Below are 71,211 nucleotides of genomic sequence, written 5' to 3'. Positions count from 1 at the left end.
ATGTTAATTCACATGTGGCCATCGACGCGAACCTGCCTACTGTCCCCGAAAATAGCGTTCATGGTGGAGCCCGATCTGCAGCTCGAAACACGCAAAACATTGAAGAATACGGGATGAGCCTACGAATGATCTTCGAAATGCTGGAAGCCCAACAAGTAGCGATAGCTCAGTTGCAGAACCAAAGCCAGGCACCAAGCAGGGTTGAACCCGATCCGACCCGAGAGGTTATATCCAGAACTGAACCGATTGTAGTAAGGTCGAACGAACAAGAATCGGGCGCTAACCCCGAAATTATAAAGATGCTCGAGGAGCTGACAAAGCGGATAGAATTAGGGGAAAAGAAAATCGAAGCGAACAACAAAAAGGTGGAAACCTACAATTCCAGGGTATATCAAATCCTAGGAGTACCTCTGATATTTAGGGACCTCGATTCCAAGAAATTTATTCAAAGGCCTTTTCCCATGAGCGCGGATCTGAAGTCGATCCCCAAGAAATTTTGTATGCCCAAAATACCTAAGTATAATGGGACGACCGATCCAAACGAGCATGTAACCTCTTATACATGTGACATCAAAGGGAATAACTTGGAAGATGACGAGATCGAGTCTGTTCTACTGAAAATATTTGGGGAGACCCTATCAAAGGGAGCCATGATATGGTATAACAACTTTCCTCCTAATTCTGTTGACTCGTTTGCTATACTTGCAGATTCCTTCATAAAAGCACACGCCGATTCTATAAAGGTCGAGACCAGGAAATCAGACCTTTTTAAAGTAAAGCATAGGGATAATAAGATGCTCAGAGAGTTCGTGTCCCGATTTCAAATGGAACGAATGAATCTGCCACCGGTCGTTGACGATTGTGCCGTTCAAGCTTTCACCCAAGGACTCAACATTCAAAGCTCATTGGCTTCCTAGCAGTTAAAGCAAAACTTGGTAGAATATCCAGCCGTCACTTGAACCGACGTCTATAACCGGTACCAATCAAAATCCAGGGTCGAGGATGACCAACTCAGGACACCTTCCGGGTCCGTACACCCCATTAGGATCATTGACCAAACCAAAAGAGATTTCAGTCATGAACCTCGGTCGAACATGGAACGTTATCATCCATACGATAAGGATCGAAGAAGAAGCGGATCTGATCGGTGAACAACTACCAAACAACTGGAATGTAACTCATTTAAAGCGATATTAATGTTAAGGTACGACCTCGATCACCTTCTTTTGCTCATTTACATTTTAAATTAACGCTTGCAGGTACCAAGGAACAAATTCCTAGACCTGAAAGCACGCGTTGCACTCTTTTTTTCCACAATCTGATTTTTTTCCAATAAAGGTTTTTTCCGACAAGTTTTTTAATGAGGCAACGGTAGATCGAGCTAACTTAGAATAGAAGGCCGGCTACGAACCGGTGACAATAATTACAGCAACATTTGAGGCACTCTTCAGTAAGCCCCGAACACTGTGGGGGCAATACCCTCGGTTATCGACTCTAACAAGGAAAGAAACTTCGTGATTTAAGGGCCTCAATCAATAGGATTTATTGTAAGGGCCAAACGGTCAAAAGAACCATGCCCACACATACCGCTCGAGCTATGGCACAAAACATGTATACATGTATAACTATTGTGCACAAGAATATAAAAGAAGATTCTTCCTTGCACATAAACATCTTCTCCTTTGAAATATTTCTTACATCTTCCAAGAAGCCAAAGATATCGAGCCCAAGGGCCACCTTAATCCGAGTTCGAACATTCACTTCACTCGGGGACTGTAGGCATTGCCTAAATTAAAAGGCTAAAGCCATTCCGAGTTAATAAAACTCGAGGGCATACATATTATTTGGCAATGCCCGAATTTAAAGGCTAAGTCTGTTCCGAGTTAATAACACTTGAGGGCATAAAGCTTATTTGGCAATTCCCGAATTTAAAAGGCTAAGGTCGTTCCAAGTTAATAACACTCGAGGACATAAAGCTTATTTGGCAATGTCTGAATTTAAAGGCTAAAGTCATTCTGAGTTAATAACACTCGAGGGCATAAAGCTTATTTGGCAATGCCCGAATTTAAAGGCTAAGACCATTTGGAGTTAATAACACTCGAGGGCATAAAACTTATTTAGAAATACCCAAATTTAAAGGCTAAGACCGTTCCAAGTTAATAACACTTGAGGTCATAAATCTTATTTGGCAATGCCCGAATTTAAAGGCTAAGGCCATTTTGAGTTAAAATTACTCGAGGGCATAAAGCTTATTTGGCAAAGCCCGAATTTAAAGGCTAAGGCCGTTCCGAGTTAAAAATACTTGAGAGCATAAGGCTTATTTGGCTATGCCCTAATTTAAAGGCTAAGGCCATTCCGAGTTAAGAATACTCGAGGTCATAAAGCTTATTTGGCAATGCCCAAATTTAAAGGTCAAGGCCATTCCGAGTTAATAACACTCGAGGGCATAAAGCTTATTTGGCAATGCCCGAATTTAAAGGATAAGGTTGTTCCGAGTTAATAACACTCGAGGGCATAATGCTTATTTGCCAATTCCCGAATTTAAAGGCTAAGTCGGTTTCGAGTTAATAGCACTCGAGGGCATAAAGCTTATTTGGAAATGTCCGAATTTAAAGGCTAAGGCTGTTCCGAGTTAATAACATTCGAGGGCATAAAGATTATTTGTCAATGCCTGAATTTAAAGGCTAAGGCCGTTCCAAGTTAATATCACTCGAGGGCATAAATCTTGTTTGGCAATGCCCGAATTTAAAGGCTAAGGCCGTTCCGAGTTAATAACACTCGAGGGCATAAAACTTATTTGGCATTGCCCGAATTTAAAGGTTAAGGTCGTTCCGAGTTAACAACATTCGAGGGCATAAAGCTTATTTGGCACTGCCCGAATTTAGAAGTTAAGGCCGTTCTGGGTTAACAAAGCCCGAGGTTGCAAAAGCTTACAAAAACTTGAACAAAACTCACTCTCGGCGGGTCATATCCTAAAAAATATGAGTATACGAGAAGAGTTCCCGGGCATACCAGATCCTACGATGCTCTAGAGATAATAAAATCAAAGGCAAAGCTTGCTCGAACATGACTATTTAATGCTAAGGTATTTCAATCTTTGCAAAAACGTAAAGTGAAAAATAAAGGAAGAACTCGAGAAATTATCAAAAATAGAGAATTTATATTTACGAAGTGTTGTCTTTACAAAGGCCGAACGACCTCAACAAAAGATAGTACAAAAGGTAAAAAAGACCCTAAATGGCCTAATCTTCATTGGGGGCTACATCATCTCCTACAGGGTCTTCGCCACCATCGGACCCACCCTACTCTTCAGACCCCTCGGAATCCTCCTCGGGATAAGCCAGCTTCTGGGCCTTGGCTTCGCATATCTTGGCATTCACGCTTTCAGCCAATATGTCAAAACTCTGAGCATGGACTCCCTCGAGGGTCTCCCTACGGTATTGCCATCTCGCATGCTTCACCATGTTTCTTGCTTGTTCCTGAATGGCCTCAGCATCAGCCTTGAAATGAGCCACTTTATCATCAGCCTCGGTCTTGGTCACGACGACCTCTAACTTAGCCGCCTCAAACTCCTTAGCCAGGGCCTCTTGACTAAGCCTGTCAAACGGGTCGGGTTGACCCATTTTCGGACCGGCCCAGACCGTTGAAACCCGGACCGGTAGTTAGGGGGCCGAGTGGACTGGGTTAGGGGGGTTGCTCCGTTTATAAAATAAAATCCAGTTAACCGGACCGGTCAAACCTGGTCAACGAAAATTACTGTTGAACCGGTTAACCGGCCCGGACTAGTTCAACGGCTATAAATCTGATTTTTTTAAAGATGTCTAATTGTCACCAATTAATCAATGTTTTATATACTTATATGGAGATTGGACCAACTGAAACCCCAGATATATATTGTTGTATGAACAAGCTAAATGATTATTTACAATAATTATATAATTATTATACAAATATAGTTGATGATGCTACTCTTAATGTAGGCAATGTTAATCCCACTATGCATTATACCACTTCTACTACTGTGGATGATGATGAAGACCTTGATGGTTTTAATATTTGGTCTACATTTCCTACCACTCAAATCAGTAGCAGGAACATTGATGAACTTTAATTTTACTTGCAAAAGCAAAAAGAGCCTCGCACAAAGGAATTTTTACCATTTGGGATGGTGGCATGATAATGAAAAGCAATTTCCTGTTCTTTACGCTATGGCTCGGGATGTGCTGAATGTGCCAATTTCAACTGTTGCATCAGAGAGTGCATTTAGTCAAGCAAGACAACAACTTGGAGACACCCGTCACTCATTGGGAAGCAATGCTTTGGAAGTTTTAGTATGTTTCAGAGATTGAATTAGATCGGAACGAAAAAATCAGGGACGTGAAGATGTTGATAGACCAGAAGACGAGAAACTTGGAGATATATTAATACATGGTAACCCATCTGAATTTAACACTCCAGAAGATGGCCAAGAAGTTCATATTGATTATGAAGAACTTACTAAGGCAATGCAAAACCTTTGAATTTACTCTTTTTTCGTTAATTTACTTGTTGTTAAATGTAAACTTCAATTTGTAAGTTTGAAATAAAAAAAGCACTTACAAATTATAAGTGCAATTTTTTTTCCATCTTCATTGTATTCTATTATCTTAAATTCTTAATGAAATATTCAAAATTTCAAATATAAAGATTTTAAAGCCTTGGCATCCTTTTATTCAAATACTCTTTTTATAGGAAGATTCTTTTTTTGTTTTATATTTTTACTTTATATTAATATAAATTACGATAGTTATAAGAATACAAAAAAACAAAAATAACACTAACCCGGCCTGGCCCCTTGGACCCGTAACCCTTCCGGTTCATTTTTTTACCTAGATGGACCCGGACCCGTTAAGCCCGGTTTGAAAAAACCGGTAACCGGTATGGATTGGAAATCGGCCGGTCACCTTTTTTCTAAACCCGACCCGGCCCACCCGTTAAACACCTATACTCTTGACCAGAAACAACCGAGTTCAACTGAGAATGGAGGCCATCGATCGTATTATCCTGCATCGAATATTTATCCTTTATAGCTCGAAGTTGAACCTTATCCGAAGCCAACTGCGCCCGAGCAGTCTTTTTTTCCAAGGCCAGGCAGTCCATATTTTTCTTCCATTTATCGGCCTCAGCCTTCACCATGTCCACCTCTACCTGGAGCTTCTCGATCTGGTCAAGTCTCTTTTGAACCCGCGGGTTCGGGTCGTTAGCCAATGTGTCTGAATCATCATCACTAAGTTCGAATATTCGTATTACGTGCTCAACCAAATCGGCATTCTCCTTCCGAGCCGCTTCTAACTCGGCATGGAGCTTCTCACTAAGAAACTTGTAAGCATCTTTCTTCTCGGCAAGCTCCCGAGTCTCGGCCTCGTGACGCTTGAACTCCTCCCTGTATCGGAGAAAGCCCTCGTGATGAAGCACCGAGGCCTGCAAGCACAAAGGAAAATGTTGGATTATTCATTATTGAATCTAAATACATAATAAAAGGACATTTGAAATTACCCGATTTGGCGCCTGTTCAGCTTCGTTGAACAAGCATGACGCTTCCACCTCGTTCATTCTAGCTTGATCCTCTTCGGTCACCAAGCATCGAAGGTAACTAGAAATCCCCAGCGGGGCAGAGAGAAGGATCAACACTCGGAGTGGGGAACTGATTCACTAATTTTGGGCTTGAAGAAGACCCGCCGGCTCCCGGGGACGGTATCTTTCTTGGTACCGATAAGTCGCCCAAACCGGTGACATCCTTCGAAGTAGTAGAATCCAGGTCGTCAAAGAAATTGTGGAAAGAATCGGCTGCTCCTTGGGGCTCTTTACCAAGGTTACCTTTCAACGCCTGAGCCTCGTGTATCATAGAATTGGTAAACGAAGGCAACCCAGAGAGATCAATAACCCCAAGCGCCTCCCTAGGTACATTATCTTCTGACCGAGATGTAGGGTCACAGTTTCTTTTTCGACCTCGCTGGCTCTGGGCAAATCGGTCTCGACCCTCCCTGGCTTGGAAACTTTACTCATTGCTTCTTCTACAACGTTCATTGCTTGATGCATTTCGAAACTACTTCACACGCGGGCTACCACCTCAGAATCTTCTTCTTCGAACTCATCCCTCAACCGTTAGAGTGAGCCCGATGAGAGTTCTCGGGCACTGGCATTCTTAGGTTTGTGCACCAGCCGCTTCCTCGATCTCTTCTTTTCATGCCCGAGGAACTTAGAGTTTTTCTTCTTTTCTTTTCTTTATCCTGATTCGGAGCAGGGGGATCAACGTATATGCCGTCATTGGTTGATGGAGGCCTCATTTCGACGTCTTTTAGTAGGCCTACAAAGAGAAAATAAAACTATTTAGAGGTCGATGATGTGAAAGTAAGATCAAATATAACTTAGAGAAGAAATTCTCATCATGATTACGGGCCTCCCATAGGCCCTTCGAGAGCTCATGCCATAAGCGCTCGGAATAAGGTCTCTGTGTCATAATTCCCTCGACCCACTCCTTGAGTCGAGGAATGGCATCCGACATCTGGGCAGCAACTGCATCATCGCATAACATTATTGAGAAGGGACAAAAAAGAAAAGCAATAAAAGAAATCTTGAAGGTGAAGTTATACTTACGTTTCATATTCCATTTCTTAGGAAATGGCGTATCCGCAGCCGGGATCAAGTCTGAGGTCCTTACTCGAACGAATCGGCCCAACCAGCTCTGGTCCCGATCCTCATCAATGCTCGAGAATATGGACTTAGTGGCTCGACGTGCGAGCTTGATTAATCCCCCTCGGTAAAGTCGAGGGCTATATAAGTGCAGGAAGTGGTCGATAGTAAATGGACACCCATCGATTTTGCTCACGAAGAAACGTAGAAGAATTACAATCCTCCAAAATGAGGGGTGAATTTGCCCGAGAGTTACCTCGTACCTTTTGCAAAAGGCTGTAATGACTGGGTCTAAGGGACCGAGCGTGAAAGGATAAGTGTAAATACTTAGAATACCCTCCATGTGGGTAGGGAACACAACGAGTTTATCTTCCCAGTGGCAGTCCTCTTTGACCTTATCGAGGATACTGTCAATAATAATGTATATGTACCTCGAGACCGGCTCGCACTGACCCGGTACCAAAGGGGTGTTCTCGATCTTGAAGTCGGCCCCAGTTGGGCACCCCGAAGGGACAAACGACTTTAGAGGGGATTCCGGTGTTGGTTCCTTAGTAGCATTAGGTGAAACATTTTCCAATGGTTTCGAGAAAGAAGGGGTTTCTTTTTGAGGAACAGATTTTGAAGTCATTGCCATTTTTTCTAAATAGAGGAAAGAAGAAGATGTTGGTAAAAGAGGAGTTGTAACGATCAGGTAACTTATGAAGAAATTTCAAATAACTCGCAAGGAAGTAAGTTCTTAAGCTAAAAACGAGAAAACCAGAAGATGAAAATGATGAAGTTCTCTTAAAACGCAAGAGCAAGAGTTGGAATGGAAAAGGTTCTAATGAATGGATTGAAGGGTATTTATAGTGTTCCCAAACGACGGTTCACATCATGGCGGTTCACATCCTAAGATGGACGACCGTTAACTGACACACATTTAATGCCTCGAAGACTGGACCGACGGGATGTTTCTACTATTCTTATCACTTACGTCATGAATTCATCGTCATGTTTTATCGAAGTAAGAATCGAAATCTCGAAGTGTTTCCCATCATTTGCTCTCCGAAAAATAAGGGGATTATTGACGTCATATTTTTGTCACTTGCGTCATGATATATCGAAGTGAGAATTTGAGGCTCATATCGTTTCTCATCATCTAATCTTCGAAAAACGAGGGGACTATCTGTATATGGGTAAAACCGAGCTCGATATTCGATCGAACTTCTGAACTCCTTGATTAGGCTAGGGCCGAAATATCTGTGATCGGGTGAAGTCGAGCTCAAAGATCGATCTGACGACTATCACCACCAACCAAGATCGGTACGTGGTAATTATGATCGAACCCAAAGCACTATCAAAATTAACCATCGAAACCATCAGATTTTTTCTCGAGTTTGCCGAAGGCATGACTGGTCATGTTTCTAACGGTCTCGAAGAAAGCGTTGCCAACTCATCCGACAGGGTTCCGTAATTCTCGCCATTAACCAATCATTGTAGCGGAAATCACGGAACAACTCAAAAAGGGAACCAACGGTCAGCAGATCAAGGACTTTTGCCTTTTATAGAACAATAAAATAATATCTCAAAGGGTAGATCTCCCCTAATATATAAATGAGGACTTGATAATTCATAAGACACATTGTAACTCATATCAAAAGGCAATATAGTGTTATTTCTATCTTTGTCATAGTTCATTGCACTTCAACATCAATAATATTATCGATTATATTATTTCTAGCTCGGGGGAGATTAATCTCACAAGGCTAGGATTGCTCAAACTTGCGTGGTTTGCATTTACTTTTTTATCTTTTATTTCCATAATTGATCTGATTTATCACTCTGTATCAAATTATATCACGTATCCTTAAAACCACGTATAAATTCAATTGTTATCCGATTTTTAGGGTAAACATAAATACAGAATCCTAATTGATTATAGAAGTGTTCCTAATTGTTCCATGTTGCGTCGTCCACATATCAAGCTAAACTCCTTCATATGTAATGTAGGAGTTACAAAAATCTGCGAAGGTCCAAATATATCCTCGTACTTTCGAAATGATCTAAGAATACTCACCGTTATACTATTGGGTTATTTATACCCTTGCATTCATACTTTGGGTTCAAATATACCCCTCATTTAAACGAAGGGACACATGTCATCGTCCTGTTGGCCAATTCTAAATATCTTCTAATTAATTAAAAAGTCCCATTACCCATACCCGAAAAGCAATTTTCTAAAGCAATATTTTTTTGTAAAAACTGGAAAAAAAATTGAATTTTTTTTTTTAAAACTAAAAAAAAACGAAAATATTTTTTTTTCAGTTTTTACGAAAAAACTGCTTTAAAAAAGCTGAAAAATATTTTCTAATGTTTTTGTAAAAACTGGAAAAATAAAACTGAAAAAAACTAAAAAAATTTAACTAAAAACTGAAAAAAAGAAAACATTTGTTTTTTCAATTTTTACAAAAACATTGCTTTAGAAAATTATTTTTTATTTTTTTTTGGTTTTTACAAAAAAAATTGCTTTAGAAATTATTTTTCAGTTTTTTTTAAAAGCAGTATTTTTCTAAAAACTGGAAACAAATATTTTCGATTTTTTCAGTTTTTAGTAAAAAAAAAACATTCAATTTTTTTCGAGTTTTTACAAAAATATTTCTTTAGAAAATTAATTTTCAATTTTTTTTTTCCAGTTTTTACAAATATATTATTTTAGAAAATATTTTTCAGTTTTTTTAAAGCAGTTTTTTTGTAAAAACTGGAAAAATAATATAAGTTTTTACAAAAAAAAAATTACTTTAGAAAATTGTTTTTTGGGTATGGGTAATGGGTCTTTTAAATTAATTAGGAGATATTTAGAATTGACCAACAGGACGATGACACGTGTCCCTCCGTTTAAATGAAGGGTATATTTGAACCAAAGTAAGATTGCAGGAGTATAAATAACCCAAAAGTATAATGAGGGGTATTCTTATACCATTTTCGAAAGTACAAGAATATATTTGATCCTTTGCCGTAGAAAAATTGATACCATAGTTACATATTTTATAGTAGTATTTTATGAGCATAAACATGAGAAACTATATTGCGTAGAGACAAATCAAACTAACTATTTACCTTATCCTTAAATGATTTTCGAAGAACTCTTGAGTCACTTCATCTCCCGAATCACGTAATAGAAGAAAACCAGGTAATAGAGAGAAATTATCTAAATTAGGGATGAAATACAAATTATTATAACATAGCAACAAAAAAAAAGAAAAAAAAAAGATACTTTCAACTATGAATCCTCTAAAAATTTTGTTTTGAGGAGAGTACGGAAGAAGATGAGCATAGACATTAATATGAAATAATTGGCAGAGAATAAATACAGTCTTCCCAAATTCCACATTGAAATCATGAAAGAGCACAAAATAGAAAAAACCGTCACAAAATAGAAAAAACCCGTAGGAAACCGTCAATCTTGGAACACAACAGTTGACAAAAGTTAATACTTTCCGTTGTTGGTAAGCATTAGACAAGGTGGGTTGCTCTGATGGTAAGCACGTTCCACTTTCAATCAAGAGGTTGTGAGTTCTTGGAGGGAAGTATGCCGAGGGTCATTTGGATTTGAATTTAAAAATAACTAAATAATTTATTATTGTTATAAAATAAAAGCAATTTAGTAAAACATGAAAACATGTTATGAAATAAAAGCAATTTAGCAAAACATGAACAAGAAATAGAGATAGAGAGAAGGAAGAAATTTTCTTCTTCAATTGTGTTTATTTTCCTATCTATTACAAGGCCTTTATATATGCATAAAAAGTGAAGAAAATATGTCATTGAACATACAAAATATGTCATTGAATATGTCATTAAACATTTGAGATGAAGATCATGGAAGAATAGCAGACATCCAACATAATGTGATATTTATCATAACACTCCCATTTAGATGTCCACAGATAATGTGCCTCGTTAACACTTTATTAGGAAAAAATCCTATGGGAAAAAAATCCTAGTGAAGGAAAAAGCGTACACATGTTTAGAAATACGCTTTTTGGTTGCCTCGTTAAAAACCTTGCAAGGAAAACCCAGTGGGACAAAACCTTGTAAGGGAAAAAGAGTATAACGCGTATTAACTCCCCTTGATGAGAGTATCAATTCACATCTTTGAGCCTTCGCATCCCAATCTTGTACACTAGTTTCTTGAAGGTTGACGTCGGTAGAGATTTGGTAAACAGGTCAGCCATATTATCACTTGAACGGATCTGTTGCACATTGATATCACCATTCTTTTGAAGATCATGTGTGAAAAATAACTTTGGTAAAATTTGCTTTGTCCTATCCCCTTTATGAATCCTCCCTTCAATTGGGCTATGCATGTTGCATTGTCTTCATACAAAATTGTGGGTAGTTTGTCACACTTCAAACCACATTTGTCTCGAATAAGATGTATTATAGACCTCAACCATACACATTCTCGACTTGCTTCATAAATAGCAATTATTTCAGCATGATTAAATGAAGTAGCCACGATTGATTGCTTAGTCGATCGCCAAGATATGACAGTGTCTCCATATGTAAACACATAGCCTGTTTGAGATCGAGCCTTGTGTGGGTCATATAAATACCCAGCATCGGCATAACCAACAAGATCGGGACTGCAATTATTTCCATAAAATAATCTCATATCGGTAGTCCCTTTTAGATACCGCAATATGTGTTTGATTCCATTCCAATGTCTCCTTGTAGGAGCAGAGCTATATCTTGTTAAGACATTAACTGAAAAAGTTATGTCAGACCTTGTAATGTTAGAAAGATACATTAGTGCACCAATTGCACTAAGATATGGTACGTCGGGACCAAGAAGCTCTTCATTATTTTCATGAGGTCGGAATGGATGTGCTTTATCCATATAAAATCGCTTTAAAATCATTTTAGTGTATGTTGATTGATGGACAAAAATTCCATCTTTCATATACTCAATTTGTAGACCAAGACAAAATTTTGTCTTTCCAAGATCTTTCATTTCAAATTCTTTCTTTAAATAGTCTACTGCTTTAGGAAGCTCCCTAGGAGTTCCAATGATATTTAAATCATCAACATACACGGTGATTATAACAAATTTAGATCCAGATCTTTTTATAAAGACACAAGGACAAATTGAATCATTCTTGTACCCTTCTTTCAACAGGTACTCACTCAGGCGATTATACCACATGCGCCCTGATTGTTTCAATCCGTATAAGGATTTTTGAAGCTTTATTTAATAATTTTCTTGGAAACCTTAATATGCTTTAGAACAATTTAAATCCTCAATGATTTCCATTATACGCATATCACATTTTTCTTGTATTGCCAGATTAAAACCTGAAATGGCGACATCCACCACAGGAGAACATGTCTCTATATAATCAATGCCAGGATATTTATAAATTTTCTTGTGACACAAGTCGTCTTTATGTTTACCGACTTGACCTTCTTTTTTTCGCACAAGAACACATTTATACCTCCACTGGCTTTATATTTTCAGATGTTGGGACTATCCGTCCAACTTCATATTTTTAAGGTGAAATTATTTTTCATTGCGTATTTTTCATTTGGCCAATTATTTATCTGTCCAAATTTCATGACAGATTTCAGCTCAAGATCCTCGTCAATATTAATAATATTGAGCGCTATATTATATTAACAATATCGTCAATGATCATTTTATATCGGTTCTACTATTACCCAATAAAGACATAACTTTTTGAGATCTCTTTATCTTATTATCTTCATGTACATGAGCCTCTCCCATGAGATCTTATGAAGTGTTATGTCGTGGTGCTCTTCTAGAGTACTTGCCTCCTTATTATGACCATCTTGAACATTTGCTCCTCTCCTTCTTCAAGGAGTTTTATCTTTGGAACCGATTAGTCTATTATGCTTCATGCATGCCATAGACTCTATTCATTATGAACTTTATTTTATTTGGAGCATTAACAGCTGAATATGACATTTAGTTTTGGGTCAGCAAATACGCCTAGCAATATTTTGCAAATGAATTATCACTTGAACTTCAAGTTCACATTTTCTCGTACGAGGATCTAGATGAACTCATAATAATTCATTACATGCATTACTTTTTCAGCTGCCCATTTTCTCCCCCTATTGTTGGGATCACCAACAAATATCCCTAGCTTTATTTGGGGATCCATCTTTATGCATTGTGGTGGAACAATTAAATCATACAGCACATTCATATTTCTAAATGAAAATTATTTGGTTTCTGACCCTGAATCGATTGTGATAGGGATAACTTATCATAACTTGGCTAGATGCGTACAAGTGCTATTGTATATTAAATAATATATCACATACCAAATTTTATTTTGGCAATTTTGTTCTCATAACCAATAGTTTAGATATAATTTGAGGCATATAATTTCTGCTAAACCAACTTGGATTTAAACCAGTATTATCAAGATAAATCATCATAATTTATATTATGGAACTGTGCTCTAATAATTTGAGCAATCAATCTTGCAAAAGCCAAACTGCAAATTGATAACAAATGCACATGTGACCATAGAATAGATGCATCTATTAAAATCATATAATAGTAAACGGTCCACATGGAAGGTGACTGGCCCCATATTTATCACCTTTTATTCATTCCATAAATCAAGGGATTCAATCCCAACATTAACTGGTATATCATGAGAATAAGTAGCAGAAGATAATTCTTGAAGAATCTTATATTTTTTCAATATATGCCAATGTAATTCTCAATTAAATTTTCGCATCATAATTGAACCGAGATGGTCAACCGGTCATGCCAACTAATATTTATTTCAGTAAACCTCTAGTTTACTTGTGGCTTGTGATTGCATTATCATACTTATACTTGTGTAGTACAAATAGAAGAAAAGTCAGGTAACATTTCATATTTACCCGGTATGATTATAGTAATATAAAGATATTCAATCTTCTTTTCATTTATAATCTCAATATGCCAACCACTTTGGCTAATATATTTGTAAATCAAAATGTTTCTTTTGAGATTTACTACAAGATTAATGTCATGAACAATTTCATTCATTCGGGTAGTAACAAATTAATTCTTTCAGATCTCTTAACTGCTTTTGTACTACAAGATCTTTTGTCACACCATCTATATAATGAATGTCTCCTTCACAAAGAGAATCATATCATAATAATTCTCATGTTCAAAATCATCATAAGCAAAATAATTTCTTGCTTTAATTTTGCTTTTAATAACTTTCATAAGGCTTGACAAAATATTTGGCGTATCACATGTATGTGACCAATGATATATTCATGTAAGTTCACAATAATATTCATTATCTTTCTTTGTCTCAAACCCCCCTTAGAGGTGAGTTGTAGTATTTATTCAACCATGCACTAGTACATTATTATGCATAATCTTTATCACATATATATTTTCACATTCACTTTCAGGAATGAGTATGCATTCTCAATATTATTCACAGGTCACATTCTCTTCAAAGAATGGAGTATAATCATACAATGTGCTTTATTTTATTTTTCTCATACCAATTTGATGGTAAACATTGTCTTGTTCTCCCTTTTTATAATTACCGTAGTGATAACGATTATTATTTTGACCTTTCGCATGCCCATATTTATTTTTCAACCAATTATCTTTATTTAGACTTATCATGCACTGCTATCACATTCACTTCAAGAATGGAGCAAATCAAGTGGGACAAGTTTCATGTTTTTTCATGAAAAATATATTATTATTTTTTTAGTTATTATTTTTTATTTAGTTATTATTATTATTATTATTATTATTATTATTATCAATATGGTGCATTAGGATTCAAACTCAATGCCTTACCCATATAAAGGCATGAAAATATTTTAACTAAATACTGCACATAAAGTGAATGCAAAGATATGAAAATATGAATGAGTTTAGATGGATGTAAAACTTATCTTTGTATTATCATCCAAGACATTTTTCATTGTACTTGATCTCATTGTCTGCTTATAATTTACATAGTCTTGACGTAGAAGATCATGAAATGAGCAATTCGTGCTGATAACGTGTTATAAAATAAAAGCAATTTAGTAAAACATGAAGACATGTTATGAAATAAAAGCAATTTAGCAAAACATGAACAAAAAATAGAGATAGAGAGAAGGAAGAGATTTTCTTCTTCAATTGTGTGTATTTTCTTATCTATTACAAGATCTTTATATATGCATGAAAAGTAAAGAAATATATGTCATTGAATATGTCATTAAGCATAGAAATATGTCATTGAATATGTCATTAAGCATTTGAGAAGATCATGGAGGAAGAGTAGACATCCACCATAATTTGATTTTTCTTATAACAATTATAACTAATCTAACTAATTTTATCCTAAAACTACATGTCTTTCTCCTATGTTGCCACTTGTCATAAATCTAGGCTAGACTTTCTTCTTTTTAATGTTGCCACTTGTCGTAATTCTAGGCTAGATTTTATTCCTTTTAATAATAAATATAGAAGATATAGATAGTTAACAAAATATAAGATAGATTTAACTAGACAAAATGATTCGAATTTCTGATTCTATGATTCGATATCCTCCTTACATTTTCTTGTTCTTAATTTAATTGTAGACGCTGAAATTTACTAGAATAAAAAATAAGGTATTAAGTTGAGATAATGAAAAATAGTACTCCATCTATTCCAATTTATGACACTTTTTGTTTTTCGAGATTCAAACTTCCTAATTGATGTATTTGGACATAATTTTTTTTATTTTTTCAAAATAAAATTTATATATTTAGAAACTACATAAAAAAAAATACTATAAGTCATAATAATTAATAAATCAAAATATTTGGAAGACATATGAAAAAATTAGTTTGTTTGACTCTTGAAATTCAAACACCTTCACGTAATTCGGATGGAGAGAGTAATAATTTTGTGCCTTTTTTATTTTTTATTTTATATATTTGGCCTATTTAATATTTATACTGTTAGCATATGAGAAGTAGATTTAAAATTAATATGTTAGTTTCAGAAATGTAATAATGTTTTCCTTTGACTCATTAAATAATTTAGAATATTTGAATTTTAAAAAATGGTGTTACATTGGGAAAACCCTCCATTTCCCCAGTCCACTTTTCAAAATTGAAAACACTATGCGCTCGAAAATCTAGGGTTTCTGAATAGGCATTACATCAAAATTGAGGATTTCACTTGTTGCATTAAGAACAGCCAAGCAAAGTTATATGAATCAAAGAAAAAGTTAAGGTGAGTGAAATTCAGCAATGGCAGATTCATCAGAGGGAGAGGAAGAAGGGAAACTGACAGGAGGAAGCCAGCAGCTAGTTGTAGATGATGACCTCCGCGAAATGGGTAAAAAGGCAGCTTGGAGTGTCAGCTCCTATAAACCCGGCAATGGTGTCCTTTCCCTTCGCGATGACAACCTCGATACCTATTGGCAGTAACAATTCTCTATTACCTAACTCTAACATTCAAATTAAGTGGTGTTTACATACACTTACTTTCACCATATTACTATCTTCAGAGTTAATTGCTGATTTTGGGCTTTTTATTTCTTGTTGTATTCAGATCAGATGGCGCACAGCCTCATCTTGTTAATGTTCAGTTTCAGAAGAAAGTTAAGCTTCAAGTAGGTTCTATCTCATATACAGTTATTCATTTCCTTTGTCGAATATTTGCTATTATGAAATCTTGTTTTAAAAATACTTACTCTCACCGATAGTATTAAAAAAGTTAAAGATGTTTTACCAAGTGTTTAAGGATGTTATTTTTATGAACAATATTAAACATTTAATAAGCCTTGTTGGGCAGAATTACTTGTTAACTGTGCTGGTGAGAGATAATAGGTACCCAGTATTATAATCTAGGTGCTTGCAAGCTAGCCCATACACCATCATCATTAAAAAAGTAATTAAACATTTGAAAAGAAATTACTTACTTATATGAGTTATGGTTTAACATTCACTTTGTTTTCTTATACATGAATATTTGCTATGATTTTAAAGTGTTTTACTGTAGTATGAATATCTCTTAGATTTTTATTTTACTTAACTATACGATAAGGTTTGGTTTGTTAATTCACCGTTAATCACTTGAGAATGGTCTTAACTTTTTTCTTTTCTGCTTTTTTCTGGTGTTAATTATTCTCAGTTAGTCGTCCTGTATGCTGATTTCAAGCTTGACGAAAGCTATACACCTGGTAAGATCTCTATCCGAGCAGGCGATGGATTTCACAACTTGAAGGTAATGGTGTATTGGAACTCTTAACTGCTGAATAGTTGTACCAGTATATTTTAGGAACTAAAGACGTATGTGCTTTATTGGTTTTTAGGAGATAAAAGCAGTGGAGCTTGTCAAGCCAACTGGATGGGTCTATATATCTTTATCTGGGAATGATCCGCGGTAAGCAGTTGAAGTGTTGGCTTCATGTTTTTGGCAAGTTTTTTGTAATTCTTTTTCTTTGCTGTTTCTTTTAATGATTAAGCTGCATGTTCTTCAGTGGCTCTAACTCTAAGCATAGTTCAGTCCTTTTCGGAAATATAAAATACCTAATCTGCCTGTATTTAGCCCCTTATCTGTATTTAATCAACCACTGTAAGTATTCCAATCATTAGATTCATTCTTGAAGCATCAGATAATCAGATGGACATAAATAAAGACAAGCTATTAGTTTAATAACGTAAAATGGATAAAAAAAAATACATAAGAAATGAGCGAGACTCGTCTCTCATTTCTCTACCAACTTATGTATCTTTTTCTTTTTAAACATGGATGCAAAGTACCATTTCATTAATGTTTAATCACATAAGCCATTGTTTAGTAAACTAGTATATGGTTTCTGATGGTTAAAATCACAAAATATAGATGAGGATTATATTACGAGCAAAACTAGATATGAATGTCTATGTTTCTTTCTTTAACATCTTCTCAAAAAGTTTATTTCTTCAATATAAGTGGCTAAATGTGAGCAGAACTGACGATGGAAGGTAGTTTTGATTTCTTGAACAACATGTAAGTCTAATCTAAACAACACTCATGTATTTAGCCTCAAAATTGTAGGATAGCCATCAACATTAAAATAATTTCAGTTGTCGTATGATGTTATGTCTTTCAGCATAAAGTTCATTGACGAACCATATCCTAATTTATGTGACAGTGAAACCTATGTCAACACTTTCATGCTGCAAATAGGTGTGCTCTCAAATCATCTTAATGGAAGGGACACTCATATCCGCCAGATTAAAGTCTACGGGCCAAGACCGTGCGTAATTACCCTTTGTTTTTTTTTCCTCTGTTCTTAATGCAAAACATCAGTCCAGTAATTGCGTAGAGAATATGATATCATGTCTTCTGCAGGAACCCTATCCCTCTTCAACCATTTCAGTTTACTTCTACAGAGTTTATTACTTATTCTACTGTGAGATGAAGGTCAAGGGACTACGTCAAGAGGCAAGATGCCAAGCATATATATTGATATCAAGTAGCAAACTGGGGGGGTACAAAAGAATCCTTTTTCTTTTGAAACAGACCAAATCCCCCATTACCAAACCTGGGATCCTGTCCCTTGGACGACTTTGAGTAATGGGAGAATGATAACCGGGCCCTGCAGTGGTAGAACCTCATAAACCAGGTTATGATATTGATAAGTTGTAGGTCCATAGGATGTCTATACGTTGGTTTATAGTTTTCTAGAAAATTCCATTTACAAAATTACAAGAATATTTTGCTTCATCATATAGACCCTGTGACAAATGACTATCAGTAGGGTCTTGTATTTATTGTATTTCTCCCAATTCTTAATCTGTCTGCTATACCTGGAAGAGGATGATCATGAATTTGCTTGCCCTCTTCCGTACATTTCTGTTCCAAAGCATCTTGGCTAACTTTTCAACTTGTTTTTTTTTCTTGATTGTACCTTTCCTGACTCTTCATTGTAGTCTGCTGAATGAGAAAACAGAACGAATATGGAGATCCATAATCTGGTGTATGCAGATGATTTCTTGTTATAACTAGTACTAGTATTAGTATCAGGAGCTCTTCATAAAAGTTGAAGAATGATCTTGCTACGTAGCTCTTGGAACTACGACTCCCTTTGGAACTCATTGATTATAGCCTCTTTTTTTTTTGTGAAATTAAAATCTAAAACTAATATAAGCTGTTATAAATTTCAAAGCGCTTTTTATAAAATCGTAGGATGATCTTATGTTGGTTATGTAATTATATAGCTCGAGATGACCATGGTAATATGTACAAATTATGCTCCCTAGCAATTTGACCAAGGAAAACATACGCTTCTAGCCCCTTTTAATCGTTACAATTATTTAAAATTGCTCCCCTCAAAATCTGAAGTAGAGGTACAAATTTGCTAAACAATATAGTGAATCATATACTAATAGTCGAAAAATTTATTATATTTGTATAAGTATGTCGGTAAAGGAACCGAAATTGCATATTTCGATTGGTTGAAGGTCAAATATTTTAATTGAACTTCATTGGATCAAAATTGAAATAAAAGGTTTCAAGAATAAAAATTTCATTTTTTATGAAGAATTAATCGTGGATATCTTTTGGTTGACCTGATAGTGTAAAATATTATCATTGTATAGAAGTTAAACTCATCGATATAGAGGGTATGATAATTAACAAAAAGTTTAATGTTAGTAATTAGTAGGCTTACGAGTGATGACCTTAGAGAATAAGAGAATCGAATATTAACTTTTCAGACATCCGGCATAGTTAGCAATGCAACTAGGAGAGCCTAGTAATGGAATATGAACTATTTAGACATTCGGCATAAACGCATAGTTACCTAGGACAACCTAGTTGTAAACGAGATAGGATTTTAATTTAAGTCATATATAGCAACAATATAAAAAAAATGTTCACATTGTCCTCATAGTTTATCCTATAAGAACAAGTTAATTATTATTTACCAGATCACGAATTACTGTTTATTATAGTGATTACAAGACCTGATTGTATATTTTTTACACAATCAGTGAATAAAAATTAACTAACTCAACGCAATATACTCCTCTAGCAAGTAATTCAATCCGTGCATAGTGATAATTGTCATTCAACCCCAAAAACCAGGACATCCAGCAGCTAAGAATAGGATTGCAGGAACTAGCAATCTCATCTCAACATGCTGCTCTTAAAAGCAGCTTACATAGAAAGAACAAGCAGTTCAAGAATCATATAAAACAAACCTTAAGTGGAGAGAAAATTAGTTATGACTTGTAAACTGGATGACAAACTTCAAAAGGTATTATACTCTTTGCAAACACATTAACACAGGAACTTACAGAACAAGTGCTTCTATCTAAACAACTACTGCATATTTTCTTGGTACATTAGAAAATCCTAACAGAAATACTAAAATCTCTCATAAGCTACATTGTTTAAGTCTGCCAAGAGGAAAAACTCTGTATCCTTGATCGTCCCTTCCCAGACTAGCAGATCTTGACATTTGCTTGTCAGAATGTATGCACATTTGTTTGCCTTTCTCCAAATGTGTACAACATTTGCTTTGCTGGCTTCAAGCAAGAATTTGCAACCTTCAATAATAACCCTAAGAGGGTGATACTGTATGTCATCGTCCTTGATAAGCTTGACAGCAAGTAGGCAATCCGTTACCACTTATAATTCTTTATATCCCCATTTCTTTGGCTAATTTAGCCCCTGCTTGATGCTCCATTATGTAGTAAGGCTAGAAAAGCTGAATATTCCACTACAAAAATCCTAATTCATTAATAAGGCCGTAAATAGAAAACATCAATTCATAACATTATAAAGCAACAGAACAACAACAATTGCCGCATACAATCTGCATGAAATCATTCACACGCTGGTTTTGTGTCAAAGCTGCTCAAGCAGATTGTAAAGGCTTGAAAGGCAGAAAGTGGGTAGCGGTAATCCATGGTGAATATATCTTTTCCGATTTTTCCAAACTGTAAAATTACTTTTTCTTGTTCCTCAGCAGGTACATTGTGAGAAGGATCTACTGATGCCACTAGCTGGAAGTTTTTTACAGAAGCCACTGTAACACGACCTTTAAAATTTAGGCACCAGCACTGCAATTGTTCATGCCATCTAGGGGCCTTGTTTTTTAGCACAAGTGACTCTCCGAGAGGCATCGACACAGTTGAACTTGAAATACCAGCCGAGCTGACATCTTTAGCTAGCTCCTTTGCATCTGAAACTGATGGAGGAGATGGCTTCTCACCAAAAGGCTGTGGAAATGATGTTGGTGTTGGAGCAGTGCCTCCTTCTTGGATAGAAGAGAAAGGAATAGAATGCATAGCGCAATGCATTCTCCTAGGTCCTCTTGTACGGAGAACATTGAGTTCATAGGAGATGGTGGCGATACTGTAGTTGCAAGCAGGTACTGTTGGAGATACCTGCTTTGCACGGAATCTCCGACTATGTCGACAATGTTCTTGAATAGATGCATCAGTTGGGGGTTTGCTATCATATATGGTGAACTTGGTCCCAAGAAAGTTAGACCTGTTCAAATTGTTTTGGACACTATTATTAACAAAATGAAAGGACAACAACTTCGACAAGTACTTTGGAAAGATGGTTAGGCACAAGCGATGAGAAGACAGTTAGGAGTTTGATAGAACTTGCCTCAATTTCCCAAGGTATGTATTGCTCGCTCGAGAAAAATCATCTGCAACCAATGAAATTACAAAATCTGTGCTTGTTGCCCTCCTGATCCTTCTGGCAGCCAGCAATAGCTTATCACTCTCGTCCTCAGCTGTCATGAAATAAATTTCAGATGTGTAACTTGTACAAATATTAACCAACGAAAAATTATAGACCAGTGTCACAAAGGACACAGCAACCTAGGTGTAAGTAATTCATAAAAACTAGCATTTTGGAGGTTTACAAGATGAAAATCTATTTATCGATCAAATATACAAGTTATATCTTCAAGCTAGCAACAAGGGACACAATCATTGAAGAGGATATCAATTTTTCATTATGCAGTGTCAAAAGGAAAAGAAGAACAGGAATACAACTTACATGGAGTCAAGCCAAAGTAGAGGCGATAAACTGAGTTATCTCTGTCCCGTTTGATAAAGCAATGGATTGGGGATTCACGGGGACCAGGCTGGTTCAAAGCAGAACAGAAACGAAAGTGATACTTTCTTAATTTTATTTGACATTGGCAATAGGAACAAGATGCTAATTGAACAGAGTAAGAATAAATTACCTGCTTCAGCGAAATGGGAAAGGTAAGTTTACCACATTCCTCAGGAGTCCTGACAATCTCTTTTGTAACTTCCCTCCATGACTTGCAAACAGATGCACAAAAGACAACCACAGTTCGAGCAGGCCAAGTTGTCTCGCTCTCTTCAACCCTACGGATTATATCCAGAAGTAGCTCTGGTGGTAAATTTGCCCATTGCCCTTGTTCAATTTGATCAAAAGGGGCCACATCGGGGGCTATATGCGACCGGGTTCTGTTGCGCCAGTGCCTTCCTTCCACTCCCCTCCTCGATATATTCCCTATCCCATCTTTCATCTCCCGCAGCTCACGGACAATGCTCTTGAAGGACATTTCTTTTGATCACATCAACTAATCTCTCCTTCAGTGGCATGGCAAAAAGATTTAGTACAACAAAGCAGCGGAGTTGCTGTATATAACCATCAACTAAATACTCTTTTGATATGATAAACCTCGCCTCCCCAAACCCCTTACCCAGAACCTAAAAGTAACCTTTCCCACTTTGCTCCCTTGGTGCTCGGAACACAACCATAATCCTAACAACTAGGCTATCGTTCCCTTATCTATCTCGAGCTAATAATTATGCAAAAGAATAGCACCCAAGGGAGTGGCCTAGTGGTCAATGAAGTGGGTGAAAACTAGAGTTCAAATCTTAGCAGTGGCCAGAATTACTCAGCACATGTGCTGGTGGAGGTAGCAGATACCCGGTAGTATAGCCAAAGTGGCACGCAAGTTTTATAAGAAAAAGTGCAAAAGAATTAAAAAAATCCCCTTTCTAGCTACATATAACATGTCTTCAGCTAGCAGATCTTACAATGTGGTTTAACCTCTATGTTTAATTAAAAGAGATTATCTCAATGTTTTTAATAAAGAATTAAACCCAATTTTTTCTCCATCTTTGCCCCTGCTCGTTAGGGTAGGGGTTGTGGAAAATGATACAGTTGCACGCACAAAAATCAAAACATTATAATATTTCCACCATTTCTTGCTTAATCCACGAATAAAAATCAAAACTTTATGAATCAAGTAACCCCAGTTCGACAATTGTGACAACAATACTAATTCAAATCCAGAAAAAAATGCCAGTTTCCTTAACAATGAACAATGAATTAAAAAAAGAAGCCCCAAAATACAAAAAAAGTGGGATCCCCAGAAGATAAATCTGACGAAAAACAGAGCGCAACGAGGAGACAAAAAGGAACAATTTTTAGAGCTGGCAAAGCAATAATAAGGAAAAGGAGCAAAACCTGAGTAATTGGTGCAAAGAAGAAGAAATCAGATCATTATTTCTCTGGATCAGCTATGCATTATTTTGTGGCATTCCCACATCGCCGGAACCACCACCAAAACCGCCGTTTGCTCCGCCACCAAAAGTGTCACAAGCAGTCCTCAAATGTGATAGATACAGTTTAACGAGATATGCGTATTATCAGCAGCGTATGTTCAACTTTCAAGGTACGTACCCCACCCACCAAATATTTTCGATTTTTGAGGGAGTTAAGGTACTTCACTTTAATCCACACAATTATATTACTCTATTTTTGTTCTTGCTGCTTCTGCATTCTAGGAATGAGAAAAAGGTTAATTTATTTTTTTGTAATAGGGAAATTATTGGCTACGATTAGCTGTGGTACCAAAAAGTATGCGTTACGCGTGGTCTTGTGCTAAACCAAGAAAATGGATATCACTAGTCAATGGTCAAGGTCATTGAAAAATCAATATATTTACTGCAAATGTCCAAATATATCGATGTACTTTTTAAAATGGTTTAATAATATCTTTCGTTATATTATTGGATTATCTATACTTCTGCATTCATACTTTGAGTTTAAATATACCCCTCATTTAAACGGAGGGACATATATCATCGTCCTGTTAACCAATTTTAAATATCTCCTAATTAATAAAAAAGATCAATTACCTATACCCGAAAATCAATTTTCTAAAGAAATTTTTTTTTGTAAAATCTTAAAAAACTGAATTTGTTTTTACTAAAAACTGAAAAAACGAAAATATTTTTTTTCCAGCTTTTTACAAAAAAATTGCTTTAAAAAATAAAATAAAAATTCTAAAACAATGTTTTTGTAAAAACTGAAAAAGAAAAATTGAAAAGCAATTTTCTAAAGCATTTTTTTTGTAAAAACTGAAAAAACTGAATGTTTTTTTTATTAAAAACTGAAAAAAAAATTGAAAATATTTTTTTCCAGTTTTTAGAAAAATACTACTTTAAAAAAAATGAAAAATAATTTCTAAAGCAATTTTTTTTGTAAAAATTAAAAACAAAAACTGAAAAGCAATTCTCTAAAGCAATATTTTTGTAAAAACTGAAAAATAATTTTTTTTTTATTTCAGTTTTTAGTTAAATTTTTTTTCCAGTTTTTAATTGCTTTAGAAAATTGCTTTTCAGTTTTGTTTCAGTTTTTACAAAAACATTATTTTAGAAAATATTTTTCAGTTTTTTTTACGTTTTTTTCAGTTTTTAGTTTAAAAAAAATCAGTATTTTTTAGTTTTTACAAAAAAAAAATTGCTTTAGAAAATTAATTTTCGGGTATGGGTAATGAGTCTTTTTAATTAATTAGGAGATATTTAGAATTGGCCAACAGGACGATGACACGTGTCCTTCCGTTTAAATGAGAGGTATATTTGAACCCAAAATATGACTGCAGGAGTATAGATAACCAATAGTATAACGAGGGGTATTCTTAGACCATTTTAAAAAATAAATGGGTAAATTTTGATATTTGCCGATATATTTATGTTAAGCAAATGAAGACATATATATTTCTTGCATATGAATTTTAACTTATTACAAAGTAAATGAATATGTATTCACATTTTGATTTGTGATTTTTATAATTAAATTATCTAATTTTACGTAAACAATAAGTATAGATAAATATCTTTTTTGAATTTAGTGGCCCCTTAATTTTATCTCTATTTTCATCTTCGTATATGATATTCATGTGTCTCAATGAGTAGCCAGAAATTAAAACACTATAATTATGGGAATTTGAATTTCAGTGCTTCCTAATAAATTATACTAAGTGAGGGACAATTTATGTCTCAATATAAATTTACCCTTTTCTTAACCTTTTCTTGTTATGGAGGACTTTAAAAAGACTTGTAATGGGAGGAATAAAGGGACAAATATTGACTATCATAGGGGGAAAAGGTATAAAGATTCTTAATAAGATTTTGTATTTGAAAAAGATCTTAATAATTATAGAGTATGTAAGCATATAACATGGCAACATCATGACCTGGTTTCAATAACTTTATGTCTTTCTCATTATAATAATTGCTTAAAATTTATGATATTGTTTTCTTATTCATATCTATATGATCCCTTTCTCAAATTTGGAGAATTGATCAATTAAATTGCATCCTTTATGTTTGTTCAGGGATGATAAGTTTGAATGCGGTAATATGTCTTATCGACAATTCTTAGAATTGATAATTTTTGAGATTTTATATAAATATTATTTAAGGAGAGAGGATACAAAAAACATTGTCTCAATTTTAAAAGAAATCCTAAAGATTGACTGAAGTATGATATTTAAACTGTTTTCACATAATTATTGTGGAAAACATACATTCATTAGAAGTTCATTTCTTTGAAAAGGATAATTACTACCTTAATTTAGTAGATTAAGCGGTTATCAATGCACATAACTATAAAATATGTATTTTATTTGTTAAGGCATTTGATAAAACCCCTTTTTTATCAATTGTTTCTCCATATTTCTCATAGTGTCTATCAAAACAAAAATTATTTAATTGAGACTAATTAGTTAGATTATTCAAAAGATAGATTATTGCACTCGATGCGTATATAAAAAGCAATAAAAGCATAGTATACGTCTTTTTATCAAATCTATCACTTTACAATAATCAATTAATAAACATTTTCCCCTCCATTGTTTATAGATTAAAAATAGCAACTTAATACGGTTTTGATAGTAACTAAGAGTCCACCAAACTATATAGAGAATCAGGTTCTCTATCAGTTCCACAACAAATAGTAGTAAATAAATAACACACAATATCTACGTGGAAAACTCTCAGCTCACGAGATTAAAAATCACGACCTACCCTAGTATGATTTCAACTTCACTAACTTAGCAAACTTCAGATTACAACATATTGCAAGGAGTTAAACTCCTAATCTTTCACCTCTTACAATGACTCTATTGTAAGCTCTTTGCAATAACTCTATTACAAAGTCACACACTTGACTAACTCTAGTCAAACAACCAAAAGCAATAATAGTTTAAATGATGTCCTACTAAATGCTTCTAAAAAGTTGCGTAGGAATTACTAGTAAATAACAAAAGACAAAGATACAACAAACTAAAGGACACAAGACATATTCAATGCTAGGATCTGGTCCTTTGTTTTGTAGCAACTTTGTTCTTCAATGCACCTGAGGGAATAAAGGCGGCTGCATACTTGAAAGAATATATGTTTTTGTATTTACAAGTGTTAGGTCAAAACCTTGTAACATGTTGTTTATATATGTGAGATCATGAGAGTAGTTACAAAGGGCATTTCCGGTTTCTAGCAAATTGCAGTTGTGCTGCTGTACTGTTGCAAGTACAATGCAATAACTTTAACAGTTGTAAAGTTGACTTGCGCGACGACCTGAGAACCTGATTCTATATGTTCCCTTTGCAGTTCCCCTGTCTGTTTTCCTTGAGAATTAAACCACACAACAAGGTATGTTGTAATAAGCACAAGGGAACTGATTGTATCATGTTCTTATCTAATTTTTCTACGAAGTTTGACAAATCATCAAAACTCAGTATAACTTATCAGGTTTGATGGATAAGGCAACTGACACTAACTTTGAAGGCGTAAAATCTATAATGTTTAGTGGCCGTACATATTAACATTGGAGTGCTTTAATTAGCTTATTGTTTTACAGTAACACAGTGGAAGTTGAAGTTGATAACATAGCACTCTTGTTCACTCCAACTCTGCAAGAGGAATACCTTAAAAAAGAATATTAGTAAGTGAGATCTAAGGTTTCCCTAAGCAAATATAAGACCAAGAGTTCAGAGAGAAGAAAAGCAACAAAATCTTAGAAGTCAATCCATCTTTTATATAACTTGTTATACACTGTAGGGTGGTTTGTTTTACCGTATAAACAAAAATAACCCCAACACAAAATTTACAACATTTGGTAATTAGATGTACAACAACATAATTACTTAATAGTAGTACAACATTTCGTTGGCTTTATTAAAATCTGCATATCTGCAAAAGTTATGTGGGAGTCTGTTAGCAATATATTTGGATAAGAGTAAATAAAGATTAAAATAAAAAGCCTTTATAGTAAGCAACTTCCGCATAGGAATTATCCTACATTATTATTCACCTTATAACAATTCTCACATTATTAAACAATCTCTGCATAACTATTAACTAGTACATGAAGTTTGACTCGGGTCAGAATATGATCCGTTAAATGATCCAAGATTCACTAAAAGTTTCTGATAATCTTAATTATCAAAATGCCTTGTGAATATTTTCATGCTCAAGTGCAAAGTTGACAAAGAAACAGCTAATATTTGCATAAAGTAAAACTGTAGAGTTGGACAAATATTCCTTATTTGTTCTCTTTAACATGCATCTCTGTGCAGTGAGACAATACAAACTAGGCAAAATTACTTTGTTTCTTTGACTTAACGGTAAAGTTCATGCTCTGCTGGGATTTGGTTGGTCTTACATATCTCTCATCTCTTTTTTCTTCTTAGCTTAGAGTAGCTTGGCCTTTGATTTTAGCCTCTACAATGCCTTATAAAATGTCTCTTTCAGTATTTTGCTTACAAGTTCTGCAGTATACTGCCCCCATTGAATTCCCTTTCTACCTAATCTCTGTTACAACCTCCTATGCCTTCAACAAACTGAAAATCACACATTGCCTTTGCCTTTTCTGCTATTTTCACTTATATAAACATGCCTTTCTCACTTACATCAATGCATTATCCATTCAAACAGTTGTCTTAGAGTTTCTAGCCAATGGCAAACCAAACAAGTTTCTTTCCACTTCTAGGCTTCATTGTCTTTGCATTTCTTTGTCTACCTGCTGAGGCTGCCATAAAGAAGTACCAATTCGACGTTAGTGTCTCCAATCAAACTACTTCTTTCCTTGATTGTCAGCTAAAATTTATCTCATGTTGAATTGTGTGACCATCTCAACTAAAAACTTAAGTTGTTAGAGCGAGCACGCTTTAGTTACTTAATAGTATTACACGCCCCTCCTCACGTGTGCGCTGATTCATTTTCATGAGTCAACCACAGTGATACTATGTTGAATTGTGTGATCATCACATCTAAAAGTTTATATGTTAGAGAGATAATATTTTGGTAACTTAACTATATTACGTCTCAACGTCAGGCTTTATTCATAATGGACAACTTTCTATGTTTTGCAGATTCAAGTGGCAAATGTGAGCAGATTGTGCCATGCAAAGCCAATAGTTACAGTTAATGGGAGATTTCCAGGGCCAACCATATATGTTAGAGAAGGAGATAGAGTTCAAATCAATGTTACAAACCATGCACAATATAATATGTCCATCCACTGGTGAGAATAGTATATTCACATCAAGATTTCAAAAACCCTTCAAATTAAAGTCTGTCTAATATTTCCGGTTCTCAATCAAACATATATACTTGTTAATACTTGCAGGCACGGATTGAAACAATATCGTAATGGTTGGGCAGATGGACCGGCTTACATAACTCAGTGCCCTATCAAGACAGGAAATAGCTATGTGTATGACTTTAATGTAACAGGACAAAGAGGTACCTTGTGGTGGCATGCGCATATTCTTTGGCTAAGGGCAACAGTATATGGCGCAATTGTGATACTGCCACAACAAGGAACTCCCTTCCCTTTCCCTCAACCAGATAGGGAAGAAGTAATTGTGCTAGGTGAGTCTTCGTATCGTAAATATACATAAAAGTTCAAGCCTTGAAATGCACTTTATTTTCAAAGTTTTCCTCTGCTAAAGGATAAATCAAATGGCACTGTTTTTTGTTCATTATGCTGCAGGAGAATGGTGGAATGCAGATGTTGAACAAGTGGAGAATCAAGGAAATGCATTAGGTTTGCCTCCTAATATGTCTGATGCTCATACAATCAATGGAAAGCCAGGGCCACTTTTTCCATGTTCTGAGAAATGTAAGAATAAAGAGATTGACAATGCCTTCAGTGTATCAAATTATCTGTTTGATTCCAATGTGCTATATATGGTTTTTAGTTTACTTTACTAAACAATTTTTATTATTAATAGTATTATTGTTTCATGTTCAATTGCTGGTGCTGGAATTTCTTTCTCAGATACCTATGCCATGGAAGTTGAAAAAGGAAAAACTTACCTGTTGAGAATTATCAACGCTGCTCTCAATGATGAGCTCTTTTTTAGCGTTGCAAATCATACCTTAACGGTGGTGGAAATCGATGCAGTCTACACAAAACCATTTTCTACAGAGGCCATTCTGATAGCACCAGGACAGACAACAAATGTTTTGGTTCGCGCCAACCATATTCCAGGAAGATATTTCATGGCCGCCAGGCCTTTTATGGACGCTCCTATCTCCGTAGACAACAAAACCGCCACTGCTATATTCCAGTACAAGGGCGTCTCAGAAACCGTTATCCCCAAACTTCCTGATTTGCCTGCTCCTAATGACACAGAATTTGCATTGAGCTATGACAACAAGCTCAGGAGCCTAAATTCTCCAAAGTATCCAGCAAATGTTCCACTAAAAGTTGATCGAAATCTCTTCTACACCATTGGCCTAGGAATCAATGCTTGTCCCACTTGTTTAAATGGAACTCGGTTAACTGCTTCTCTAAACAACATCTCCTTTGTCATGCCACAAACTGCACTTCTTCAAGCTCATTACTTCAATATTAAGGGTGTGTACACTACTGATTTTCCCGACAAGCCACCAACTCCTTTCAATTACACGGGGGCTCCTCTTACCGCCAACCTCAAGACAACTCAAGGCACAAGACTTAGTAAAGTTGCCTTCAATTCTACTGTAGAGTTAGTAATCCAAGATACCAACTTGTTAACTGTAGAATCACATCCTTTCCATCTCCATGGTTATAATTTCTTTGTCGTTGGAACTGGCATTGGGAACTTTGATCCGAAGAAAGATCCAGCAAAATACAACCTGGTCGATCCTCCTGAGAGAAATACTGTAGGTGTTCCAACTGGTGGTTGGACTGCTATCCGGTTCAGAGCTGATAATCCAGGTACCAAATTTTCTACTAAGTTTTAAGGTTGTCATCGTTTCAACTTTCCTAATGCCTTCTGACAGGTAGTTGCAATTTTCTTTTAATGAAGGGGTTTGGTTTTTCCACTGTCATTTGGAGTTGCACACTGGCTGGGGACTTAAAACAGCATTTGTGGTGGAAGATGGACCAGGATCAGATCATAATATTCTGCATCCACCGAAGGATCTTCCTCAATGCTAATTTAACAACGCATTCTTCATTTGCAGATTGATTTCATTTCACGTTTACGGTTTGTTATTATCCCTCATAATGCAACAAATGAGTGAGGCAGCTTTGAGTAACATGCACATTTGAGATTTGTTTAAGAAATTTCCTAACCAAGAAAGGGAATTTCTGTCAAGTAATTAAAGTGTATTCGTTTGAAGCAAGGGTTGTAACAATTGTTTTCATTGAACTTGCCTACTTTCTTCTATCATCTATTCTTGAACTGGAATGATCTGAGTTAAATTGCTTTATACGCAGGGGACTAATCAACTAGTGGAAACTTGAATAGTTGTATAGCAGCAAGTTTCCTACAGCCTAAGGAAAACTAAAGGAGTGGAGTTTACCTTATCATTAATTAGAAGCGGATCGGGTTCAACTAAACCAATTGCTTTCAGCTCAAACTACATATTAAGACCACAACCTGCCTTTAGATATGGAATTTGCACCTACCATTAGTATGTGAATTCTTGAACAATCCCAAGAAAACACTTGAAGAAGAAAAACGAAAAGTATCTCCAGAAAGTGTCACTCAACTAAACCAACATCCTAGAGTAGCTTCTTATTAAATAGAATTATTTTCTTCAAAAATGACATTTGAAATCCAACTATCCTTGAGAATTCTTAAAAGCCATTTCAATATTTGGGTTGTTAATTATATTACTGAAATCTGTTAGTTATTCCTGGATTCCAGATAGGAGTTTGCTGTAGTAATTTCTTCAAATGAACAACTAAAAGCATAAAAAGCATAGAGGGAAAAAGAAGTTAGATAATCATATATCCAACAAGACATGGATTCCAGTAGTCTTAATCTCTTACACTATTTAAAGCAATTATCAATGAAATACTTTCAAGTTACTAGACGAAGGATAAAAAAGTAGACGTAAAATGTAGAGAAGAAAAATGCATAGCTAGCTCCATTTTCTCATTCATTATAAGATGAAATAGACATAAAGAATTTCTAAGTAATTCTATAGTACTACTGTATATATCAAGAGGTCAAAATTGAAACTAAGCAAACCAGCAAGATAATCAATCCCACAGCCAATATCCAACATATCCACATCTTTCCCTTTTTCTTCATCTGCTTAGCATAGAAAAGACTGTTAGTTCCTCCACTTACAAAGCTTCTAGCAGCAGCCATATTATGCTCAATATCATCGATATTTTCACCTTGTGCCTCGACAAGAACAGCCATATCAAGAAACACTTGATGAAGCTTGTCCAAACTTCTCTGAATGTTCATTACTGCCTCATATCTTTCTTGGTTCTCAAGATTCAGTTCTGTCCTTTCATCAAATACTTCAACTTTAACATTTCCTCCTGAAACCATCTTCTCAATCACTTCTTCTCTTGGCACCTGACCTGTTGCATTATAGTACCTTCTTTTGAGACACTCTTTGTAATCCAACACGATTCTCTCCCTCAAAACCTGAAAAATACATGTGACAAAATCACTCATTTTTTAGTATCATGACTTCTTTATTTACTTGATCCAAAGCGAAATGATGGGGTCAAAACAAGTCAACATAGTGTAACCCGTGGGTCAAAATGCAACTCAAATCCAAACATATAAAATCAAATTTGGAGATAGGAAATTATGTAACTTTGGAAGAACTTAAACTAATAATCTAAGAAAAATACATTAGTTTCCATATTTTTTTGAAAAAACGCAAACTAAAATAGGGAAGATTCTGTCATGTTGGGAATTGGTTATTTCCCGTTATTGGCCTATCTTAACCCAGCTCATTTGACTCAAAGAAAGTTTGACAAGTGGGGTCATAACCCATTTATTATTTTGACTCGCCCTAATTTGACCCAAAGCGCTCATTAAAAAAAAAAAACTCTACCTGAAAGTCATTCATGATTTGCCTAAGCTTGAATCTCAATCCATTAGTCATGGCGATTCTTGTACGATCAACTGCAGTTCCTTCAGCATACGCCACTGATAATTTGCGACTGGCCACATTTAATTTTTCAAGTGCTTCAAGTTTTGACTTGACAATCTTGGCTTTCCTCAAAACAGCAACCATATCTGAGTCCATTCTATCCCTTAGCCCGCGAAAAACTTTGGAACTATGAGTTGTCTTAGTTTCTTCATTCAGGTTTTGAAGATCAATTAAGAGATTAGTAATCTCTTCAATGTTATCCTTTATTGCCTGCACTTCAAGAAAAAATTGGGACAGATTGTTTTCATCTGTGGGACTGAGTTGTAATTGTCCTTTCTCCAAATCCCTCTCTGCTTCAAGATCAAAGTTGACCTGTTTTTTCAATTCCGTATAATTTAAGAACGACTTTGTCATGAGATCGTTCATTTTCACTGCACTTTCTGAAAAAGTGAAGAACCACCTACATTCAGTCCATAATAATGGAAGTATAATCGAAGGATTTTATTTTGCAAGTTGCAACATCATTAAATTTTATCATAGAATGACAGGCAGTACTAATTTTTACACAAGTCAATGCATATATAGAATTTTAACTCGTACGTGAACATCAGAAAATGGAAATATGGAGGAGGGAACTCTGCCTAAAATGAAAATTTTAATGCACCAAACTTTTCTTGAAGATGGCAGATTGTTATCATATTATAATTCACCAGTAACGGGGGCTAAAGAAAAATGAAAAATATTTGGTGTCTTGAAAACAAGGAATTAAAGAAACCTGCAATTGGAAATTGAAGAAAATGGCCGTCTTTTTGTTTCTCTGCTTCTTGTTGTTCAAACTGTTTGGAGAGGGAATTGAAGGATTTAGGAGGGTCAAATTGGAGTTTTAAATATTTAAAAGTTTGATACTCTAGAATCCGCTTGAGTCCGTTGCGGTTAAATGAATCAAGAACCGTTAGGAAAAAAGGTGAGAGAGAATCAAAATATGGGATTTCGTTCTTCTTATTTTGTTTTTCCTTTAATCAAGGATTCAGCTTATTTATATGAAGAAAAATATTTAGATCAAAGTTGCTATGGATTATCGCCACCCTTAAATTGAAGTATTATGCATGACACATTTATAATAACAACAATAATAAAAGTTTAAATCTCAAGTATGTAAAGATCAACTATATGAATGCTCAGTCTTCTTTCCTTTGGACTCGTTTCAATCTAATATTGTAAAAGTTTAATTTATGTAAAACTCGAAGTTCTATTAAATCTTGATATCACCAAAGAATTCTACCCAACATAGGACCAAAAGTTAACATTCTAACATGACACGTTTGATGCCTATAAACATTGTAGGTGTATTGGTGTATTTTTATTACTATTACCGCTTTTCTGTACATAAATTCTTTTTCCTTTTTGTTTTTTGTTTTCACATACTTAGTAGAGAATAAAAAATGTGCAACTGAATAATAGTGGTATCACTTTGATTCAATCTAATGACACTACTATTAGAATCATGGTCTCTTAGCTCCCGTTGGCCATAGATTTTTGTTATTTTTTTTTCAAAAAAAAAAATTAAAACATTGTTTGCTCATGGAATATGAAAATATTTTGATAAAAAAAATTTCAAGTTACCAAAAAATGATATAGGACAGTTTTCTCGGGAAATTTTTTTCTTTCACTCACAAAACTTCAATTTTTTTTCAAATAAAATGTATATCCAAACACAACTTAAACTTTCAAAATTTATTTTTCAATACAATTTCAAAAATTCTTTTTCAAATTTCAATCAAATCCATGACCAAACGGTAGCTTAATTATTGAACTGTCTCTTTAAATTTATTGTAGTTTACCTCCAAAATAAAGTGAGACGTGAAGTAACAACTCAGTTTCCATTTGCACATGATAAACTATACATTTCTCAGCTCTAATGTAGTTAAAATAAGTGAAAACTTCATTGGTTGGGGTATAATCAAAGATCAAGTAACCAAATAGGAGTCGATGACCATGATCTCGTCATCTTTAACTAGAGGTCTCAGGTTTGAACTCTAGGAATAAAGAATCTTTGGGCAGGAAGCGCTTTACCCCTAGTGGATAATCCCGTTAATTGCGGCCACAAGATACTAGATGGTTAAAAAAGAAAAACTCATATTACAGGCTTGTTAAGCCCACCAAGATCCAATTACTATAGTTCAATCCCCAATCCTCTTCCCAAAAAGCAAATAGATGATAATGGGGAGAGGGAATCAGAGGGGAAAAAACAAAAAATGAAAAGGTTGAGACTTGAGAGGGGGAGGGAGGAAAAAAGAGCGGAAAAGAAAGTAAGGAAAAGGAGAAACAGGGGTGTGTCTAAACATAATATAGAGATTTACAAACATTATATAGAAATTTACAAGTAACTGTGAGAACAACTCCAGTGTATGATTCTGAAAAGATTATTATTTTCTGCTACATTTTCATCCTTAAAAACAACTTGAAATAAAACAAAGAGAAACTCCTTTGGTTGTGTATAGACAAGAAAAAAGTTAGCTCTGGCTTTCTGGATGATGGTCTCTGAGCTTCTCAGCTTCAATCTTTCTCAAAGCAGTAGAACTCAATTTGTCTCCACTTGATTCTTCAGAGACCAGATCTACAACTTCTATCTGCAGAACATTTTCAACATACAATTTCATAGTTGACAAAACAAAATGAATGATAGAAAAGCCGAATAGAGTTTCCCAAAGGAATCTGTTCTTAGGAGGCACGAGTCAGACCTTCAGCTGTGAGAGGCCTCTTTCAGCCCTCTTCCTGTTAACAGACAGTCCACCAGGCAATGTCTCCTTGCTATCACAAAAGAAATTTAATTAGCCAATCCTAAACTACCATTAAAGTATTATTTTTTTGTTGTTGAGAATTTACAACTTACTGGCACCATCAAATATGCTTTACTAAATTTGGGATTTTAATAAATGAATACTGCTAGAACAATGTTCTTAAGATTTGCTGCGAGGAAGCTCAAAAGTGATATGTAAATGCATAATCTATAGAAAGAACTGGGCAATGAGATGCCTACATAACAAATCTGCCAATACCCCAAAGTAGCCTCCTGCTTTAAGAGGATGGATGTCTACCAAACCTTAACAGGAAAAAAGAAAGAGATCTAAATATATAGAAGCAGAAGTAACGATTTTCTCTATGCACCTGACAACAATGGCCTCCAAGTTCTTATCAATGATTGACGGACCATAGGGATCCACAATTGGTTCTGCTTCCACCACCAGCTCTGGTTTTATAGACTGGAGACACAGTTTGCACCAAGGAACATGTCATTGTCATCACAATATAAGTAGGAAAAGCCTTCTGCACGATCGATGATGTGATATGGGTTTGATGGAGCATTAATTTGCTTCCAAATCAAACTCTATTATGCTACTGACAGTGCAAGAATCAGCTATCGCATACTTGGTTTTTTCTAAGCCAAAGTCAAAGCCTTTTAGAAAGAAGAAGCATCTGTTGCTCTAGGAGAGATTTACATCAAACACAACAGATTGGACATATCCACTCAAACCCACCAGCTCAGCAGGACCGATACAGAAGGCTCTTTCCATGTCATTAAAGCTGAAATTATACATGCAAAACCAGTTAATAGAAAGATGAACAATGAACCAAATTTTGAGCTTCAAGTACCTTGATGTAATCTTGAACATTCTGCATTCTTAGCTTAATAGGCTCTATTAGATCAGCATACTGCCAAAAGGAAGATAAATATGTAAGCACTGCATAAAGAGCTAAGCTGGAAGGAAGATAATAAAAATTAACAACCAGAGCAAAACATTGAACCTTAACAGTGCTAGAGTAAGAGGACAAAAATCATCTGAAAACATGAGAAATACTTCAAACTCGAGACTGTCCTTATCAGAAAATTCAAGGTGTAATCAAGCTCTAGATGTTGAACATATTGGCTCATCAAATTTTCCATAGAGATGATTATGAACTAGTCTCTATGGATCATAAAAGCCCTAGAAATTTATTGATGCCACTTGCAAGGAAGCAGTTTAAACTGTTCAAATAATATTTTCACAAGTCATGCAGTTTAAACTGTTCAGATAATAAAGAAAGGAAAGTTTGGCCAAAAAGGCGCTGGAAACCTAGTCATGCAACTAGAACTTTGGGTTGAAAAATACAAACTTGACCATTCTGATTTGGGGCAAAATGTGGGAGTATATAGAGATTTTTTTATAAAAATGTATCCTCTAAAAGGCTCCTGCAACTTCTCAGCAATACCATTTAACAACATTGAATATGGTATCAAGGGATAACTTGGCACCACGGCCAATAGCATCTTCTGGCATTTACTTCAAAAGTACCATGAGTTGATAAGTAGCTCTGTACTCGTTTCTCCACAACAAGGAAACAATTGAAGGACGACCAACTTCTCAAAAGAAAATAAATCACTGTGGCATTGATAAAGAACAAATCATAGTAGCTCATTACAGCATTTAGTATTATTATCAATTATCTCATCAGGAACTTTATCGTGAATGCATTCACATTGTCCTCCTTGTATACACTCAAAATCTGTATAAGTCATGTTGGCAAGTTGAAGATTTAGAGAAATGAAGAAATTTCAACGTATTCTAGATTTCCAGATATCCAAGTAATTTATACTCAAATCTCTTACACCATGCTCTATATCATTCGATCTTCTGAAATGTCAAGGAACCAAATAAAGAAGACCAATCTCCAATTTTCTTCAGGAGATTCTAGGCTATACATATCACCTTTGTGAGGAGGAGGAAAAAAAAAAAAAAGGGGGGGGGGGGGGGGGCAACTAGTAGATAAAATCCCATTTTTGTTCTCTTTTGCATATCAGCCCACCTTTTGCTTCTCAAAAACCCAAGTAACCTCCAAGGCACCCTATAGTTGAATTTGTACCTTAAGAAAAGTTTTAATAGCAATTTTTAAAGCTTCCACGTGTCACCGATTAAAGTCTTTATTAGGTCAATTGCCAAGAAAATTATAAAAGTAAAATTAAATTAGTTAATAAGAAATCCTTATCACATACTCCCTCTGTCCCAGTTTTAAATGACACTTCTAAATCTTGCAAAAAAGTAAGTCTTTGAACTCTCATACTTTGAACCCTGTCATTCATCTTAGATGGATGTAGCAAAATTTTGACGAGTTGTAACCAATAAGGAAAAAAAAAAGATATCTCGAATCCATTAGCGGACTAGTAACGAATTGAGCTATAGACTAAGTTTTATTATGTGTAGTTTGACCCTCCTTAGTTTTACTATTACAATTTAGTCTTAGTTTATAACCTATTTTCATTTTCACCCCTGATAGGCTTGCTTTATATTTTGTAAGCATGGGATTGTAAAGGCATGTTGTATGAAAAATCTGAATTTTTATCTTTAACTTTCTTTTCTCTTTCTCTTAATTTCTCTTTCACGTTTCAATGGCGAATCCACCGTGGGATTCGCTACAATTGGTATCAGAGCCGACAATTCTCGGCCCCAATTCCTCGTCAATGTTTAACCAGGGTTATTATCAACCACCGCAAGTCTTGGCTACTGCACCCATGACTGATTTCCATTTATAGGCAGGGTTACTATCAACCACCGCAAGTCTTGGCTACTGCACCCATGACTGATTTCCATTTATCAGAGAAATCGGGGTTCAGGTGTTCAATAAAATTTCTCAACAGATAAGCAAGGGGATGATAGTATTGGGAATGAGTTGCTGGAGGTCGAAGAAGATTTTAATAGTGGACGTGTCTCTATTGCCCTTGCCGCTGTCCATGAATGGGAGAGGATTTATGCACTAATTTGCAGTGACTATGAGGCTCATTTGGTCCACATCGAGGGTGAAGGCGAGGTACAAAAATATGAGGTCGAGGAAAATTTAGAAAATGATGTGGATCAGGTGTTTGAGGAATTTCCCCAGCAGGAGGTAACTGGATTTTTGGGAGAACTTCAGTCCACGAAAGAAATGGAAAAAGAGAGCAGGAAGAAAATAGGTTCTCTACGCTTAGATAACATGCAAAAGCCTAGCCATGAATCTGAGTTTAACACTAAGTTGACAGAAAATCCGATCAGTAACATTCTTGGTTCTGCTCAATTTACTTCCTCTATAGTGTCACTTGGTTACAATTGGGATGGAATTGCAGTGTTTGAAGTTCCAGGTGATCTCAAATCTTACAATGGTCTTATGGAGGCCAAGCATTTTATTCTTGGGAATAAAATGTCAGGGGATGATTATCAATATCTCAATCCTTCATTCTTGGATACTGGAAAACATGAAGAACCAGCTGATTGGGATAAGGATTCGCCAATGGAAGTTGAAAATATAAAGGGAATTGCAAAAAATAAAGCATGTAAGATTTTCGATGGTGGTCCCGAAAAGAATTGGAAGACTCGTATATATGATTCTTGTTCTTCTCATGAGGATAAGGAAGATTCAAAGCGCAATGGAGGAATGGTTGTTGATCAATCCACGCGAGAGGAGTTGAACGAAATTGAATGGCTCAAGGTAATTACTCACAGGAACTTCAGCAACAATCTGACAAGTTGGTTCGAGACAATTAAGCTGGTTCCTGAGAAGTTAGTTTATGAGATTTGTGATAGTTGGGTAAGTCGAAAAGAAGTTGTAGCTAAGGGTTCAAGTCTAGGAGAAATCTTTGAAGAAGTGTCCAGTGATAATCGATACATTTGGTGGCTCCAACATGATTTCGACGTGTTTAAATGTAATTTGTTAGACACAGGGCAAGAAACAATAATACTGGTGAATGTGGACAGCAATTACTTGACACAGTGCAAGACACGAAGTTACTGGTGAACGTTTGGAGGGATGAGGGAGACATCCTTTATCTGTTGTTTGAAGCAAAGTATTCAATCAGAATGAATGCTGAAGTTGGAGTTGTAAGAAATATTGACAATGAAGCAATCTTGAAGCAGTCGGATACCCTAGTTGAATACTGGAATCCTTCATATCCTGATGTCTTCAACTTTAATGCCAAAATCTGTTTGGTGCATAAAGGTCTTCGAATTGACGGGATGAAGTTTGTCAGCATTGCGTGGGAACTTGTTATGAGATCACATGTTTTCATTATAAATGAACTTGTTTATCGACTTGACAATATTTCTGCAGTACTGGTGGTTACTTCCATTAGGCAATAAATCCTCTGGAGCAGTTTAACTTTAATGCCCCTGCTCGTGAATTGATGCTTAATGCAGGGGTTTTAAGAATTGAAACATGATCATCATTTGATTGAAATCAGAGAGACATATTGTGGTATTCAACCTCACACAGTTCACTGTGGTTTCATGTTTTACCTTCTTGGTAAAGCTAGTGGTTTAGAAGAAGCTCTCAAGCTCTTTAAGGCTACGACAGTTTACTTGACTACTTTTGAGGTGTCATGTGCTGCTGGAGAAGATGATCACAGAGAGATAGTAGCTGAAGATTTTCCCAGAAGGTTGGATGAGGAAAGAGTTTTCACATTTGATCCTGGAAAAGGCTATGGACTTTCGAGTGAGAATGCTATTGTTAGCCAGTTTTTAAGGCGGAACACAAGATATGAGAGCCATGAATTTTCTTATGGTAGCAACTTAATAGTTGAAGATGTTGCTACAGTAAATATGCAACCAGGTGCTTATTGGAATATTTTCAATGAGGAAGGAACTACTATGGAAGTACTACCCATTCACTCCATAGAAGATGTATTCAAAAGACCTCTGTGGAATTCTTGTGTGAAGGCATGGGAGGCATGAGTGTGTGAGCTACGCAGTGGACAGTACTGCATTATTTAGGGGTTTAAAGAAGCTTTTCATTGACAAAGGAGTGCTTATACTAGATGCACCTTATGTTATTGCAATTACTCCAAATCGTGCAACACCAGAAGCAATCAAATGCATTTTAAAGCTATTGGCGGGATCTGAATCATGCCAAGAACTTACATCTTCAGAGGGGGACCATTCTGAGATTGAAGTTAAGTGCAATTCTGGATCAATTATGCGGGTGCAAATGGAAAGCTTGGTTAAAGAAGTGTATCCACATTGTGATTACCCGAAGAAGGGTATATTCCTTACTAAAGGGATGGTGAAAAACGAGCAGCAATCAACTGGTTCTGTTTCTTTTCTCAGTCATTATGTATTAGTTCAAGAAAGAAAATTTTATTGGTTTGTTCAGAAATGTTCGAGATGGATCTGTGTTGTCCTATTTGCAAATGGGGACAGTAATTCAATCAAAGCTTTTGAACTAGTTAAAGTTGGAGAACCGTAGTGGAGTTTGCTGTTCTACTGGTTTGTTCATTGGTTGTGAAAGCACAATTGTCTTGGTAGTTGCTGATTATATTCATCCCAAAAGTGGGAGGCAGATAGCTTCACTGGAAGGAGCTTATAGTGCTGCTATTCAAGATGGTCGACTTTGCAAAGAAGTTACTGGAGTAGGTGCAAGACTACCTGCTCTTAGCTCCTTATTAGTGGTCTTTTGTGCAAAAGTAAACCAAGGTGTTGTTACTTTCTTGACTGATAGATTCGAACAAAAACTTGAGGAAACAATTTTGATTTTTGCCCCGGGAGATGGCACATTAATTGTTGGGTCTGCTATGGGATCAAGAATGTTGCCTAGGAGGTGTCTGCAATTCCATGCAATGCCAAATGGCTGCAGTACCTTTCACTTCTTTTGTAGGTTGTCCGGCAGTTACTTTTCCAACCTTGAGGACAAGGTTGTTATAAGGGGGATGAAATGTAATGAATGGAGCTATAGACTAAGTTTTATTATTTTGTAGTTTGACCCTCCTTAGTTTTATTATTACAGTTTAGTTTTAGTTTATTTGACAAGAGTGGGTTGCTCTAGTGGTGATCGCCCCCACTTCCAACCAAGAGGTTGTGAGTTTGAGTTACCCCAAAAGCAAGGCGGGAAGTTCTTGCAGGGACCCAAGAGTAAGGCGGGAAGTTCTTGTAGGGAGGGATGTCGAGGGTCTATCGGAAATAGCCTCTCCACCCCAAGAAAGGGGTAAGGTCTGCGTACACACTAGCCTCCCCAAACCCCATTGTGAGATTATACTGGGTTGTTGTTGTTGTAGTTTAGTTTTAGTTTATAACCCCAGACCCCATTGTGAGATTATACTGGGTTGTTGTTGTTGTAGTTTAGTTTTAGTTTATAACCCCAGACCCCATTGTGAGATTATACTGGGTTGTTGTTGTAGTTTAGTTTTAGTTTATAACCTATTTTCATTTTCACCCCTGATACGCTTGCTTTATATTCTGTAAGCATAGGATTGTAAAGGCATGTTGAATGAAAAATCTGAATTTTTATCCTTTAACTTTCTTTTCTCTTTCTCTTAATTTCTCTTTGACGTTTCAATGGCGAATCCCACGTGGGATCCGAAGAAAAAAAATCAAAATTTCAAGGAAAGTGAGGCTCCTGATTCTGTAATAAGTAGAGGAATCAAGAAACAAACTGTCAACAGAGCATTAAGCATGAGAATCACCTGTTTGTTAGTCAACATCGGACCATCACAAACACCAATGACAATGCGATCCTTTGCCAATTCAGCTGCCGACTACAAAAGAAAGGGAAAAAACCCATCGCTTAAAGAGCTTTTCGTTTATTATTTGGAAGAAGAAGGGTAAAGGGTAACGGGAAAAACCTTAAGAAAAAGGCGGTGACCATCGTGTAAACGATCGAAAGTACCTCCAAGAACAACGGCTGTGTAGGAATTCGGTGGGGATAAGGTGGACTTTTGGTTTGCTTCCTCCCGTATAGCCATCTGCTTCTTACTTTCTTCGAGCTTAGGGACAGACTGACAATTAGATGTTGGGTATTTAAGGATCCAATTTTGTCTTGGACAGGATTCATTTCAGCAAAGGGAAAAGGGCCATATTTTGGAAATAGTCTATAATTCTTCTCCGTTATACATTGTGAACAAAAATACCCCTACCAAACTCTAACGATAGTCCACAGTGGCATCCAACACATCAATTAAAATAAGAACGTGGAGTCCATGTCACTATTGTTTTAATACTATCTTTTAAAATAAATAACTAAATCCACTTAAATTTACAAAACACCATTGCTGAAAATACAAAATCCTAGCATAGAAAATTCCGGAAACCAAAATAATACAAAGCCTCCAAATTTATTCCTTTAACAAATCTTTCTGCAGAAACATTTTTTTTAAGATAAATCACAATGATGGAAAAAAATTGCAGGAAGAGTGGGATCTTTACCGTTAAGAAAGAGAACCCAAAAGCCGCTTCAAAGAATCTTCGCTACGCATCAAAGATTTACAAGTGAAATTTTGGACTTAACTCCCTCTATTATAGTAGTAATTTTCCGTATGAGGTTTTAGAGACGGCTGTTGTAAATTACAATATGGACTAACCGAAAAATATAAAGAAACAACAACAACAATCCAGTATAATATTACTAGTGGGGTCTGGGGAGGGTAGTGTGTATGCAGACCTTACCCTACCATGGGGTAGAGATGATGTTTCCAATAGACCCTCAGCATCCTTCCCTCCAAGAACTCCCCACCTTTTCGTTTACGGTTTTGGTATTTCGGTTTTCGGTTAAACCGAAAATCGAAATTTTAGGTATTAGTTGAGAAAAATAGGTTTGAGCATATGGATTCTTTTGAGAGTTCAAAACTTATTACCCATTTGAAGCCCACCCAATTTACCCAAACCTAAGACTTAGTCTTATTGATACGTTCCCAAACTTAAATAAAAAATTAGATTTAGGGTTCCTTTAGTCCTCTCACCTCTGTGCTACTGTTGCCTTCTTCCTCAGCTCGACTGTGACGCCTTCTTCCTCAGTTCGTTGCTCATTCTTCTTCCTCAGGTTTGTGCGACTTCTTCTGAGTTATGAGTTCCTTTTCAGTTTTCTTCCTCTGTTCCTCACCTCATTCGATTTTGGTGGAAATTTTTTGCATTGATTATTCTGCTAAGTTAAAGTCAGTATGTAACTTTCTTCTATTGATCCGAGTCCAGCTGTGTTAAACTGTTTTGGACTATTTTTTCAGCTGCCACTGCTGAACTGTGTGGTATTTTGCTACTTTGGTAGCTGCTGTGTTCTGTTTGGACTTGAAAGGTTAGCTTGTTTGTGAAATCCAGTGATTCGCATATTGCTAGGTTGTTTGGACTTGAAAGGTTAATTGTTATATTGTGAAATCCTGCTAGTCAGGGGCGGACCTACGCTGTGGGTTGAGGGGTCACGGGACCCCGTTAGTCTCGGCAAAAATACTATATATATATATATGTTATATATATTTGTCCATATATATGTGACCCAATAAATATTTGAGTTGTACCCCCAAACAGAGAAAGGCCGATGAAGAATTGGTTGTGTTGGGCAATTAAATTTGCTCCTTGGCTGGATGACGAGGGTTCGAAACCCTACTTCAGCCTTTTCTTCTTTTTGTTTTAGTTCTTGAAATATAACAGTTTTTATACTTAATAGTTAATACTCTGCAAATTGCTTTATTTTTAACTTTTATCTTCTTTTTGAATTCAGCTATAGTTTAGTACTAATATACATAATAGTCAACTTAATTAGTTTTATTCTCTTTCAAATCTCTGCCTTAAAATTAAAAGTCTCAAATTACAACATATCGCTCCACAAATAGAAAAGTTAGAATTCTTCTACAACTGCCTTCTTTAACAATCACTTTGACTCTGACTCGGCAATGACAACTGAGAGTTTGAAACCCTTGTTCAGTTATTTGACTATTAACATACCCATAATCTTGATTTCTTTACTAAATTTTGATAATTTAAAGTTTGGATACCCTTTTGATCATTGGCCTCTTTTTCATTTATTAAAATACTAATCATACTTAATCAAACACCTTCCCTTCCCATAGCATTCATTTTGCGAAGAAATCTCTCTTTGTTCAGTGCTTTCTTTTTCTTTAGAACTTCTTTTTGTTTATATTTGAATGGTAAGTCATCATAATATTAAGTTTTCAAAGAGTTGCACGCCGAATTTTATCGCTAGTGATTAGCATGCTGTGGTACACCCGTCTTGCTCTAATCCTGGGTCCGCCTCTGCTGCTAGTGGATATTGCCAGAAGTTAATTGTTATTTTTTAAATTATTATTTTGTTCATGTTGCTAGTGGACTTGAAAGGTTAATAGTTATTTTGTTCATGTTTGGATGCTACAACGTTATGCCCACTGCCCAGTGGCTCAAGATGCAAAAACACTGGAAGATTATATCAACGTTATGCCCACTGCCCAATTTTTATATTATGCAAAAATCGTTGAAAGTTTATGACCACTGCCAGTTTTTATATTATGCAAAAACCACTGGAAGTTTATGACCACTGGAAGTAAATCCAAGATATAAAAATCTTAAACAGTTAATAACCGAAAAATTAAATCGGAAATAACCGAACCGAACTTTGAAAAAAACGCACCGAACCGTAAATACTTTGGTTTGATTTGGTTATTAATATTACAAAACCGAAAACTGATAAGCCTAATCGTACTTTCATAATAATCGACCGAACCGACCGACGCCCACCCCAAGAAGAAATGGTGGCGGTGACCACAACTTCTTTTTGGCCGAAACTACTACTTTTTGAAATGTGAAACTTTTAGAATAAAAAAATATGCTTTTGAACTAATTTTTGAGAAGTAGTAAATGATACTTCTTTTCAAACGCACTTTTTTGAAAAGTGTTTTTTGACCAAAAAAAAAAAATACTTAGAAGTCATTTTTAAAAGTTTAATCAAATACTAATTGTGACTCAAAAGTATTTTTAAGTTAATTAACCAAACACACATTGTTTTTTACCAAAGATACTTTTTTGAGAAGCACTTTTAAGAAAAAAACTTTTCATAATAAACTGATTTTAAAAACTTGACCAAACATGCTATTAGTTCCTATACTAGGGCTGCCTAAAGGGGGAGTACCTGGAACCAGTTCGGTCAGTACCGGTACCAATACTGCTCTGTCCAGTACGTGGCGGGGTAGGGATAAGGGGTTGGGGCTAAGGGGAAGGGGAGTGGAAGGAATGCAAACGTTTTTGGCCGTTGCCAACGACTATTTTTAAAAAAATTAATTGTTGTCTAGCAATCAAAAAATGGCTACTTTTAAAAAAGAAAAATTTAAGGGCACTGGTTTAGTATCCGGTACCGGTTCGGTACCTTAAGGATACCAACCGGACCATTTTTATTGGTGCTTTGACCGGTTCCCTCCCACTTACCTTCCCTTTAGCCCTAATCCATTGCTCCTACCCCCAATCGGATCGGGACGGAGCAGTACTAGGATCGATACAGACCTGACCGATTCCGAGTACTCCCCCTTAGACAACCCTACCTCATGCTATCATTTTAGGCACATTGGCACATTTTTCAAAGTTTTATACTCACTTTTACTCCTTCCCTCCCAAATTAATTATCGTATTATCCTTCTCCAGAGTCAAATTATGTGAACTTTGATATTTTAAAATATAGTTTTCATCATATTGACAAGAGAGTAGTACTTTTTTGTATTGAATATTTAAATTTTAATTGTAAAATATTGAGTTAATTTAATTTAACTTAACTTCGAATATTAGTCAAATTAATTCATAATAAGAGAAACATGACAACTAATTTGGACGAAGCGAGTATTAGAAAGAATACCAACAAAGAAGTTGGATATAAATTCAACTAAGATGGGAAATTACATCAATTGTAATAATTAAAGATGCCTAACGTTCCTTAATAAATAATGTACGAAAAGAATTGTCATGATATGTTCTCTACGCTATGAAAATTTAGGCTATTGAAAATACTTCATACGATCTCAAATATTGAGTTATTGTTTTTTAGCGAACTGAATTTTGTTTCATATATTTGACATTTAGAAATATCAAAAAGTTGTTTTACTTTTTTTTAATATTTAAATGTACCCTTACTATGGAGTGTTAATTAAATGGAATGTGTAGGGAGAGATAAAGAGCAATTTAAATAAACTTTTATAATTAAGACGGCTAATAATATCTTCTTTAAGTACGTGCAAAAAGCTTATAACACACATTTTCATTTAGGACGCTAATTACCAAACAGAACCAAACCGAGAACTAAGTTCAACCGAACAAAAGCAGGGTTGAGATCCTGTCCATTAAAATCCCTTCCAATAAAGTTCAATAGAGCATCCACGTGTACTAGTTAAGCTTAGGTCTCATTTATCACGTCAATGCCTCTTTGAAGGTGGGCAATCACTTCTAGCACTCTTCTCATATAAAATATACTCATGGTACTATATACTTATCTTATATGGACATTCCATTCATTCAACATGATATATGTGCTATCTGTTTAATATTAAGGCCATTACTCACTTATCATGCCATATGGCAACATTACTTGGAATAAATAAAAGAGCGTTTAAACTTACCTTGAACCTCAACGCACGAGTTATAAGACAATCTAATAGTCAAGTTCAATCGCACGATCTGGAGTGTTGAAGAAGGGTAATATTCCTAAAATATCCATTTAGCCTCCAACTTATAGATGTGGTCGACAATACACCGATAAGAAGGACTCTACTAGACACGGCTCCAAGACATCCTAAGACACTTTAAAACCTTAGGCTCTGATACCAAGTTTGTCACGCACCAAAATCGAGGAGCACGACCGGCGCTCAGCCAAGTAAACCCGATCGAGCAAGCCTGTTAGATTCTTTCTACCCAATTCGCCCATGATCCATTGCGCCTTTAAGTCTCAAAATACATATTTATTATAGTTCAAATGGAACAAGTGATCAAACACAACATAACTGGTTTAACATTCCCAACCCCCATATACAACCCCATAGTGTCTACGGAGCCTCTAAAGATAAAAATGAGAGTGAAGATGGTGCCGGCAATAAGGCCCCGACTATACCTCAAAACGTGATCACAATATAAACAAAAGGTACAATACATGACCCCCTTCATAAACAAAAGGTACAAACGGGGCTCACCGAGTCTGATAGGAAGATGATGATGTACTACTAACTGCGATCAACACTTTCTGCTATGTAACCACCTTCATTCATTTAAAGATGCAGCGCCCCCGGCAAAAGGGACGTTAGTACCGTCGAATGACGTTAGTACCATCGAATAGTACTAGTATGTAAAGCTAAAATAACATCTCAATAGAATGGACAATAATACAAAGGGAAAAACAGTCATGACTTCAATAAGAGCTTCAAAACAATACTAAAACATCAAGTAAGGATCACATAAGTTCTCAAGTCAATTTCCATCTTATTAGGTTGGGTAATATTTAGTGTCATATGCCACAATCCACAATGCCACAATATTCTTACACGGAGTCTGATCTCGACCCGATCGACTAGGTCATCTCATTTGAGACATCAACCATATCCACAAATTTTAATTATCATTTCCAATACAGTTACCATCGTGTTCTTGCACGGAGTCCGATCTCGGCCCGATCGGCGAGGCCATCTCATTTGAGACATCAACCATATCCACAATTTCAATTATCATTTCCAGCATAGTTACCACCATGTGTGCGGCATGACGTCCGACCACGACCCGATTGGCTAGGCCATCTCACTTGAGACATCAACCATAACCACAATTTCAATTATCTCACATCATAATTCTTTTATATTCTTTTGATTCATTGACACTAGTGATCATGATTACAAAATTATTCTTGGCACTTGGCCGTATTTCATAATTCCATTCCCCTTTTTCACATTCCAATATCATTATCATAATCATTATCAACAACAATAAGACTTCCCGTTCAAGACATTAAATTCACATTACACAACAATTTGGGAATCTTAGGCACATAGAGGCTTTTCATACAATTTAGTATAACAACCTTTATTTCGATCTTGACATGAAGTCTTAACATTTCTAACACTTTTTTCACATTTTGAACATATCCTCAAATAGAAAGATGACATGATGAAGCATTTAGAATAAATATTGAACATATATCCTTCGACACAACCACATTAGGAATAGCCAATTCAATAATGATCAAGGTCTTACTTCAATTACATAAACACCGTGGGATTTGATTCTAAGAAGAAGGGGGTTTATCCATACATACCTCAATTGAGCTTCCTTAATCTCTAAAATATTTCGGAATTCTTAGCAACTTCGATCTAATTTTAGAAATATAACAAATTGAACCAAAATTAGGAAGATAATCATGGTTCTAGCTCATTTGAGCATTTTATCAAACACTAGGTGTGCATAAGGTTTCAAGGTCCTTTTATGAAGAATTCCATCATCCCACAACCCATTCTTTGCCATTCTTAGCTCAACAATCTTCTTACACCCTTTGATAATACATGCATGCAAGATGAACAACTCCCATGCCCAAATATTATCTTACTAATTACCCAATTATAGATAAAATTCGAAATTAAGGGTTAGGGTGTAGAACCTTACTTCTAGGGTGAAGACTTAGTGAATCTTCCTTATTAATATTCAATGATTTGAGAAAGAATTGATGGATAATTGATTGAAGATCACTCCCCCACTCTAAGAACTCTCTCTCACTCTAAATGTATCAGATTTTCCAAAAAGAATGGTCCACAATGCTTATATAACGAGATTGGGTCAGGTTATAAAAATAGGAGAATGGATACTCCAAATTTCCGGATCGGGCTACAAACCAGGCTAGGCACGCTCTGTAGCGAGCTATAGACCAGGCTAGTCATGCTCTGTAACGAGCTATAGACCAGGTGAGGCATGCTCTGTAGCGAGCTATAGACCAAGCTAGGCAAGGGATATATAGCACGGTCTAGCGCGCTACAGACCTGGCTAGGCGAGGGATATAGCACAGTCTAGCACGCTATAAGTTGGGCGACGCGAGAGTGAAAAATTTCAACTCTCCAACACACTGTTCAATCCAAAAACTCTGAAAATATAATACATTAGCCTACTTTGGCACCACGAAACCTTAAATTACTTAGCGAAATTTTTCGGGTTCCTTACAAACCCCCTAACCTTTCACACGAATACCCACTTCTCCACAATCCTGTGACCAACTCTCAATCTAACACAATAGAGAAACTAGATCAATCTACCAAACCTTCATATATTGCAGATTCTCTAAGCAGTTCCCCTGTCCCAATAAGTAATATGGAACCATCTCACACTTATTTTCACTTTAAATCCACCAACTCTACATCAATTACTACCAACAGGAGATCAACTAAGTGTACTTGTGTTGGCGTCCATGTCACAACCACCAACACTAGTAGTGACTCAAAAATGAGAGATAAACATAGGAGTACAACTCACCGAACTCCTCACTTGCTGAGTTCAAGGCATTCAAATATTCAGGGGGAACCAAGGAAAAAAGCATGTTTCCATCATGCAAATGAAACCATGTCGGGGCTTATTCCTTGTGAGCCCTGTGAACCTAAACAATCCATTAGCCCCAATGAATAGCCACACTAACTTTGTCATATGGAACTGTAGAGGTTCCAATAATTCTGATTTTAGAAGAAATTTTGGATTTATGTTACACTATCAAAAGCCTTGCCTAGTTGCTTTCCTAGAGACAAAGATGGAGAATCACCAAACCCTTAGAGATGATTTCCTTTTCACGGATATGATCGAAGTGCCAGCAAATGGTCGCTCAGGTGGTATTGTGCTCCTTTGGTCTAGTAGACTTATCACCATTGATAGAATCGCCGTTACTAGCCAAGAAATTTAAACAATGGTTAAGGTATATTCCTCAACTCAACCATAGCTCTTTTCTGTGATTTATGCTAGTAACCTATTTAATTATCGCAAAATTCTGTGGAATAATCTTATAGCTCTTCGTGAAACTTATAATAGTTCTTGGCTTATTTGTGGTGATTTCAACGAGGTGCTCACTGCCAATGATAAATGGGGTGGTAGACAGGTTAATAATAATAGAGAAGATATTTTTTGGTCATGTATAAACAACTGTAACTTATTTGATCTAGGTTTTTAGGGGAGCAAGTACACTTGGTCTAATAAACGAACTTGGAATGATTTGATTCTTGAAAGACTTGACAGCTGCTTCATTAATGATGATTGGCTTAATATTTTTAACTTATTCTGATCACAACCCTTTACCATTATATCTCTGTGGTAATAATATTACTAGTATTATCAAGCCCTTCAGATTTGAAACCATGTGGCGCTCGCATCCCGATCTTGTTAATATTATTAATGACTCCTGGAATAGTAATCTTTATCTCCTATAAGCTACCTCACTTTTTCAATATAACATTACCTGGTGGAACATGAATGTTTTTGGAAATATTTTTACTTTAAAAAAAAACTATATTAGCTAGACTTATTGGTATACAAAATTCTGCCAAGTATGCCACTAGCTCATTCTTCCATAGTATTGAAATCTCTCTAATAAAAGACTTTAATGATATCCTTAGGTTAGAAGAAGAGTTCTGGAAGTTGAAATCTCGTATAAACTGGATTGCTGATGGAGATCCAAATACTAAAATTTTCCACATCTCGACCAGTAATCGAAGAAGAAGAAACCGTATTATCTCTTTTATAAATGATACTGGAACTTGATTTATGACCAAGCCAATATAGAAGCCCGTATTTTCAACTACTTCAAAGCCTTGTATTCCACTATTCATCTTGACGCCGCTAATCACTACAATCATTAACCTTTTCTCATTCTCACAGATTCAGACAAAATACATTTAGGAAAAGACCTCCGTGACCATGAAATCTTAGAGGCTTTAACATCTTTTAAGCTCTTCAAAGCACCCGTACCAGATGGTTTACACCTTTTTTTCTATAAGAAATACTGGAAGAGCGGCCGACTGTGCGATCATTGTTCAAGAAGTTGTGAACCACTACCAAAAGATGAAAGGTTCAAAAGCTAACATGATTCTTAAGTCGACCTTGAAAAATCTTTTGATCGATTGGAATGGTCTTTCATACATCGCACACTCACTTTTTTCAATTCTCTCTGAATCTTATTAAACTTATTATGCCTTGTATTACTTCCTCCACTATGTTTATCCTTATCAATGGAAGTAAAACTGAGTTTGTCCCCCTAGTAGAGGCATCATACAAGGAGACCCCATGTCTCCCTACATCTTTATACTTTGCTTAGAAATGCTCTCTAGAAATATCTGTCATGAGGTGGATCTAGGTAATTGGAACCCTATCAAAATTAGTAGAACTGGTTGTGCGTTGTCTGGTCAAAAAATAAACTTTGATAAATCAAAAGTCCTTTTCTCTGCAAATTGTGATCCCACTATCAGGGAAATTCTGTCTCATGCCCTCCAAGTTAAGCAAAGTTCCACTTTCGGTAGATACTTAGGTTTTTCTATTTTCCACCAAAAACCAAAGTCAAGAGACTTCCAATTTATCATTGATAATATGAATAAGAAGCTTACAGATTGGAAGACTAGATTCCTTAATATGGCAGGTCGCACTACCATTGCTACCTCTACTCTTAATAGTATTCCAAATCATATTATGAAATACCACAAACTCCCCAAAAATATCAATAGACTCATTGATCGAACTCAGCGTAATTTCATATGGGGATCTACTGCTAAAAAATCCAAGCTTTATCTTGTTAATTGGCACACCTTGATTGATACCAAGAATAATGGTAGACTAGGTATAGTTAGTGTTGAAAACAAAAATTTAACTCTTCACACGAACCTTGCCTGGTGACTTTTTAAAAAACCCCATTCCCTTTGGGCCCGAGTCCTCATTAATAAATATTGCTCTCATAGAAACTTTCAGTCCCAAACTTATCCCCGTCAACGTAGAACTGATTCAATTATCTGGAGCAACATTCTTAAGGGATGGTACTTTTGTAACCAAGGTATCCGTTGGATCATTGGAGATGGTAAAAGCATTAATTTTTGGCATACCCAATGGTTACCCAATACTCCCACTCTTAGAGATACTATAGAGGGTCCTTTAACTGCTACTGAACATGCTCTAAATATTGCATACCTTAATGAAAATGGATCTTGGAACCTCAAAAATATCTCTTTTGACCTACCCTCCCACTTACTTAACACTATTAATAGTGTTCAACTACCATTATTCCCTGAACATGAAGATAGGCCAATTTGGAAACTAACAAACACCGGCTGTTTCAGCTAAAACACTGCTCAGACGCTTATCAAATCTAGCCACCCAAATACTCTTAACTTCTATTGGATTTGGAAGCTCAAGACACCAAATAAAATAAAATTCTTCATTTGGTTATGTTATCATAATCGTTTACAAACTCGAGTCTACTTAAACTCAATATGCATTAGCATTGATAGACAATGTTTCACCTGCAGATCTTGTGAAGAAATCCTTGATCATATTTTTATAGACTGTGTGGTTGTTAAATCCTTTTGGAAAAGACTTGGTATCACTAGTATTCACACTCTTGGCAATCACCAACATTGGTTGGACAATATTGCAAACCCCCTTCTTATATTACCAAATGCAATCTACACATGGAAAGAATTATTTCTCTTTTGTCTTTGGCATATTTGGATCACTAGAAATAACAACCTCTACAATAACCTCACAACCTCTACTTCTTTTGATTTGGTACATATGCGAGCTACAAAGTATGTTGCTATAGCAAGAAATAACAGCAGCACCAAACCACCTCTAGCTCTCCACGTCAAATGGCATCCTCCTAAACAAAATCAATTCAAACTCAATATTTATGGAGAATTTAAAGATGGAGCATGAGGTAGTGGCAAAGTTTTTCGAAATAGCAAAGGGGATTGGGTGCTAGGCTACTACATGCAGATTTCTCAATCTGATCATACATATAGCGAGCTCGTATCACTTCTACATGGTCTAAAATTAGGTTATGCTCATGGCCTTCATCCTCTGGAGGTCGATACATACTCAACAGAGATTATTAACATGTTCACAACTAAATCCCGACAATATACATCTATCTTATATGATTGCAGGAAACTAAGGCAACAATTAGGAGATCCGGAATTAAAATACTATTTTCGAGAGCAAAACAAAGTGGCTGACTTGCTAGCTAAGAAAGGACTGAAAATTGAAAAAATTGGTGGTCCTACTGTTTTAGTACTACCACCATCTACTATTTTGCCTAGTCTTATATTGGATATTTCAGGAGCTACATATCGTAGATCTATCTCTAGTGATGTTTCTAATGTTTTGGCTAACCTTGGCAACTTTGATGCTCAGAGGAGCATGTCTAGTTGTACGAACAATATTTAAATTTATATATTAGCTTATTTTTTTCCAAAAATAAAAAAGAGAGTTGTAAGACTATTTCATTACTCAGGGGCGGCTCGACGTAATATGGGGCCTAAGGTGAAAATAAAAAATACGGTCTTAATTTTTTTTTTTTTACTCTTATAATTTATCGAAATCTAAAGACACTATAATCAGTTTCAATTATTGTCAATGTCTAACCAATTTGTTTAATCTCTCTTGTGTTATTATGTTGAACTTTACTGATTTAGTTTTGAAAAACTTTTTCAACCGAGGTAAGTGATATAGAAATTGTTAACGGTAATTGAATTAACACTTTTTACCTGATTGAGTTTCTAGTTAGAGTATTCTTCTACTTATACAATTTCTCTTAGCACTTTTAATTCTAAATATAAGTTGAAACAAATAATATTATAGTTACTACTATATTTCAAGAGTCATTCAGTGTTAAGGATAAATTTTAATAGTTCCTTATCAAAGTAGCTTGAAAAATATTTACAAAGGCACTCAAAGAATTAAGAAAATATTTCTAAACTAACATTGTAAGAAGATCAATTTAAGTTGGGATGAATTAAAGACAAAAAACAACAAGTAACTATAATTTAAGATGTATATAACTTTTAGCTATAACTATTTTAACCAAATGATTTAAAAATTCTATCAATCATGCATAATTATTAAATATCATATATATTATTTATAGATTTTGGGGCCGTCCATTGCCTTAGTGGACTTAGGCTCCCGCCGATCGTGTCATTACTCCATCATTAATAGATATATATCTACTTTCTATCTATATTGTATAAAATGGAATTCCTACTTATTAGAAGAGGGAACACAGGCACCTCTCCGTCAACGTGTGTGTTCCCTTGAATTTTCTATTTTTTCTGGGGTAATTTTGTAATTTATTAATTTACAGCTCAATTGGTGACTCTTTCTTGACCAACGCGTGGACTCTCAATTCCCCAAACCTAAAAACTCCATTCAACACTTGTTAGAAGCATCCACTTCCAAATTATTCCACATGAAGGAAAGAGGGCAGCATCAATTGCCCCAAAATCCAGCAGACCTCACCTAATAATTCAACGAAACATCTACTACAAAGAGCAGGTTTATTCCAATCACTCCAGCATTTCATTTTATTTGTGCTTTCTGTTCTACTTTTTCTTCTTATGCAAAAATATTAGGTCTTTGGGGTTTTGGCTTGATTATCAATCTTTTCTTCAGTTTAGTCTTAAGATTCGTTTCAGAAAGGTGAAAACAAACTGAGGTTGGGTTCTGATTTGTTCTCTGTTATTAATTTGTTTATTTTGAATTTCTTACGTGACTTCTAAGTTCTCTTCATTTTTTCCCTTCTATTTTACTTTCTTTAAAAGATTGGTCATTAAAAGACTGAACCCCAACGGGGTATTACATTTTTATTATTTATACCAGTAGAATGAACAATAAATTTGTTACTTAGGGTCTGCTGACTCCTTTTTTGGTTTGAATGTTATAAATACAGTTATCTTGTGGTAATAAGCTTGTGAAAAAATATATTCCGGTCAAAGAAACAAACCAAATTTGCATATGCTTGTTAATCTATCTCTCTCCTTCAGAGTTAGATTATAAACTTCATGTATACCAGGAGATGAAGACAAGTAGTACTTGGAACAAAATAAAGAGGTAAAAATTGCTACTCCTTATATATAGCTATTTTGTATATGAATTATTTCCAGTAATGTTAGATTGAATGGTTTAGTTACATGAAAATCTTAGTTTTGTCGTGCTGCTTCTTGAATTTATCCTCAAAAGAGAAAAAAACGGAAGTTAATTGGTCAGCACAACTGAAGTCTAAGTAGTATTCTCTATTTGTTAAAGCATCTGTTATTTTTATTTTACTATCTTAAAAATATACGCTCTAGCAACACCAATAACTATATAGATTCAAAATTGATGCAGAAAGGGGAAGTTCTCTACCTGAGAATATCAAGTGTAATTTTGTATATTTAAGGTTATGATTTTTATGCCAATTGGATGTACCTGTTGTATCCTGATATGTATCTGTTTACCTTATTGTTCAACCTACATGGGCTACTGTTTGTTGAATTTACAATAGAAATATAGTAAGTGATGATTTTGTTAATGTTTGAAAGTGAAGTTTTTTTAGCGACAATGCTCGGTGAACATGTTGATGAGATTTGAATTGTTGGGAGTATCTGTCATAACTATGTGTCAGCATAAATTTCAGCAGTTTCTATCCCTAAATTTCTTTACGACGAGGCATTTGAAATTACCTTTTGTGGGTTCCAATCATAATTTCCTTAAAATGTTGATTATATATACTATACTATTCAGTAGTTGTTACTGATATACATGTAGGGAAAACCATAATTTTATAAAACTTTGTTTCTATGAACTTCTTCGTGGTGGGCCTACAGAACAAGTAATGAATGATGCATAGTATTGATAAGTCGAGTCAAGCATAATGTAGTGATGGCATAAAGTGGCTAATTTTCACCCCAATTTTTGGCCTTAAAAACTTTCAATCATGACCAAGTCAAATACCTGCCCTGCCAGAACTTTCTTTTGCACAACTTTTGTTCCCGTTCAAAGTATTCTTCGTCTATTCTTTCTCCTAATTCTTCCGTGGGGTTATGAATGGATTCTCTCAAAATTTATCTATTTTTCCCGTAGGGATTTCATAGAGAGAATATGTAAAGTATACTTTGTTTGCAAAGTTAACCCATCGAGGGTTTTCGTCGATATCCGGTATGATCAGATTAATCTTTTAATATCTTTAGTTATAGATGCAATTTTGGACTTTGGTTCGACTCCTACTCTGGGTTTCTATATATATAGTTAGGACTAACAGGTAAACATTCCTGATTTGGGAATTTTCCTGAAATATTAAAATGTACTGCACAATAAATTAAATATAAAGCCGTCAGAATATTTAAAATATTTTTCTGATTATTTAGTCTTCCATTGTGGCAATTTGCAACAGATTGCTCTTCGAATTTTTGGTTTACATGATTAGAGGAGTAAACCCAGATGGTCCCTTATGATATTTTCTCTACACAGGCAAACTTACATGTCTGCACAACTGAGTATCACTTCATTTTTCTAATTTTCTTCGAGAGTTAATTGTTGCATTTCATCGAAAGTCCTGTATCAGTATTAATTAAAATGATTTTCTTTAGAAATTAATTTAGCTAATCCTTATTCGTCAGCAAAATATTTATCCTTGAATGAACCACAAATAGAACTACAGTACAAATTAGAAGAAATAATGACTATCACCAGCCCTACAATATTGCTAATTGATAAATGATCATTAAAGGAACAAAAAAAATGATTCAAAAAGATCTTTATGTCTAAGGAAGGACATTGTTCTGGATATGTAAATTTATAATAGTGTAAACCTACATGTTTACATCTTGTCCACGTTTCTATGTTTTTATTTTTTGATAAATTTATTTGGAAATATAATGGCCACACTATTTTGATTTCACAGGTTCTTCAAAGTGCTGGCCTGGGAAGCAGAAACAATGCTTAAACTAGAATACATGACTTTGACTAAAATAGGTGATTCTGCACTTCTTTAGTCTATTGTCATATGCTTATTCATCATGCTAAATAATTATGCTTTATATTTCATGTTATTGTGTTAATATGTCTCTACTTTAGTAATAAATTTATATGCCTACAAATAACAGAAAGATGGACAACGCCTAAATTGAGCAGATCAAGAACGTTCATATCTTGGTGGAAAAATAGTGATAAATGCCTTAGACAACATATATCACATGGAGAGAAATGGTACATAATTCATTTTCTATAAGACTCTTAAACATCATAAGATTTGATGCTACAGAAAAACATTCATTAACTTCTAGCACTAGCAAATATTTTTATCTCAGCTATCATGGTTCCTTATACACCTACTGGTGCAACACCAAGTGCAGCTCCTGTACAGAATACTTCATTTGCACTAATCACATGTAAGACTATAATGCAAGTCAAACAAATTCAGACACAAATTATAATTCAATGTATTGACTATACCCAATACATTATCCCTTCTCTTTTGTTAAAATGTATGGAAGTAAGACAATAATTTAGGTTAATAGACGGTAAAGTATGTTACAATCAAGAATTTAAAGAGAATTTAAAAAAAAATATTTATTTTAATAAATTGTAATGCACGGATGTGTTAATTTCTACTTTTTCTATTCTGATAATTTGTATTACGCACATGTGCTAAAACATTTTTTACTTTTGTATTTTCCAGACCAACTTATTGTCTCGGTCTCAAGGCAAATACGCTCTGCTTCCTAAGAGCACGACAAGTCAACAACTATTAGGGACCTAATATAGTTGATAGAATTGCAGCAACAAGAAGAAAGTTAATCAATTGTATAGATTTTGAATCAAACCGAATAGATTTTGTTCAATTTTACTTTAGTCTTTAAACAATTTTTTTTTAATGTTAAATCAAAAATGTATAAGCTCCTTGGGCCCGGGCACCGCCCGGGCTACCGCCAACTAGTACTATCTTATAAAGGGGAATAACACACAGGAGGTCAACATGCCTGCTTGGCATAACTGAGGGTATTTTAGTAATTTCTGAAAAGCTGAGCAACATGATTGGCCGAAAAGTAATTATGCTGCAGCTGTTACATAACATTTTTAGTGACTTGACAAAACTACCCTAGCGTATCTCATCATCCATCAGCATACCACATTTTGAAGTTTTCTTTTTGCCTCTGTTTTCATTCTTTGTTGCATAGTTGCTTGTATGTATTTTGGTAAATTTGGCAATTATATAGTAGTGAAAAGCAACAAATGTGGTGTAAGTTTGAAGTTTCGTTTTCTGTGAAATCATCAACGCATTACATTTTCTCTCTCTTTCTCCCAATCTGTTTTTCACTTGTGACTCTATTTTAATGATATGATTGTATAATCTGTTATACTATAAGTATTACTCATAGTTTATAAATTATTTCAATTTTCAAGTACCCTGGATAAGATGAGTTGCTCTGATGGTAAGCATCCTCCACTTCCAACCAAGAAGTTGTGAGTTCGAGTCACCCCAAGAACAAGGTGGGGAGTTCTTGGAGGGAAGGATGCCGAAGCTCTATTGGAAACAGCCTCTCTACCCCAGGTATGGGGTAAGGTCTGCGTACACACTGCCCTCCCCAGACCTTACTAGTGGGATTATACTGTGTTGTTGTTATTGTTGTTATTGTTGTTGTTGTTGTTGTTGTTGTTGTTGTTGTTGTTGTTGTTTTCAAGTAATTATCAATTAATACTTATTTTCGATGTGTGTATAAAAGGCGATGCGCAAGACGAAAGCAGTCGGGAATATAGTGAAGGAAAAACCTGAAGAATCCATAGAGGCTATAAAGGAAAATGTTAATAAGAGCATTAACACCACAAACTAAATTTAAACTTTAACATTTCAATACACAAAGACATTAGCTCTTCCTAATTATATCCCTTTTTTCAAAAGAAATAATTAGGAATTGTTATTCTTTTTTAGTTTGTTGAAATCGCACACAGAAGTTTGCGAGTTTGTTGTATTTCTGTAGTTGGGAATATGACTCCATTATGTTGTTTTATGGAATAAATGTACACTGATTAGTTATTACTCTATGATTTATTTTATATGTGTCACGACCCAAAATCCATTATAGGTCGTGATGGCCCCTAACGCCGCTGCTAGGCAAGCCAACAATAATTAATTAACTTAATTACTCATTTTAGTATTTGATTTCCTTCAATTTAATAATAAAAGATGGGCTTTACAGAGTAATTAAAAATATTTTCACTATTTCAATACCAAACAACCCATAATCACCACAAAACCCGGTGTCACAAGTGCATGAGCATCAACTTGGAAGTAAAATAAAATACAGCACCTGTCCGGAATACAAATTAGACAGAAAAAATATAAATACTCTGAAGGAGACTCTGGTGGCTGCGGATCGTAGTATAGAATGAAGCTCCCTTAAGTCCCCACAATAACCGCGCCTCTGCGCCCACAAGGCCACTAGACATATATGCACCTGCACAAAAATGTACAGCAAGTGTAGTATGAGTACGTAAATCAACGTGTACCCAGTAAGTATCCCGTCTAACCTCGAAGAAGTAGTGACGAGGAGTTGACTCCGACACTTACTATGGGCTAACAATAAATACCGTTATTATACTTAAGCATGGATTGTATGAAATAGCTGTAAACTCAATAACAAGAAGTGAGTGGACAACTCTTTTATTAATAGGAAATTCTTCCAAACTTATTCTCGTCATTTAACATTTTATATCTCAAGCCAAAGAAGCAATACCAATTATAATTGGTTTCAAAGATTTATCATGCGCAAAATATGACGAGGTCGTATGACCCGATCCACTATATATTTAAACTGTGCATTGCCAAGGGTCGAACGACATGAACCATAGATACATCTATATGCTACCGAGGCGTTCGGCCCGCTCCACAAAAGAGAAAAACACATTAAACAACCAATTTAAGATTTATTATGGGGAAAATATTCCAAGAATTTTAAATTCTCATTGAACGGTCAAGTAAATGAAGTTTAACCTTTTTACAATATAGCAATTACAATATGATATGGGTCCTAGACTACCCGGACATAAGTATAATAGTAGTTACGCACAGACTCTTATCACCTCGTGCATACGTAGCCCCCACAAATAGAAGCACATAATAATTTAATTCATCTATGGGGTTAATTCCCTCTTACAAGGTTAGAAAGGAGACTTATCTCGCTCCGAAATTCCATAACCGGCTCCAAAACCTTTCCAACAACTCAAACCAATGCCCATCGCTCCAAAACTAGTCAATAAAGGTGCAAATCCATAAATATATACTCTAATACTCATTATAATTCAATTTACAATAATTTCCAACTCCGCTCGAAAAGTCGATAAAAATCACTCCCAAGCCCACGTGCCCGGATTCCGAAAATTTTCAAAGATAAATATTACGCATAACCCCACGAACTCAAATATATAATTCATTCCAAATTCCATATCTAATTTCGTGGTCAAAATCCAAAAATACCAATTTCTAGATTTTTCTTCAAAACCCCAAATTTTTACAAATTTTCATGCTTGAATCCATATAAAAACCATGTATTTAACTCACAATGTGAAGAAATCACTTACCACATAATAGCTGATGAAGATGGCACTCCAAAATTGCTCCAAAATCGGCTCCCATGGACGAAATGAAATGGAATTGATCCAACCCCTTTGTTTAAAACAAAAACACTGCCCAGCCCGACTACCGCACCTGCGACCGCTTCACCGCATCTGCGGTCCCGCACATGCGGAGACCTTCCGCTTCTGCGACTATAGCTGCCAGCTCGCATTCCGTTTCTACGGAGCTTTCCTCGCATCTGCGTGCTCGCAGATGCGGAAACATCTTCGCATCTGCGGCCATACCATCTCCGTCCAAATATCGTTTATGCGACCACATCGCCGCACCTGCGTCTCTTTTCATGCAGGTGCGATTGCACCAGATATCAGCTGCCTCAACACTTCTTCCAAGTCCAAACTCGATCAGTTAACTATCCGGAATCCATCTGAGGCCCTCGGGAACCCAATCAAATATACCAACACGTCCCAAAACACATTACGAGCTTAGTCGAGGCCTCAATTCACGCCAAACAACATCGAAACTATGAATCACCCTCCAATTCAAACCTAATGAACTTTGAAGCTTCAAACTTCTACATTCGATGCCGAAACCTATCAAATCACTTCCGATTGACCTCAAATTTTGCACACAAGTCACATTTGACATTACGGACCTACTCCAACTTGCGGAATCAGAATCCGTCCCCGATATCAAAAAGTACTCTCCCGGTCAAACTTCTCAAAAACCTTCAATTTTCAACTTTCGCCAAGTGACCCCGAAATGACCTACAAACTTCCAAATCCACATCCGGATGCTCTCCCAATACCAGAATTACCATACGGAGCTATTCCCAGACTCGGAATCCCAAACGGACATCGATAACATTAAAATAGACTTCAATCCAAATTTATGAAATCATTCCAAAATACCAACTTTCCACAACAAGTGCCGAAACACTCTCGGGTCATCCAAAACCCGATCCAGATATATGCTCAAGTCCTAAATCATCTTACGAACCTATTGGAACCTTCAAATCTCGATTTCGAGGTCTTTTACTCAAAATCAACTTTTAGTCAATTCTTCCAACTTAAAGCTTTTGAAATGAGAGTTTTCTTTCCAAATCAACTCCGAACTTCTCGAAATTCAATTCCGACCACGCGCGCAAGTCATAATACCTGAAGTGAAACTACTCAAGGCCTCAAACCGCTGAACGACGCGCTAAAGTTCAAAACAACCGGTCGGGTCGTTACAATATGACTTCCTTTTCTCTTTTTACTTTATTAAAAAAAATGACATATTTATAAATTTAAAAATGATTTAACTTTAAACTTCTTAATACTTGTAGTGATATATTTTTATACCCATAAACATATCATTTCATGTTTAACAATAATTGTTCTAAAGATACTTGATATGTGTCAAAAAATATTCTTCGAAGTACATTATACATTTTGAACATAAAATATATTAATTCAATGTATGTAATTGAGATTTGAACTCACATCAATAATCTACTCCTAACTATGTAAATATGCTCAAGCAGAAGGGGAAAACAAAATTATAACCGAAAGAAATAAATAAAACTGAAAGTCCAAAACACCATAAAAATGAGAATGAGTAAGATTGAGTCGTGCATCTTTCCGGCTGTTGAATATTTTTAATATCGTTTTGTGTAACATTGAATTTTTTTAATACTTGATGATTATTATTTAATATTTTTCTATTTAAAACTTCAACATTTTTTATTAAACTAAAAATAATCGATTGTATGATTTATTTATACTGACTAAAAAAAAGTAAATTGTAAATTCAATCGATTATTTTTGTAAATATTTAAAAATATAAAATCAACATGCACTATAATGGTGAGCATGGGCCATCCTTTACTAGTACTAATATATATGTGAAGACCTGATAGTTAACATGCCTGCTTCATCACGAAGGCATTTCTACATTTCATGTGGTGAATGCTATAATGTTTCACTGTATTCTATATTGGTCCATCCATACTCTACTCTAATGATGAGGGATAAGCAGGTAGTCTCGCTTAGGGTTAGATTTGGAAATTTGTCACGCACAACATTTAATAATGCGGGGTCTATTAAAATTCTCATCACACATAGTATTAATTTGTACTTTAGTGTCTATTTGATAGCCACGTAGCTAAAGCTACTTTAATGGCTATTGGGTGTAATTTTTTCCATACCGTAATTATTTAACTTGAAGGACTGTTTGATTTAGTTTAAGTTCAGTATATGTAAATTAACCCACCATGTTTAGAAGTTTAGAGACTACGTACAAATACTTAACTTAAAATTTTATGTTGAGATCTTACATAAAATTTAAAAACTTTTTTTTTTGTTTGAATGTTTCTATGTGATTAGATTTTCAACTAGTCTTTATTTTAATTACATAAAATATAAATTATTGCATAGAGTGTAAATCTACAACTTATGAAATAAAATTATAACCTTGTTATAGATGCCAACTATCAGAAAATTATTGCTTAAATATAATTAATATTTTAAAAGTTCAAAAGTTTAAATGAAAGGGTGTGCTTTTGCTTGAATGGATATGTCCGTTCCTTTTGTAACTGTTTTGTCTATATAAAGAAACTGGTTTTCTCTTTCAAACAAAATTGAATTCTAAAACGTTATTTTACGGAGAGTTCTATACAACCTTCTGCAAAGTACTTTTCCTTCTCCAACTTTATATTCTAAAGATCAAGTTTCATAGTTCTTATTTTCCATTAGAATTTCTCCACTGTTTGCTTGGTATAGTAGTTCATAGGCTTGTCATATCCACTAAAACTATTTGCCAATAATCCCATAGCAATCTCGCAGAGGAGAGGGTGCAAATATCTTTTTTAGGAAAGCGTTCCATACATATTTCAAGCCTTCTAATATGTGATCGTTATTCATATTTTTATCACAATCTAAAAGCGATATTTGGACAGTTTTATGTTCTGCACAACAAAAAATTCTTCTTAGTTGTTGATTTTTTCATCATGGGTTAGAAGTGTTATACCCGTCAATATTGCTGTATTTGTAAATAATAATTCTAATTCTGCAAAATATAAATTAACGTAATGAAACAGTTATAAATTCGAGCCCACTGAATTCACAGTGTTTCCTTAAGGAATTTAATCCCCTCCTAGTACCTAAGGTAATGGATTATTTCCTCCCAGGATAGAACGAATTACACACTGGTGTAGCGGTACTTCAAACCCCAGTGTTTCAGCGAACACAAAGTTCGGTAGCAAATCACACTTACAGTTGCTTTGTTTGAAGTTAAAAAACAATGCAAAATGAAGGAGTATATACTCAGAAAAACGTATGGAAGTTCTGAGAGGAAGGAGTGCAAAGTATAGCCAATTTGTTGAGCGAATTGTATGTTGAGTTTTTGGTGTCTTTCTTCACCATTTGCTGCTCATATATATAGCAGCCAAGAAGGAGTGCAAGACCAAACGTCCACCCTTCATGGTGGAGCAAGCATTACATATTTGTGGAGCAAGCACTTCATGTTTGTGGAGCAAGCACTTCATGGTGGGAAGACCATTATCCGGCTGCCCAATTATCAATACACGGATTGGAAAATATCCGTTACAAATACGGATAATCTTACGTTAATATTTACTATTAACAAATAAATTTGATCCAAAAAATTAATCAATCAATCGATCATTTGACCAAATCCAAATCCGAAGCCGAAGCCGAAGCCGTAGCCGAAGCCGAGCCGAGCGAGCGACGACGACGACGGAGCGAGGCTTGCTTTATTCTTAACTCTTTAAGAGCTACAAGAAGAGCAATTATATATATACCCACCAAAATTGTCTTCCTCTTCCAATATGGGACAATGTCTCATTGTTAAGAGGGGGAAACTTAAAATTTTACTCAAAATTTCATTTTCCCTCCATTTCTCATTCACCCTCATTTTAAGAATATTACATCTTAAAAAATTAAACCTCAACAAATTTATCATCAGTTAAAGTATATTAAACCTCCTACACTTCTATTTTTTTAAAAAGAAAACAATTATAGAAGTACAAGCAGGTACTTTCCCACTCAATTTAGCATATATTCTTTTTTCTTATCTAAATTAATGTCTTTTGCATAGAATTTGAAACATATTTTCATCTATTAACAGTATATTAAGAAGATCTATGTTAAAAGCTAATTTAAAATTCATATTTATGTTTATCATCATAAATTTAAATATTGTTTTTGATGAATTAACCGACAAATTTAAAACTCGATTGTTAGAGTAAAAGCAATTTCGTTGTTGGATTTAAAGTCATACGTATTAATCCATTCAAAACTTTAAAAATTAATTATAATATCCAAAAGTGAAAAGAACTAAATTTAATTAAAATTATATCAATTTTCAAATGCTGTCACGACCCAAAATCCACAATATGTCATGATGGCGCCTAGTGCCGATGTCAGGCAAGCCAACAGTGATTTACCAATTTGATTACTTATTTTATTACTTTCGAAAACACAAATTTTAATAAGAAAAAGAGATTTACACTTCTAAATCACGGGAACGTACACCATTTGTAATTTATAAAAGAAATGAAAGGCGATAATAATGTACGAAACCCTAAGCATCAACTAGTATAACCCCAAAACTCGGTGTCACAAGTGCATGAGCATTTCTAAGGAGTACAATAATGATACAACATTTGTCCTGAATGTAAATAAGATAGGATAAAAAAATAGTATGATAGAGACTCGATGGACTGCGATGCGTAGCCTGGATTGCAACTCACATAAAATCTCCTCAACAGATGCGCCTACGCGCCAAGATGATCACCAAATGAACATGTTAGATCCTCCACATTTAGTGCAGAAGTGCAGCATGCGTATGTAAATCAACGCGTACCCAGTATGTGTCTAGCCTAACCCCGGAAAAGTAGTGACGAGGGGTCGACATCGACACTTACTAGAGGTCCAATGAAATAATATAATAATTCATAACAGATATGAAGTGCACAACGATAGTGGGGTAAATATGAAATTTCATAATCTTCCAAATATTTCTTTTAAAGTATAAATTTTTCGATCTTGTGTTGTACCTTAATAGCTCAGAAAAATGCCAAGTGTCAATTTCAAATAAATAAGGAATACCATAAAAATGCCGGACATCAGTGGAAGGTTTATCTCGTGAATATTCGGACTACTAGCGATATAACGCACGATTCTGCCGAGGTCATTCGGCCCAATCCAGAATAATATGTATATTGCCGAGGGTCGAGCGACACGAACCATAAATGCATCTATTATACTGTCGAGGCGTTCGACCCGCTCCACAAGAAAGGAGAGAAGTTACCGAATTACGAGACACATGCTTACAATACAGTACACGAGCACAAAGTGAATATAATCTTTACCATTTCTCAAATAACTCGCCCACAACTCAAAGTGATAAGGCTCGGCCTAGTATACATATATTTATTCCTAAATCAATTTCAATTATAACTTTCATTAATTAAGCTAGTAGAATAAGTTCAAATAATTCAAATATTACATGATAAGATCCTAAGTCTACTCGGACATAAATATGCTTTAGCTACGTACGGACTCTCGTCACCTCGTGCGTACGTAGCACCCACAACTAGTTGCACATAATAAATATCACATAGGGGGTAGTTTCCCCCTCACAAGGTTAGACATGAGACATACCTTGCTCCGAAGTTCCAAAACTAGCTCCAACGCCTCTATAACTCTTCAATTCAAGTCAAACGATCCGAAACTAGTCCAATGTACAACTCAATCAAAATATACTCCAATGCTTATAATTAATCAATTCCTAACAATCCCCAACTCCGCTCTAAAAGTCATGAAAGTTAACTCTCGGGCCCACGTGCCCGAATTTCCAAAAATTTTTAAAGATAAATATTACCCATAACATTACGAACTCAAATATATAATTTGTTCCTAATTCCATATCCAAATTCGTGGTAAAAATCCAAAAATACCAATTTCTAAGTTTTCTACCAAAATCCCAAATTTCTACAAATTCTCATGCTTAAATCTATATATAAACCATGTATTTAACTCACAATATGAAGAAATCACTTACTCCATAATAGATGATGAAGATGACACTTCAAAATTGCTACAAAATCGGCTCCCATGAACGAAATGAAGTGGATTGAGCCAAACCCACGTTTTAAAAGAACACATTGTCCAATGACCTTTCGCATCTGCGGTCCATTAGCCGCTCATGTGAAAATACCCATCGCAGGTGCGGTTCCCACTAAGTTCAGCCAAGTCCGCTTATGCGGACAAAACGCAGCACCTGCGGCCTCTCTTTTGCGACGCCTGGTGTTGTTCCGCATATGCGGAACTCGACCGCATCTCCGGTCCCAGCCCTCCCCAGCAAACTCCGCTTCTGCGCTCCAGTGGTCACATCTGCGATCACGCAGGTGCGGGAATTCCTTCGCACCTGCGACCTCTAACCAGCTCACTCCCAGCCTCTTTTACGGTTCACTGCCTCACTTCTGCGGTGAATCATCCGCATAAGCGGTTGCACCAGCAACCAGAATTCTCCAGCTTTTTCCTTAAGTCCAAAATTCGATCGGTTAACCAAACGGAATCCACCCGAGGCTCCCCGGAACCTTGACCAAATATACCAACGCGTCCCAAAACACATTACGAACTTACTCGTGGTCTCAAATCACACCAAACAACATAAAAGTTGCGAATCGACGATCGAAACCTTCCTTTAAACTTTCAAACTTCGACGAACGCGTCCAAGCTATACCAAAACATTTCAGAATGACACCAAACTTTGCGCATATGTTATAAATCAATATACGAACCTATTTCAAGGCTCGGAATCCCAAACGGACATCGACAATACCAAAAGTCCACCTCAAATCAAACTTAGGAAATATGTAAAGTCTTCCAAATGCCAACTTTCAACAATAAACGTCGAATTGCTCGCGAGTAATCCTCAATCTGAACATACTCCCATGTCCGAAATCATCATACAAACCTATCGGAACCTTCAAATCCCGATTCTGAGGTCTTTTTCTCAAAAGTCAAACCTTAACCAATTCTTCCAACTTGAAACTTCCGAAATTAGAATTTTCTTTCCAAATCAACTCCGAACTTCCCGAAATTCAATTCCGACCACACGTACAAGTCATAATAGGTGAAGTGAGACTACCCAAATGCCTCAAACCGCTGAACGACGTGCTAGAACTCAAAACGACCGGTCGAGTCGTTCACGAAGGATTAAAAAATCGATCAACATTTTATTTTGGAATTTCGTGCTACATGAATTTTAAAACGTGGTGTGTTGAACAATAAAAATATCATTAAAATATTGATCAAGTTTTATACTCTAATTCACATTAATCAACATAAATTTATTAGTTATTTTAGTAAAATAAAATAGAAATAAACTTCTAATTAAGTACAATCTAGAGATTTTTAGTGCCTAACCAAAGATCAGCTAATAATCATCTCTTGGATCAGAAAAGCACATTAAAAAATTTAAATTTTGTTATTCCCCGTCAATATTGCTGTATTTGTAAATAATAATTCTAATTCTGCAAAATATAAATTAACATAATGAAACAGTTATAAATTCGAGCCCACTGAATTCACAGTGTTTCCTTAAGGAATTTAATCCCCTCCTAGTACCCAAGGTAATGGATTATTTCCTCCCAGGATAGAACGAATAACACACTGGTGTAGCGGTACTTCAAACCCCAGTGTTTCAGCGAACACAAAGTTCGGTAGCAAATCACACTTACAGTTGCTTTGTTTGAAGTTAAAAAACAATGCAAAATGAAGGAGTATATACTCAGAAAAACGTATGGAAGTTCTGAGAGGAAGGAGTGCAAAGTATAGCCAATTTGTTGAGCGAATTGTATGTTGAGTTTTTGGTGTCTTTCTTCACCATTTGCTGCTCATATATATAGCAGCCAAGAAGGAGTGCAAGACCAAACGTCCACCCTTCATGGTGGAGCAAGCATTACATATTTGTGGAGCAAGCACTTCATGTTTGTGGAGCAAGCACTTCATGGTGGGAAGACCATTATCCGGCTGCCCAATTATCAATACACGGATTGGAAAATATCCGTTACAAATACGGATAATCTTACGTTAATATTTACTATTAACAAATAAATTTGATCCAAAAAATTAATCAATCAATCGATCATTTGACCAAATCCAAATCCGAAGCCGAAGCCGAAGCCGAAGCCGTAGCCGTAGCCGTAGCCGAAGCCGAGCCGAGCGAGCGACGACGACGACGGAGCGAGGCTTGCTTTATTCTTAACTCTTTAAGAGCTACAAGAAGAGCAATTATATATATACCCACCAAAATTGTCTTCCTCTTCCAATATGGGACAATGTCTCATTGTTAAGAGGGGGAAACTTAAAATTTTACTCAAAATTTAATTTTCCCTCCATTTCTCATTCACCCTCATTTTAAGAATATTACATCTTAAAAAATTAAACCTCAACAAATTTATCATCAGTTAAAGTATATTAAACCTCCTACACTTCTATTTTTTTAAAAAGAAAACAATTATAGAAGTACAAGCAGGTACTTTCCCACTCAATTTAGCATATATTCTTTTTTCTTATCTAAATTAATGTCTTTCGCATAGAATTTGAAACATATTTTCATCTATTAACAGTATATTAAGAAGATCTATGTTAAAAGCTAATTTAAAATTCATATTTATGTTTATCATCATAAATTTAAATATTGTTTTTGATGAATTAACCGACAAATTTAAAACTCGATTGTTAGAGTAAAAGCAATTTCGTTGTTGGATTTAAAGTCATACGTATTAATCCATTCAAAACTTTAAAAATTAATTATAATATCCAAAAGTGAAAAGAACTAAATTTAATTAAAATTATATCAATTTTCAAATGCTGTCACGACCCAAAATCCACAATATGTCATGATGGCGCCTAGTGCCGATGTCAGGCAAGCCAACAGTGATTTACCAATTTGATTACTTATTTTATTACTTTCGAAAACACAAATTTTAATAAGAAAAAGAGATTTACACTTCTAAATCACGGGAACGTACACCATTTGTAATTTATAAAAGAAATGAAAGGCGATAATAATATACGAAACCCTAAGCATCAACTAGTATAACCCCAAAACTCGGTGTCACAAGTGCATGAGCATTTCTAAGGAGTACAATAATGATACAACATTTGTCCTGAATGTAAATAAGATAGGATAAAAAAATAGTATGATAGAGACTCGATGGACTGCGATGCGTAGCCTGGATTGCAACTCACATAAAATCTCCTCAACAGATGCGCCTACGCGCCAAGATGATCACCAAATGAACATGTCAGATCCTGCACATTTAGTGCAGAAGTGCAGCATGCGTATGTAAATCAACGCGTACCCAGTAAGTGTCTAGCCTAACCCCGGAAAAGTAGTGACGAGGGGTCGACATCGACACTTACTAGAGGTCCAATGAAATAATATAATAATTCATAACAGATATGAAGTGCACAACGATAGTGGGGTAAATATGAAATTTCATAATCTTCCAAATATTTCTTTTAAAGTATAAATTTTTCGATCTTGTGTTGTACCTTAATAGCTCAGAAAAATGCCAAGTGTCAATTTCAAATAAATAAGGAATACCATAAAAATGCCGGACATCAGTGGAAGGTTTATCTCGTGAATATTCGGACTACTAGCGATATAACGCACGATTCTGCCGAGGTCATTCGGCCCAATCCAGAATAATATGTATATTGCCGAGGGTCGAGCGACACGAACCATAAATGCATCTATTATACTGTCGAGGCGTTCGACCCGCTCCACAAGAAAGGAGAGAAGTTACCGAATTACGAGACACATGCTTACAATACAGTACACGAGCACAAAGTGAATATAATCTTTACCATTTCTCAAATAACTCGCCCACAACTCAAAGTGATAAGGCTCGGCCTAGTATACATATATTTATTCCTAAATCAATTTCAATTATAACTTTCATTAATTAAGCTAGTAGAATAAGTTCAAATAATTCAAATATTACATGATAAGATCCTAAGTCTACTCGGACATAAATATGCTTTAGCTACGTACGGACTCTCGTCACCTCGTGCGTACGTAGCACCCACAACTAGTTGCACATAATAAATATCACATAGGGGGTAGTTTCCCCCTCACAAGGTTAGACATGAGACATACCTTGCTCCGAAGTTCCAAAACTAGCTCCAACGCCTCTATAACTCTTCAATTCAAGTCAAACGATCCGAAACTAGTCCAATGTACAACTCAATCAAAATATACTCCAATGCTTATAATTAATCAATTCCTAACAATCCCCAACTCCGCTCTAAAAGTCATGAAAGTTAACTCTCGGGCCCACGTGCCCGAATTTCCAAAAATTTTTAAAGATAAATATTACCCATAACATTACGAACTCAAATATATAATTTGTTCCTAATTCCATATCCAAATTCGTGGTAAAAATCCAAAAATACCAATTTCTAAGTTTTCTACCAAAATCCCAAATTTCTACAAATTCTCATGCTTAAATCTATATATAAACCATGTATTTAACTCACAATATGAAGA

General features: G+C 35.5%; 6 protein-coding genes across 20 annotated transcripts; 3 read left to right on the top strand and 3 right to left on the bottom strand.

Moving 5' to 3' along the window:
• Positions 1–15,777: 15,777 nt before the first annotated feature.
• On the top strand, positions 15,778–18,485 carry LOC107793737 (anaphase-promoting complex subunit 10-like). The gene is made up of 6 exons (XM_075234296.1): positions 15,778–16,109; positions 16,238–16,298; positions 16,820–16,912; positions 17,001–17,071; positions 17,826–17,930; positions 18,026–18,485. The coding sequence occupies exons 1-6, from the start codon at positions 15,934–15,936 to the stop codon at positions 18,093–18,095; spliced, it is 576 nt and encodes a 191-aa protein (XP_075090397.1). The 5' UTR covers positions 15,778–15,933; the 3' UTR covers positions 18,096–18,485.
• A 1,429-nt stretch (positions 18,486–19,914) lies between these two features.
• LOC107808997 (tubby-like F-box protein 5) lies at positions 19,915–23,499 on the bottom strand. The gene is made up of 5 exons (XM_016633578.2): positions 23,150–23,499; positions 21,888–22,263; positions 21,698–21,785; positions 21,299–21,428; positions 19,915–21,175 (listed from the first exon to the last, which is right to left on the bottom strand). The coding sequence occupies exons 2-5, from the start codon at positions 22,233–22,235 to the stop codon at positions 20,506–20,508; spliced, it is 1,236 nt and encodes a 411-aa protein (XP_016489064.2). The 5' UTR covers positions 22,236–22,263; positions 23,150–23,499; the 3' UTR covers positions 19,915–20,505.
• Positions 23,500–27,812: 4,313 nt separating this feature from the next.
• LOC107808994 (laccase-11) lies at positions 27,813–30,815 on the top strand. Of its 2 annotated transcripts, XM_075234295.1 has the most exons (7): positions 27,813–28,023; positions 28,341–28,492; positions 28,598–28,842; positions 28,964–29,092; positions 29,252–30,175; positions 30,267–30,446; positions 30,680–30,815. In XM_075234295.1, the coding sequence occupies exons 1-6, from the start codon at positions 27,925–27,927 to the stop codon at positions 30,395–30,397; spliced, it is 1,680 nt and encodes a 559-aa protein (XP_075090396.1). In that variant the 5' UTR covers positions 27,813–27,924; the 3' UTR covers positions 30,398–30,446; positions 30,680–30,815. The 2 variants fall into 2 exon arrangements, with proteins under 2 accessions (XP_075090396.1, XP_016489058.2); XM_016633572.2 differs by lacking the exon at positions 30,680–30,815 and having other exon boundaries at positions 30,267–30,611.
• Positions 30,816–31,409: 594 nt separating this feature from the next.
• Positions 31,410–32,733, bottom strand: LOC107808995 (syntaxin-112-like). Its single transcript, XM_075234298.1, has 2 exons — positions 32,269–32,733; positions 31,410–31,850 (listed from the first exon to the last, which is right to left on the bottom strand). The coding sequence occupies exons 1-2, from the start codon at positions 32,731–32,733 to the stop codon at positions 31,410–31,412; spliced, it is 906 nt and encodes a 301-aa protein (XP_075090399.1).
• A 1,908-nt stretch (positions 32,734–34,641) lies between these two features.
• LOC107808996 (phosphopantetheine adenylyltransferase-like) lies at positions 34,642–42,164 on the bottom strand. The gene is made up of 6 exons (XM_075234297.1): positions 41,927–42,164; positions 41,768–41,839; positions 35,962–36,021; positions 35,476–35,570; positions 35,049–35,118; positions 34,642–34,937 (listed from the first exon to the last, which is right to left on the bottom strand). Exons 1-6 carry the CDS (start codon positions 42,044–42,046, stop codon positions 34,821–34,823), a joined length of 534 nt encoding a protein of 177 aa, XP_075090398.1. The 5' UTR covers positions 42,047–42,164; the 3' UTR covers positions 34,642–34,820.
• Positions 42,165–54,399: 12,235 nt separating this feature from the next.
• Positions 54,400–58,092, top strand: LOC142171546 (uncharacterized). Of its 14 annotated transcripts, none has more exons than XM_075234294.1 (6): positions 54,400–54,587; positions 55,105–55,142; positions 56,154–56,228; positions 56,974–57,044; positions 57,176–57,278; positions 57,380–57,744. In XM_075234294.1, exons 2-6 carry the CDS (start codon positions 55,108–55,110, stop codon positions 57,462–57,464), a joined length of 369 nt encoding a protein of 122 aa, XP_075090395.1. In that variant the 5' UTR covers positions 54,400–54,587; positions 55,105–55,107; the 3' UTR covers positions 57,465–57,744. The 14 variants fall into 14 exon arrangements, 4 of the variants coding, with proteins under 4 accessions (XP_075090395.1, XP_075090394.1, XP_075090393.1 ...); XM_075234293.1 differs by having other exon boundaries at positions 55,076–55,142; XM_075234292.1 differs by having other exon boundaries at positions 54,407–54,747; positions 54,982–55,142.
• The last annotated feature ends 13,119 nt before the right edge of the window (positions 58,093–71,211 follow it).

This window comes from Nicotiana tabacum, chromosome 17 (assembly GCF_000715075.1).
Source record: "Nicotiana tabacum cultivar K326 chromosome 17, ASM71507v2, whole genome shotgun sequence".
Lineage (NCBI taxonomy): Eukaryota > Viridiplantae > Streptophyta > Magnoliopsida > Solanales > Solanaceae > Nicotiana > Nicotiana tabacum.
Note: the sequence above shows the minus strand (reverse complement) of the source record. Positions and strands in the feature narration are given on the sequence as shown.

What these genes read in the sequence shown, in the direction of transcription:
- LOC142171546 (XM_075234294.1), top strand. Translation starts at nt 55,108, where the DNA reads ATGAAGACAAGTAGTACTTGGAACAAAATAAAGAG. An exon ending in ACTTGGAACAAAATAAAGAG is followed by an intron (nt 55,143 to 56,153) that starts GTAAAAATTGCT and finishes TTTTTCCCGTAG; the next exon opens with GGATTTCATAGAGAGAATAT. An exon ending in AGGGTTTTCGTCGATATCCG is followed by an intron (nt 56,229 to 56,973) that starts GTATGATCAGAT and finishes TTGATTTCACAG; the next exon opens with GTTCTTCAAAGTGCTGGCCT.
- LOC107793737 (XM_075234296.1), top strand. Translation starts at nt 15,934, where the DNA reads ATGGCAGATTCATCAGAGGGAGAGGAAGAAGGGAAACTGACAGGAGGA. An exon ending in AACCTCGATACCTATTGGCA is followed by an intron (nt 16,110 to 16,237) that starts GTAACAATTCTC and finishes TGTTGTATTCAG; the next exon opens with ATCAGATGGCGCACAGCCTC. An exon ending in TTATCTGGGAATGATCCGCG is followed by an intron (nt 17,072 to 17,825) that starts GTAAGCAGTTGA and finishes TTTATGTGACAG; the next exon opens with TGAAACCTATGTCAACACTT.
- LOC107808997 (XM_016633578.2), bottom strand. Translation starts at nt 22,235, where the DNA reads ATGTCCTTCAAGAGCATTGTCCGTGAGCTGCGGGAGATGAAAGATGGG. An exon ending in TTCCCATTTCGCTGAAGCAG is followed by an intron (nt 21,786 to 21,887) that starts GTAATTTATTCT and finishes GCTTTGAACCAG; the next exon opens with CCTGGTCCCCGTGAATCCCC. An exon ending in ACATACCTTGGGAAATTGAG is followed by an intron (nt 21,176 to 21,298) that starts GCAAGTTCTATC and finishes CAATTTGAACAG; the next exon opens with GTCTAACTTTCTTGGGACCA.
- LOC107808995 (XM_075234298.1), bottom strand. Translation starts at nt 32,733, where the DNA reads ATGAACGATCTCATGACAAAGTCGTTCTTAAATTATACGGAATTGAAA. An exon ending in AAATCATGAATGACTTTCAG is followed by an intron (nt 31,851 to 32,268) that starts GTAGAGTTTTTT and finishes TGTATTTTTCAG; the next exon opens with GTTTTGAGGGAGAGAATCGT.
- LOC107808994 (XM_075234295.1), top strand. Translation starts at nt 27,925, where the DNA reads ATGGCAAACCAAACAAGTTTCTTTCCACTTCTAGGCTTCATTGTCTTT. An exon ending in TAAAGAAGTACCAATTCGAC is followed by an intron (nt 28,024 to 28,340) that starts GTTAGTGTCTCC and finishes TATGTTTTGCAG; the next exon opens with ATTCAAGTGGCAAATGTGAG. An exon ending in TTTTCCATGTTCTGAGAAAT is followed by an intron (nt 29,093 to 29,251) that starts GTAAGAATAAAG and finishes TTTCTTTCTCAG; the next exon opens with ATACCTATGCCATGGAAGTT.
- LOC107808996 (XM_075234297.1), bottom strand. Translation starts at nt 42,046, where the DNA reads ATGGCTATACGGGAGGAAGCAAACCAAAAGTCCACCTTATCCCCACCG. An exon ending in GTCACCGCCTTTTTCTTAAG is followed by an intron (nt 41,840 to 41,926) that starts GTTTTTCCCGTT and finishes TTTCTTTTGTAG; the next exon opens with TCGGCAGCTGAATTGGCAAA. An exon ending in GAGGCCTCTCACAGCTGAAG is followed by an intron (nt 34,938 to 35,048) that starts GTCTGACTCGTG and finishes AATGTTCTGCAG; the next exon opens with ATAGAAGTTGTAGATCTGGT.